Below are 72089 nucleotides of genomic sequence, written 5' to 3'. Positions count from 1 at the left end.
TAAACTGCGTTTTGTGGAACTGTGCAAGTGGTAAAAGTGTTTGTCAAATACGCCGGAGTACAGCTCGGTTATGTTATTGCAGCTGTAGGCAGTATTCGTTAGTCCTGAGGGCTTAAAGTCTGTGTATGTTGTTAAACATAGCGCATAAGTAGCACGTGTTAAGTGAATACGTAGCCACGTGATATTACAGTTTTATTGATTACACTTTTGTTACAATTTGTATTAATCTAAACCGTTGTTAAGACAACTCATGTGAAACCACGACACTTCTGGCACGAATTACTCTATTTTAGTAATTGCTGGTCGGCTAACGACTATTAATGTTTAATGTGATTTATGCAAATTGATGCGGTTATGTGGAAGAGGCACACACTGTATCAGTAAGAGTTAAATAACTTTTCGGGAAGTAAAGTTGTTGTATGAACTTTTAGCTTTCAGCGATGAAATTCCATACATGAGCCATAGGCAATAAGTCAAATTTGTTATTTCCTTGAGTTTTCTTGTCATTGATGTGCCTTTTTTATACAACAATTTTTTGTGAAAAATGTTTGTTCAGAACAATTGTAAAGTTTTCATATGTTTTCTGCCATCGTAAATAATTCCTCTTTACCGTTCTGGGACAAAGATGGATGAGCGCGTTGCGGGAGTAGTGAATAAGATCCTCGAGTGTATTTGTAAGTTTGTGTGTGGTTATCTTGCGCACCTGTCAGTTTTGCAGCCCTGGGACATTCATATTTGAGGCACAGTAGCCAGCAGTTGAGATTTTACAGAAGGAGATTTGATACTTGTGAATCTGAGAGAAATTATGTGGGATACTTTTCTATGGAGATGTAAACTTGTTTGTAAACATGTGTTCTTGATTCTGTTGCCGGAGAAGATTTTTTGGAGGAGTTTTTCGAGGTAACCAGTGCTTGTGAAAGAATGAAATGTTTGTTTGTCAGAACTATTAAATGAACAAATCTTTGTCCCTCAGATAACTAATAACAGTCATGATTAGCGTTAATTTTATCCCTTTGTTTTCATTATTTCACAAATGACACATTTGGTTTGGATCTCTGTAATTTTTATATTTAGAAAATTTCGTAATCATTAGGATCTTCTTATGTTGTACAACCTTTTTTGTCAATAAACAGTGTTTAATTTTTCTACAACGACTTTCCTTAATGTAAAACCCGCCTCCGCCATTCTTAGCAAGGTATTGAATATTTTGTCGTATATTCATTGCACCTCAAGGCTCACGAAGCCACAGATTATTTTCTGACGAGCAAAAAGCAAATTTTATAGTGACTATTTTTCCTTTAACTTGCATTCTGATGAGTAAACAGTCTGTAGTCAAAATTATCAGTTGTTGTGTTAAGCATGTACATTAATTTACAGTGAACCCTGTAGGTAATCTCAAACAGTTATTTCCTCTTCTGAGTACAGCAGTATTTCATTGTTGTGGACATTTCAAGTCAGTAAATGTACAAGGGTAAGTCAATTATTATCCGCAAAGTATTTGTAAAATTTTATTGTAATCAAATAGCAAACTTACAAGAACATCATTTTTTCGACATAATCTCTTTGCGTTTCAACGCACTTGGTCCATCGTTCTACAAGTTTCCTGATGCCCTCATAAAAGAAGGTTCTCAGTTGAGCTGCGAACCAGGGATGCACTGCTTCTTTCACTGCTTCGTCCGAGGCAAATCGACGGCTCCCAAATACCTGTTTGAATGGACCAGACAAGTGATAGTCAAAAGTTTGCAGTAAACAGTTATTCGCGTACCCATAAGCAGTAACGGCACGTCTATCTCCTAATGATGTAGTAACAATATGGTGTGTTTAAAAAAAATAGCAGCTAGCTTATTACCAACAGACCGAATTCGCCAGACTTTACTAGGCTTTGAATCCGTTCGAAACACCCACTGAGTCGCTTGACATTTCTTTCCATAACAACTAGAATCCAAGATTCATCAGCTGTAGCAGTATTCCAAACAAAGTTTGAGGTGCCGCCTTAGAATTTTTCCAGAGTTTTTTCTGCACCAATCAGAGCGCTGCTGTTTTTGATCGGGAGTCAGGTTATGGTAAATCAATCGACAACAAAGTTTTCTCACGTCTAACCTTAGATGTAAAATGTTTTGGACTGTATTCATGTTGTTGTTGTGGTGGTCTTCAGTCCTGAGACTCGTTTGATGCAGTTCTCCATGCTACTCTATCCTGTGCAAGCTTCTTTATCTCCCAGAACCCACTGCAACCCACATCCTTCTGAATCTGCTTAGTGTAGTTATCTCTTGGTCTCCCTCTACGATTTTTACCCTCCACGCTGCCCTCCAATACTAAATTGGTGATCCCTTGATGCCTCAGAACATGTCCTACCAACCAATCCCTTCTTCTGGTCAAGTTGTGCCACAAACTCCTCTTCTCCCCAATCCTATTCAATACCTGATCATTAGTTATGTGATCTACCCATCTAATCTTCAGCATTCTTCTGTAGCACCAAATTTTGAAAGCTTCTATTCTCTTCTTGTCCAAACTATTTATCGTCCATGTATCACTTCCACATATGGCTACACTCCATACAAATACTTTCAGAAATGACTTCCTGACACTTAAATCTATACTCGATGTTAACAAATTTCTCTTTTTCAGAAACGCTTTCCTTGTCATTGCCAGTCTACGTTTTTTATCCTCTCTACTTCGACCATCATCAGTTATTTTGCTCCCCAAATAGCAAAACTCATCTACTACTTTCAGTGTCTCATTTCCTAATCTAATTCCCTCAGCATCGCCCGACTTAATTCGACTACATTCCATTATCCTCGTTTTGCTTTTCTTGATGTTCATCTTATATCCTCCTTTCAAGACACTATCCATTCCGTTCAACTGCTCTTCCAAGTCCTTTGCCGTCTCTGACAGAATTACAATGTCATCGTCGAACCTCAAAGTTTTTATTTCTTCTCCATGGATTTTTAATACCTGCTCCAAACTTTTCTTTTGTTTCCTATACTGCTTGCTCAATATACAGATTGAATAACATCGGAGAGAGACTACAACCCTGTCTCACTCCCTTCCCAACCACTGCTTCCCCTTCATGTCCCTCGACTGTTATAACTGCCATCTGGTTTCTGCACAAATTGTAAATAGCCTTTCGCTCCCTATATTTTACTCCTGCCGCCTTCAGAATTTGAAAGAGAGTATTCCATTCAACATTGTTAAAAGCTTTCTCTAAGTCTACAAATGCTAGAAACGTAGGTTTGCCCTTCCTTAATCTAGCTTCTAAGATAAGTCGTAGGGTCAGTAATGCCTGAGGTATTCCAACATTTCTACGGAATCCAAACTGCTCTTCCCCCACGTCGGCTTCTACTAGTTTTTCCATTCGGCTGTAAAGAATTCGCGTTAGTATTTTGCAGCTGTGACTTATTTAACTGATAGTTCGGTAATTTTCACATCTGTCAACACCTGCTTTCTTTGGGATTGAAATTCTTATATTCTTCTTGAAGTCTGAGGGTATTTCGCCTGTCTCATACATCTTGCTCACCAGATGGTAGAGTTTTGTCAGGACTGGCTCTCCCAAGGCCGTCAGTAGTTCCAATGGAATGTTGTCTACTCCAGGGACCTTGTTTCGACTCAGGGCTTTCAGTGCTCTGTCAAACTCTACACGCAGTATCCTATCTCCCATATCATCTACATCCTCTTCCGTTTCCATAATATTGTCCTCAAGTACATCGCCCTTGTAGAGACCCTCTCTATGTACTCCTTCCACCTTTCTGCTTTCCCTTCTTTGCTTAGAACTGGGTTTCCATCTGAGCTCTTGATGTTCATACAAGTGGTTCTCTTATCTCCAACGGTCTCTTTAATTTTCCTGTAGGCAGTATCTATCTTACCACTAGTGAGATAAGCCTCTACATCCTTACATTTGTCCTCTAGCCATCGCTGCTTAACCATTTTGCACTTCCTGTCGATCTCATTTTTGAGAGGTTTGTATTCCTTTTTGCCAGCTTCATTTACTGCATTTTTATATTTTCTCCTTTCATCAATTAAATTCAATATTTCTTCTGTTACCCAAGGATTTCTACTAGCCCTCGTCTTTTTACCTACTTGATCCTCTGCTGCCTTCACTACTTCATTCCTCATTCTTCTTCTGCAGTATTTCTTTCCCCCATTCCTGTTAATTGCTCCCTTATGCTCTCCCTGAAACTCTGTACAACCTCTGGTTCTTTTAGTTTATCCATGTCCCATCTCCTTAAATTCCCACATTTTTGCAGTTTCTTCAGTTTTAATCTACAGGTCATAACCAATAGATTGTGGTCAGAGTCCACATCTGCCCCTGGAAATGTCTTACAATTTAAAACCTGGTTCCTAAATCTCTATCTTATCATTATATAACCTATCTGATACCTTTTAGTATCTCCAGGCTTCTTCCATGTATACAGCCTTCTTTTATGATTCTTGAACCAAGTGTTAGCTATGATTAAGTTGTGCTCTGTGCAAAATTCTACCAGGCGGCTTCCTCTTTCAATTCTTTGCCCCAGTCCATATTCACCTACTACGTTTCCTTCTCTCCCTTTTCCTTCTACCGAATTCCAGTCACCCATGACTATTAAATTTTCATCTCCCTTCACTACCTGAATAATTTCTTTTATTTGATCATAAATTTCTTCAATTTCTTCGTCATCTGCAGAGCTAGTTGGCATATAAACTTGTACTACTGTAGTAGATGTGGGCTTCGTATCTATCTTGGCCACAATAATGCGTTCACTATGGTGTTTGTAGTAGCTTACCCGCATTCCTATTTTCCTATTCATTATTAAACCTACTCCTGCGTTACCCCTATTTGATTTTGTGTTTATAACCCTGTAGTCACCTGACCAGAAGTCTTGTTCCTCCTGCCACCGAACTTCACTAATTCCCACTATATCTAACTTTAACCTATCCATTTCCGTTTTTAAATTTTCTAACCTACCTGCCCGATTAAGGGATCTGACATTCCGCGCTCCGATCCGTAGAACGCCAGTTTTCTTTCTCCTGGTAACGACATCCTCTTGAGTAGTCCCCGCCCGGAGATCCGAATGGGGGACTATTTTACCTCTGGAATATTTTACCCAAGAGGACGCCTTCATCATTTAATCATACAGTAAAGCTGCATGCCCTCGCGAAAAATTACGGCCGTATTTTCCCCTTGCTTTCAGCCGTTCGCAGTACCAGCACAGCAAGGCTGTTTTGGTTATTGTTACAAGGCCAGATCAGTCAATCATCCAGAATGTTGCCCCTGCAACTACTGAAAAGGCTGCTGCCCCTCTTCAGGAACCACACGTTTGTCTGGCCTCTCAACAGATACTCCTCCGTTGTGGGTGTACCTACGGTACGGCTCTCTGTATCGCTGAGGCACGCAAGCCTCCCCACCAACGGCAAGGTCCATGGTTCATGGGGGGGGGGGGGGGGGTATTTTTAAGATAAATCATTTGTCTTTCCTGCGAGCTCATCACCGAACTTCCCAGTCATGGAATGCCAGATACCACGAAAGTCTAATAAAGGATTTTATGTATCTTTTAGCGAAGTCATTCTTACTGCGGTAACTGCGCTCAGACTTCAAGAAGAATATAATAATTCCAATCCCAAAGAAAGCAGGTGTTGACAGATGTGAAGAACTATCAGTTTAATAAGTCACAGCTGCAAAATACTAACGCGAATTCTTTACAGCCGAATGGAAAAACTAGTAGAAGCCGACCTGGGGGAAGAGCAATTTGGATTCCGTAGAAATGTTGGAATACGTCAGGCATTACTGACCCTACGACTTATCTTAGAAGCTAGATTAAGGAAGGGCAAACCTACGTTTCTAGCATTTGTAGACTTAGAGAAAGCTTTTAACAATGTTGACTGGAATACTCTCTTTCAAATTCTGAAGGCGGCAGGAGTAAAATATAGGGAGCGAAAGGCTATTTACAATTTGTGCAGAAACCAGATGGCAGTTATAAGAGTCGAGGGACATGAAAGGGAAGCAGTGGTTGGGAAGGGAGTGAGACAGGGTTGTAGTCTCTCTCCGATGTTATTAAATCTGTATATTGAGCAAGCAATATAGGAAACAAAAGAAAAGTTTGGAGTAGGTATTAAAATCCATGGAGAAGAAATAAAAACTTTGAGGTTCGGCGATGACATTGTAATTCTGTCAGAGACAGCAAAGGACTTGGAAGAGCAGTTGAACGGAATGGATAGTGTCTTGAAAGGAGGATATAAGATGAACATCAAGAAAAGCAAAACGAGGATAATGGAATGTAGTCGAATTAAGTCGGGCGATGCTGAGGGAATTAAATTAGGAAATGAGACACTTAAAGTAGTAGATGAGTTTTGCTATTTGGGGAGCAAAATAACTGATGATGGTCGAAGTAGAGAGGATAAAAAACGTAGACTGGCTATGACAAGGAAAGCGTTTCTGAAAAAGAGAAATTTGTTAACATCGAGTATAGATTTAAGTGTCAGGAAGTCATTTCTGAAAGTATTTGTATGGAGTGTAGCAATATGGAAGTGATACATGGACGATAAATAGTTTGGACAAGAAGAGAATAGAAGCTTTCGAAATGTGGTGCTACAGACGAATGCTGAAGATTAGATGGGTAGATCACATAACTAACGAGGAAATATTGAATAGGATTGGGGAGAAGGCAAGTTTGTGGCACAACTTGATTAGAAGAAGTTATCGGTTGGTAGGACATGTTCTGAGGTATCAAGGGATCACCGATTTAGCATTGGTGGGCAGCGTGGAGGGTAAAAATCGTAGAGGGAGACCAAGAGATGAATATACTAAGCAGATCCAGAAGGATGTAGGTTGCAGCAAGTACTGGGAGATGAAGAAGCTTGCACAGGATAGAGTAGCATGAAGAGCTGCATCAAACCAGTCTCAGAACTGAAGACCACAACAAAAACAGGAAAATTAAAGAGACCTTTGGAGATAAGAGAACCACTTGTATGAACATCAAGTGCTCAGATGGAAACCCAGTACTAAGCAAAGTAGGGAAAGCAGAAAGGTGGAAGGCGTATATCGAGGGTCTCTACAAGGGCGATGTACTTGAGGACAATATTATGGAAATGGAAGAGGATGTAGATGAAATGGGAGATACGATACTGCGTGAAGAATTTGACAGAGCACTGAAAGACCTGAGTCGAAACAAGGCCCCCAGAGTAGTCAACATTCCATTGGAACTACTGACGGCTTTGGGGGAGCCAGTCCTGACAAAACTCTACCATCTTGTGAGCAAGATGTATGAAACAGGCGAAATACCCTCAGACTTCAAGAAGAATATAATAATTCCAATCCCAAAGAAAGCAGATGTTGACAGATGTGAAAATTACCGAACTATCAGTTTAATAAGCCACAGCTGCAAAATACTAACACCAAATCCTTACAGACGAATGGTAAAACTAGTAGAAGCCGACCTCGGGGAAGATCAGTTTGGATTCCGTAGAAATACTGGAACACGTGAGGCAATACTGACGTTACGACTTATCTTAGAAGCTAGATTAAGGAAAGGCAAACCTACATTTCTAGCATTTGTGGACTCAGAGAAAGCTTTTGACAATGTTGATTGAATTACTCTCTTCCAAATTCTAAGGGTGCCAGGGGTAAAATACAGGGAGCGAAAGGCTATTTACAATTTTGTGCAGAAACCAGATGGCAGTAATAAGAGTCGAGTGACATGAAAGGGAAGCAGTGGTTGGGAAGGGAGTGAGACAGGGTTGTAGCCTCTCCCCGATGTTATTCAATCTGTATATTGAGCAAGCAGTAAAGGAAACAAAAGAAAAATTCGGAGTAGGTATTAAAATCCATAGAGAAGAAATAAAAACTTTGAGGTTCGGCGATGACATTGTAATTCTGTCAGAGACAGCAAAGGAATTGAAAGAGCAGTTGAATGGAATGGACAGTGTCTTGAGAGGAGTATATAAGATGAACATCAACAAAAGCAAATCGAGTATAATGGAATGTAGTAGAATTAAGTCGGGTGATGCTGAGGGAATTAGATTAGGAAATGAGACACTGAAAGTAGTTGATGAGTTTTGCTATTTGGGGAGCAAAATAACTGATGATGGTCGACGTAGAGAGGATATAAAATGTAGACTGGCAATGGCTAGGAAAGTGTTTCTGAAGAAGAGAAATTTGTTAACATCGAGTATAGATTTAAGTGTCAGGAAGTTTTTTTTCTGGAAGTATTTGTATGGAGTGTAGCCACGAATGGAAGTGAAACGTGAACGATAAATAGTTTGGACAAGAAGAGAATAGAAGCTTTCGAAATGTGGTGCTACAGAAGAATGCTGAAGATTAGATGGGTAGGTCACATAACTAATGATCAGGTATTGAATAGGATTGGGGAGAAGAGGAGTTTTTGGCACAACTTGACCAGAAGAAGGGATCGGTTGGTAGGACATGTTCTGAGGCATCAAGGGATCACCAATTTAGTATTGGAGGGCAGCGTGGAGGGTAAAAATCGTAGAGGGAGACCAAGAGATGAATACACTAAGCAGATTCAGAATGATGTAGGTTGCAGTAGGTACTGGGAGATGAAGCTTGCACAGGATAGAGTAGCATGGAGAGCTGCATCAAACCAGTTTCAGGAGTGAAGACCACAACAACAACAAGATCTTAAAAATTATATCTTAAATATAATGGTACATCGAATCAATCTTCCTGTATTTTAAGGCTGCAAACTTGTCGGTGATGTCTCCATAGAATGGCGTGTTTTTATTAACTGCACCAGAAGTTATGTCTGAAATGAAATATTCGCTAAAGAAGAAAGTCTCTCTCTTGAAACAGCATTCCTCAATATGTCTTTATATGATTCAGGCAAGAAAATCTTTGTTCCACAGATTCTGTAGTATAAGAGATGGACAGAGTAAGGGAGAACAGTTTATAAATATCTGTAAAAATATCATTTTCCTCACTTTCTGTACTTCTCATCGGCGTACAAAATAGAGAGTTCGATTCTTAAGCGCCGTGTCTTGGAGAACACTGGCTCAAACAAAATTTGCAACTTTTCTGATGCACCAGAAAGAAAAAATGTGTAGTATTCTTCAGATTTTGTGATATCGGCAAGGCAAATAAACAATTTTTCACTGTCACGAAATCTTCATTTACATCAAAACGTGCTCCAAAATTTTGTAATACATGGGTCGATACAACGCGAAAATACACCCTGTTTCATCAGTAGCATTCATATTTACAACATATAGCACTATACGCACTCCTGATGGGAGTGTGCTCCATGCACACAATAATCACCGCGTTGCAGTGTGGAACTGGCAGCAGACTGGAATAAAATTTCCATTCGTCTCACTGCATGCCTCCTCCACAGGAAAAATTACGCGGATGACGTCATCTCACTGAATGCCTCCTCCACAGGAGAAATTACGCGGATGACGTCACGTTGCTACAGCAACCATACTGTTATGCTCGGCCTGTGGCTCCGTCAATGAGGTTGAGCTTCGAGAAAGGGGAAAGATACGTCACTTCCCTTGTCAGAATTGAGCACTTGCCGCTACAAAAAAGTTCCGAGCAATAAAAAACAGAGACATCCATTTGGTGTGAAGCCAGCATATGTTGTGGGACAAATAAACTGTTAAAGTATGGCAAGATAAGCCAAATTGCATGTCTGAGGAAACAGAAAAACTGGAACGACGAAATCAAGAGCATGAAGACTACGATGTATCGTGGTAATTTGAATACAATTTATAAGTTCCCAGTGTGCCAGTTGAATCTGTATTTGAATTGTCCTATTTCAGAGCCAAGCATCCAGCTAACGTCTGAACCTAAACTTTTACTTGTTTCGTGAGAGCTAGTGTGTCGATCAGAAGATAACAGAGCTATTACAAAGCACCTGTGTTGGTTAACACAAATAACAAGGACGTAACGCTACTGACGTAACTTTCTGACTTGTGTGCTAATTAGGCAGAAATAGTCTTTATATCTATCGTTGAAGTTAGCCTGAAGTCTCGCTTTACTTAAGGAGATTGCCGAAGTCCACCAACGTACAAAAATGATATGCATACTTTGAAACTGTACTAAAGGGACCAAATTTTGTCTCAGTTGCGAATATTTTTGACGTCAGCTGTATTAGGTAGGAGAATAATACCTGTTAGTGACACATGAAACTTGTTTCGGATCGGGTCCAGAATTCGGATTTCCTGCTTATCGTGAGCTTGTAACACCATAGCTTACACACTACAGACCTTTTGTTGATGGAATTAGCTTTCTATTTTGTTCAACATCCCATCGTTGAACTTCTGTAATTAGTGTACGATTAATTCGATACTGTAATGAAGTATAATCTCTGTAATGATATGTTTTGCCTTTCTTACATAATCTCTTTGGTTATCTTTGGGGATGAATAATTTAGTTTAAATAATTTTTATAGAAATGTCAGTATATGCAATTGTTCTGTTTTATTTAAAATGTTTGTTTGCTGTTATGTAAACTGCTGACCTTCACTTAGTGTTCTTTGTTATTTTTTAAAAGGTGTTGTGGTTCCGCTCGGGAACGAAACTGTAGCGCACGCAAATTGTGGTTGGCCTCGGTAGAAAAGATGGAACCAAGGGTCAGTCGGGGGACGAGCTACCAAACTGTCAACTGCTAATGTAAAAGTTATTTATTGTGCTGGTACCGAGAGAGGCTTTCCGTGCCGCTTTCCAACACCTCGGATGATGGATAAAGAGCTGCAACTATTCTGGAATTGATTTCTATCAACGCCACCAAGAAATGACACAGTCCAGCAATTCTACCTGCAAATCCACCTACTAATATGCAATCGCTACCACATAGCGTAATCACTGAAAAGGAACCAAGGAATAGTAGAAATGTATGGTGAAGGATCAGCTCATTGGATGTTTTAGTTTGCACAAGTATAAGATAACTTATGCTCGAACTCTTGTACCTACCATGATTTATCCTCAGTCACATATCCACTTAGGGTCTCTCCCACACTAAAGTAATTACCTAGTGTCCTTATTGAAAGAATATTAAAGCTCAGTGTATTAGCATAAGTGAGTAATATAGTAAATAATGTTTGCTGAAAATAATTTTTCTGTTAAAACTGCTTATTAAAATTTTGTTGCCAACTTCTAAAGTGAAAGTTCTCCAAACTGAGGTTTATAAAGTTTTGCTTAGTAAATGATCACAGTGCAGTCTGTTGAAAATCAACCAAAGGTGAGGTATTGTCTTATAACCACATCAAGTTGTGTCTCACAGTAGTAAAAACTGCAATTGTGGGAAGTTATATACTCATGCTTGCTAACCACTTGTTTCTCTCGTGTATTGAAAATGAATATTAATAGTGTAATAGGATCCACAGTTTATCCTTTATGCTCATGATAAATAACAATTAATAGAAAGACCACTATCTATGAAAACAGTAACTACTTTTATTCAAAACTCCGTGAGAAATTGTTTGTTAGTGAAATACATTTGACTTTCATTCTAAATAGAAAAGTATTTAGCTGGGAGAGACTTAACCTATGACCAGTTCATAATTTTGCAGTGAAATACATTTACAATTTGTTGTCAGATAGCAAAATGTTTAAAAAGTAATATTGAACCTATGTCCATTTTTTTATTCTAAAGTGCACTGTAATAGTAATATTATTGAAACCACTTTGACTAAGTCCTCGAGGTAATAGTGTGTATCGTTATCTGTTATATTTATGCAAATAGTTTGTTCTGCTCTAGCTGTAAACTCCAAACTTAACATTAACATATGCAGATGTCTGATGAGTTTATTGCACTCGCGTGTGGGAAAATATAGGTTGTGTTTATCCGTTAAAGTTACTCATACCTACTTTCTTAAACAAGAATGTTGATCATTCCCATGCCTAATTAGGCTGGCGACCCTTTTTTTAACAGCGTGGATAAGTAAATTATTGCTTGTTACTGTTTGAATATTTACGTAATTCTGACTCTCAATTCCGATAAGTCACCTCCGTTGGGTACAACACGGTCAACATAACAAAAGTCCTCTAAGAGGGTAACACTGCTCTGTTGCTTTACACCATAATTGCTTTAACAAGATAGTTTCATTATTCGATCTACCTCCAACTTTAAGGTTATGGTATATTAGTAGCAGACGGCAGTGTTACACGTGGCTTTTCCGTGACAGGACTATTTGTTCTGTTGGGGCATGGTACGTAATAAACCAAATTTGGTATATGATTACACAAGCTACGTAAATGCAAATGCAGTGTTATAAGCGGTCGCCTTAACCATGTCGACTTTCCACGCTCGCTAATAGGACCGATCCAAACCTCCATATGCCACGGAGTCTACTCCTCCACTGCTCTCAACTTACCTGTGATTCCCACAACAGGATTAATAAGACAAACATGCTCCACATTAGTACTATAGTCTTTATGTCCGTCTAGGGTGTAATACTTATTTTTAAAATATCTATTCCTTCAGATAAGGCTAATGAATAACTAACACTTACTAAGGAACAACTGTCAAATGCTACGGAACAACCGGCAATTGTTAAGGCCGATATTACACTATCAAATTTTTTTTGTCAAAAATCTCTGTCAAAGATATTTGATGGTGTAATAGGGAACTTTGTCAAATGTCGTCCAATATTTGATCAAATCTAGAGCCTCGTTGTAGATCTGATCAAAGAAGTCGATTGTCTTCTGTTCACTGCAATGAGACATGTTACCACATTGAGCGCTAGCTAGCATCGCTGCAGCGATCTGTCGTCTGTAGTGTTTTTATAAACATTGCAGGTAAATACAATTGGTGTGTACCGACAACTACAAAATTAATAGAGATGCATGGAGCTGATGAGGCGCTTTACAACGTGAGCCACCCTGAATACAAAAATAGATTAAAAAGATTGGAGACCTGACTTGACCTAACCTAACTTAACCCAACCCTCTCCTGTAACAAGGAATCAGAGTGTTACAGTGAGCCGGTCTTCTGCAGATGTAGCAGTTCTTAAGTGAATGTTTTGATTTGTGATATGAGGATACACTTCACTGAGCACATACAGAAACGTATGCTCATCCAATTGATGTACGATCTGACGAACTCCACTATAAGCTCACGTAACAAGTTTTGTTGAATGCTTTTATCGTGTCGCCATAAAACCCACGGCTTCACTCAGGTATGTTTCCTTTTTTTCCCTCCCTTCTCTTCCGCATGTGCACACATTGCAATTGTGGTACATGCAACTGCTGCGGTTAATAACAAGTTGTTGTTGTCAGCCATCTTGAAGTTTGACGAAAAATATGATGACAGTGTAATACCCCTTCTAGCGCTACGTCAAACATCTTTGTCAAATATATATGACTGAATATTTGATCACATCTTTGATCAAATCTTTGACAAAGAAATTTGATAGTGTATTACCGGCCTAAGGAACACCATATCAATGATAGCAAAAGTAAATGTAGAGAGCGGGACATATTAACTGGAGCGAAGCCTGTGCAGGAACGCTTCGTACGCATTCGGCAGTCCATGCAGCATCGGGGACGAAAGTTGTTGCATGTGGTACGGCAACATGTCTGCAAGACGTCATTTGAATGCTTACGACCGTGGACGAGCGGTTGAAAGGCTCGAAGCCAGTCACGCCACAGTAATCGCCATTTTAAAAAGGCCGCTCAAAGTGGAAATGCTATGCGAAAGCATGCCGGTGGTCATAATCAGACAACCACACCACAAGAGACTAGATATGTGTGGCGAAGGGAAGACATCTCACACCTAGGCATATCGTTGCAGATATTGCAGCCGATGCCGGTACATACACCACTTCGCGGCGATTAAATCGGACTATTTTGTATGTTCGGAAGTCTGTTAAATGCTTCTCAGTGCAAGCGCGCCACCACCGAGAAAGAGTTCGTTGAAGCAGGCACCACTTCGGTTGGGGTCGACAAAAGTGATCCAGAGTGATGTTCTCCGACGAACTCTGCTTCACTTTGGCAAGTGATTCTGGCCACCAATTAGTGTGGAGAGTGGGAGGATCACGTTACACCACAAAATAGCCATGAACGTCATCGGTATTGCCTAGGCGTTATGTACCGCGTTCCATGTCGTCCATCGTTGCCTGCGATTATATCTGTACGACAATGCAACTGCTCTTAGCAATTGACACGCAGTGTATGTTAAAAGGTTTCCAACTAAAAACAAGGAGGTATTGTCGATAGAGAGGTCTAGAGAAGCAGAACTGCTATACTGTAGAAAAACATTGCGTTCATGTCGGAGGAGCCACTCCGTCTAAAGTGATTTAGCAGATGGGAAAGTTCGTTTGAATATTCCCGCTGCCAGCCATCGGATCCAAGCTGCAAGCAGGCACGTAGTTCCCGGTTACACCGCCAGATGGCAGCACGGTACGAGCGTAGCCTACCGCTGCGACTACAGGCGCAGGCGATTGGTTACAGTTCTTACGAACGTTGGGACAATAAGCCAAAGACATCGCAAAATGGAACACACACACACTAAAAGGTTTCCCATTATTTACATCTGACCGCGTCTTATCGGTTTTCCTAACGTGTTTTAATACACAGAACGCCAACGTAAACCAAAATCAGTTTCATGGCAAAAAGATTGATTGATTAGTGCACAATAGACAATGATTAAAACTGAAATCAGGACTTTTCGGGTGAGTGACAGTTTAGGCATACGTAAACCTGGCTATTTACAGAAGGGAACCTCAAGCTTGCATGTCGGTTCGGCATAATAAATTGTGGCTATCACCGGTGTACAATTAAAAGGTCGTTTTCCACACCAGATTCATAAACGTCCTTTTAAGGTAAATAAATGGTCTGGAATCAGTAGAACACAAAGTCAACAAAATTAAATGAGCATATATTCAATTTCAGGTGAAAGCAAGACAAAAACTGTTTTTTACAACCAAAACGACTGACATTTCAGCTTGTAAAATATGTTTCTTTTAAACGGTTCATACACACCGGACTAAGATTGTAAGGCTATCTGTACGATACACTGTCAGAACAACAAATGAAAAATAACGAGTCATTAGATCTTTACGTTTAGTAATAAAGATGCGTTTCGGAGCACTGAGTGATTTACAGAACCCAAAATTATTTTAGTAAATGATACGACTTTACAAACTAAAATATACAAATTGCCAAGATCCAGAAACGCGACCTGACACAGGTGTGGTAAATCGTGCTTTCCTTGCTCAAACAGGCTGTTCATTTATTTTCGAGATACATACTGCTCAGAAGAGAATAATATTTGCAACTGGTACGATCACTGTTAACGGAGGATATTCGCAGAGAAATGACAGAATGGCACATACGCTGCGCCCGATTTCTCGTCACCGTTCGCTGTCCTCCGTCACGCGCTCTTCTGCGTGGTTTCTTTCTGTGCAGCAAAGCTGTGCGGGTGACTTGTGACGTCAACTTTCCCCTCCACGCCGCGTCTTCCCCACCACAGCACTGAGGCGAACACTTCGCAGCCACTCTATTGGTCAACTCGAAAATACGATGAAGCAAGACGCTGCTGCTGCTGCCGTCCCCCCCCCCCCCCCCCCCCCCCTCCCGCACGAGCGTTCGCCGCACTACGAACGCACACGGTTGTGCTCTGATTGCGTAGTAGCAGCGGCGCGAGGGGAAGCAGAGATACAGCACTGCCTCCACCGAGGCGGCGGAGAGGCGATCGCTGGGAAGGCGTGGTGGGGGAAGTGCTGCTCGCCCGCTATCACGCAGGCGCGCTGAGCGGGAAAGCAGTCGGCGTGTCGGTCCCCATGAGGTGAGTGCTTGGGACGCGGGAGTGGGCGGAGGCGCAGAGTTTGGCGGAGCGGACTGCAGCAGAACGTGTGCGGCGTGGCGTGTGTGTGTGTGTGTCGAAACGAACAGAAGCCTGACCCGACTGCTCCTTCTGCGCTGTGACCGACAAAGTTTACTGACAGAGAAGTACCTCCTGCTACCGAGGAGAGGCGTGCCGGCTTTTTCCTAAGTTTTTGGGAACTTGTGTGATAAACGCTGGAAGTGCCGAGTGGCAAGAAGAGGAAAGTTGCGAGGAGGCGGAGTGTGCGTCGCCAGACAGCATTACTGCCACAGAAGAAGAGAGGCGCGATAACGCAAAAGAAGTGCAAGTACTGTTGGCGAGCCCCCGTGCGGTGTAGTCGAGCGATGAGTGCCCGCGTGTACAATCCGTTGTTCCTGTCCGAGATGCGGAGGATGCTGAGGGGCGGTGGTGTAGCCGGCGGCGCCGGCAGCGCGGCGTCGGCGGCGGCCACGGCGGGCTGCGGCGGCGAGGCGGCGGCGGCGGCGTCCTCCGGAGGCGGCGGTGGCGGCTATTCGCCCCCGCCGCCCCCGGTGGCCGGCCTGGACCGCGTGCGCCGGCAGCTGTTCGGCCCCGTGGACCACGAGGAGACGCGGCGCTTCGTGCAGGACGAGCTGCAGGCGATGCGCCGTCGCGACGCCGAGCACTACGGCTTCGACTTCGAGCGCGAGGCGCCCTTGCCCGGCAGCCGGCTGGTGTGGGAGAAGGTGCAGCCGGAGGCGGCAGTGCCCGCGTCCTACGCGCTGCGCCGCCTCCCGTACCTGGCGACGCACGCCGACGCGGCGACAGCCGTAGCGGCGGCGTCGGCGTCGGTGGCGGAGGTTGCGGCGGACGGAGACGACGCCCCCAGGGGGACGGAGGAGAAGGCCGTGCAGACGGCGTCTCCGGCGCCCTTCGCCGCCAGCGCGACGTCGGCCGAAACGACGCCTATCGCCGCCGCACCGGCGCTCGCCAAGGCGTCGAACAACAACAACAACAACAGCGTCAGCACCCCAAAGCAGACTTGCATTTCTGGTGAGTATCGCTTCTGCATCTTTTCGACTTACATTCCTGTCATCTCGGTACTACTCACAGACCATGAATACCGCACGAGCACCCAATTCTGTGATACGTATAAAATTAATGAAGTGACAGCCTTACGCATAAGCAAATAAAATAGTCTCGAATTGTGTAACCACTTTTTCATTCCCTCTTCGACACTAAAAGATTGAATTCCACTGCTAGATTCATCTTCGGGATTTCCAGAATCCGTTCCGTTTCGTACATCTCATTACGCGTCAAATTTACTTAAAGGACGCGATTCGAAGGCACTGAATCCGAATGTCAAACAAAGCCTGTGCTAATAGATTAGTCTGCAGCATTGCTTAATGTTTACCTCGCGCAATATTTAAGTCATATATTCCTACGTAAAAATGCAACCGCGAGGTAAATTCGGAAAACGTATATTAGGTTGTTGTCGAGTCTCCGATGAATATTTCGTTGCATTTTAGAACCACATATCGCGTATGAACTACGTAACTTTTATTCTATACTTGAAGCACCATGCATCCAGTCCTACAGCCCCTGTATTGGTAATCCAGATATGTTTCCGCAGCCGTGTAATACTTTCTGTAGATACCTATTATCAAAGTCCATCATTTTTACCGGTATGTCCTCATGGATCAAAGCTGATGGTACGAGTCATATTTTCTTTCATAAGAAAGTTACGCGTGTTCTGCAAATACTACTTTTGTACGGTTCAGTATCTCGATTTATCATAAATCAACGGAAAATCACTATACAACCCATGTCATATTGTTGTTTAGATCAAGCCGTTTGAAACATTGGTGGAATTAAGACGGAAAGAGGAACTTGGATTTGTAGCAGGTGTGAAAGCTACGTGAGATTGTCTATTGGCGTGATTAGTGAAACATTTACTATAGCTCCATTGCGTACGACTTTATACGGGCTCATTAGGAATGTCCTGCAGCAACCGTAGACTAAGTCGAATACTTAGCAACCCTCGCTAATTTCGCTTGCAGACTTGACAGCATTTTGTCCGTTCAAAGTATTTCTGTTCGTAGCTTCATTGCAGCAAAGTACCTCACGCAATTAAAAAAAAAAATGTACATGTCAGAGAGTGTATCTCATACCCGCGTCTCCTGAGCCGCGCTTCGCGTTTTATACTTTACGGCGTTGTCGCTTAGCAATCCCGGCTCAGATGTCCTTCATGCGTCTGCAATAGCGAGCGGCACGCCTCTGCTTGTTGTGTGAAGTTATTTGGCGCGAAAAATGCGAGCCAAGGTCGGCTTCCACGCGCGTCGTGCGTGTGTGTGTGTGTGTGGGGGGGGGGGGGGGGGGGGGGGGGGGGCGATCTGAGAGACATACTCGCTACCTGCATCCTGCATTCGTAGCAAGTCTGGACTTGAGAGACGCTATTCGTCCCTCGCGCATTTGACATAGTTTAATGCGCCAGTTTAATGCGCCTCGCCGCTGCAGTTTTCTATCTAGATTGTTCAGTCGTCGTTATATGAAGTCGAATATTGCCGCTCGCGCCGAGTAGGTAGCTGGTTCGTGCTGATTGGCGCAATATATTCCTGATTAAGTATTAGCAGATAATAAAAGTGATTATCGAGAATTTAATACGGGCGGTTTCAGGTAAATAGTGCTTTTTGTGGGAAGAAACTACTTTGGACGATTGATTTTGTCTACCATATTTACGTCAGTTACCTTTAATTTCATTTTATCTAGCAAGATTATCTGACATTCGAAAGTTCGCTAGCAAAATATTGAATTCATAGGCGAATGACGTTGTTGTGGTTCCCTTACATTGGTTGTAATGGGTTGCTTTACTGTTGTCTCTCGATTTAAAGAGCGTTAACGCTTTTAACACCAATCCTTAGAATATCTCCGCTTGTCATGTTAAAAGGATTGACCAACGCAAGAAGTTAAACTGGTATTCTTCCATTTGAAGAACTGTTAACTGCTTGTGGTGAAGGCAATTTCTGTTTGCCGTTTTCTCTGTGGAATATTTTAGCTAGCAATATTTCTTGACATGCAGAAAGCTAGGCGCTTCATTTACTCATCTCTTGATAGTTTTTGTGTGTATTGTAATTCGCTTTCATTTGTTTGTTTCCTCTTGAGAACGGCTGTTGGCATTCTATTCGATTTCCAACAGTGTTTTAATTTTGCGTTTTCTTGTCGTCAGTGATTGCGATTTTAAACCCATTCCGCTATAAACTGCGATATTCCCCACCGTTTGTAGTGTAAGGCCAGATCACAACAATGGGAGAAATTAACGGACGAGTGTGAGCGCTGAACAATAGCTGCTTGAAGAATTGCGTTGCCGTATTGTTATACATCGCAAGTCGCTCACCCGGTATCGCTGGCCTGTTTGCTACGTAATTTCGCGCATGAGGTGATAAGCGCCTTACAAACTATCGGGCTTGGTTGGCTAGGTGTCCACCACGGAAGGCTGTTGCTTTGCTCGCCTGCGCCTGCGCCTGTGCTAGGCGAGCCGCCTCCGAGCTCGGCGGCGGAGATGGTGCCAAACCTCTGCCAGCGAGCAGCAGCACAGCCTCGCTGGAGCCCTGTTGCCACATCTCTGAGCCACAATTATCAAGGCGCGCTGTTACGAAACGGCCGCGCGCCACGGCGTCGCGAAACTGCCACCGCAGTTCCCCGATCTCCTCTGCAATCACTGTAACTGTATCTCCCCGTAACCTGCACTAACGAATTCTCGAGAGCCTCTCCGACAAGAGTGTATGTTATAAGCGCGCCGTTGACGGCTTGTTTTGCAGTTGCGCAAATTTTGTTATTACAATCTACGGTGATTTAATAATATAGTCATTGTCTTCCGGTATAAAGAAACTGTCATCTCTGCCTGTGATATCTGTCATTGCGGTGTGCTTCGCGGTTGTCGGGTATTTTGTACTACGCGTTAAAATGTCAAAATATCAAAAAAAAAAAAGTAAAACCGATCGAGAGACCTGTAATGTGTCATTTCCTTGTGCATTCTTTGGACCGGACTTCATTAAAATAAGATTAGACTTTAGGTGCCGTACGAATTCGCATTTAAAGGTACCAGAATCAATTTTTCAGTTTTCCCAGCTTCAGACCTAAAACCTTTTGGTTTGCTGTGTAAATAAACTGTTGTACGTTAATAAATTAAAGCCTCGTAAGTGAAAACCCTTTCATCCGATTAAAATTCTGTGATGTGTTTGTTTGGGCATTGTGTCGAACCTGTATCGAAATCACGTTTTTGCTTTTATTAACAATTAGTTCTAAAAGCAACTGCGTACGCCTGATGGTTCACCACAAATCAAATGCTTAAACTGAAGCAAATCCTTGTTAGGAAGATTGATCGAGATTTTGCTGGTTAATCTCTTAGCTGCGCTAGCAAACTGGATATGGAAATACCAGAAATACAAAAGTATAGAACAGACACTCCCTTTCAACAAAATGGTTCAAATGGCTCTGAGCACTATGGGACTTCTAAGGTCATCAGTCCCCTAGAACTTAGAACTACTTAAACCTAACTAACCTAAGGGCATCACACACATCCATGCCCGAGGCAGGATTCGAACCTGCGACCGTAGCGGTCGCACGGTTCCAGACTGTAGCGCCTAGAACCGCTCTGCCACCCCGGCCGGTTCCCTTTCAACAGAATTGTACGTCAGGAATTGGTCATGACTCTGTAACAGTACTTTTTTTTCGTGGTTAATGTTTTACTGCAGTTGTAGTTGACCAATCACAACCCATACTGATTGTACTTCGAAATACTGTTCGTATAAAGGACACAGTTAAGATTCAGTCTTCGTAAGAAGAAGGAAATGATACATCTACGAACTCAATTTAACATAAACATTATTTGCTGATGATAATAGCGTGCTTAACAAAAGTTTACTTAAGGACTGCTCTTGACAATAACTTGAAAAGTTAGGAATATATATATATATTTTAGTAATGCTGCCCATTGTCACAGTACTTTTTTCCTGTTTTAGTCCAGTGCGTTTCGCAGTTACAACTTCAGTTTGAGGAACTGCATCTGTTTCAGTTTATCATTTTCATCTGGCCACAAAATATTCTAAACACTTCAGATACACTAACATTATTATAGCCGTACTACATTCTCATATGCAACCTGAGTAGCACACCAAATGAAGTGAATACAGTGCGACTTACAGTTCCGACATGCATTGGGCTACAACAGAGACAACAAAATAATGTGATCGAACGCAAAGAGTCACTAACATTCCTAACCAGTAATGTGTTTGTGCGCGGATAACTGCAGCGCAAACCAGCATTCGGGCTAATGACTAATGTACGTGCTACTGACTGCAGCAAGTTTGTAACGATGACTGTCTTCATAGTTCTTCCTGCATTTAATACTGACTGTTTATTAGTATTTTGCGGAATCACTCTAAGGGTAGGACGCTCTGACGTAAACTGCTCGGCGAATGAAAGTTTAAGAGGTCCATCACATGTCTCCTTGTTTTGTTAATCGATAAAGTGATTGAGCACAGCTTAGTCGTTGTCTCAAAAGATTATCTCTACTGTTTCATAAGACTGATAACGGTCAAAGCTGGGACTGCAAGAAAATAAAAAATAAAGCATCTGCGCTCGTTGCTCTTTCCTTTTAACTAAGACAAGAGTGTGGACCATCGTTAAATATTGTCTTTGCGAGGACGAACGTCTCGTGTCCTCGGCAGGGAGCGGTTATCTTATCAAGAGAAAGAGAGTTAGTCTCCAAATAACTTGGTGGAGGACAAACTTTGCGGCGTGACTGTCTCAAGAAAGGCCGGTAGCACACATACAAAGCTAACGCTTCATAATAAAGATGGCCAGGCTTCTAGTCTCAAACTTAGGGTCGTCGGGAGATCAGTGTAGGCGGCCAAGCCCGATTTCGGTTGCGAAGGGGCGAAGTGGCTACTATTAAGGATGTAATTAGATGATTTCAGGGTTGTATTTGATCGCGGGGAATTGCCTATAGCCTTCCCATCCACACCAGGCTCTTCGTTCTGCGCACGAGATCGTAGACAGACGTACGGAAGCGCAGACAGACGTACGGAAGCGCACAAATTGTGACGTTAATTGACACTACGCTACACGTGCTACAGCAGTCGAAAAGCGTCGCATTGGGCGCTATTGTACTGTCTGCAAACAGGCCTGGATTGTTTATACGTTTATGTGACGCTTGTTTCTTGTATAACAAATCAAACACGTCAAGGCAACATTTTCTGCTTCCATGGCGTTCCAAGGCAATTTCAGGATTACGTTTTCCGTCTCTGGTTTTCTTCCAAAAGGATAAACAGAGTTTAATAGTCTTCAAATTCCAAGCCAACCGATGCTGTGTTACAGACCAAGTGTTCCGCTAGCCGATTGATAAGATCTGTGGTGGGAGTCCGTGCTTATCAGACTGGTGGCGGGATGCTACATGTAACGTTGTCTCTAATCACTGTACTGGTCGAACTAATCCTTCTCGTATTTCCTCACAATTTCTTTGATTTATTTTATTATACAGACCTAATCTTGCAGTTTTATTTCTCATTACGATATAATCGCAGATTTTTTAGTATTGTGCAAATATTTTGTGACCTTTTCATTAGCAGTATTGCTGTTCTAGCTCTCCAGGTTGTATCAGTTTCGTGCTGCCTGCGGGACAACCTTTTTTGGGGAAGTTTGCGAGGCTAAATTCAGAATGCCATTACTTTTACCCTGCTACGATTCTTCCTGCGGTTTTCTCACGTTAATTTGCGAACTTTTGCCTTCCCTTGGCTCCCTGTCTAGATAAAAATCGACGAAAAATGAAAGTTTGGCTTAGAATTATAGTGTTTCGCTTGAAATGATGAGGACGAGGTTTACTTGTTCAGTGATAACAACCATGAAAGAAAGCTGTGTCGAATCCATGAACGTCGTTATTCTTAGTTTCTCACAGAGTCAAGGCACGCCATGTAACCGTTAAAACGCTATCATGAAACATCCCTAGTGGGTGATGTACGTTGTGATTTCGGTTAGCGGTGTTTTTTAATCTCGTCTGTGAGCGGGACGTTCGCACTGGGAAGGGGAAAAAAATTCAAAAATGGTGCAGCCGCGCGTCGGTTAGATTTAAAGGGGCGGAGCAACCCCCATGTGCAGGGTGTGTGCGCCGTTACGTGGGCCCATTGTGTGCCACGGGGTGAGCTGCGCTCACACATGTGGTCGCGTGGCGTGGACGCGACCCTCCCTGCCGTGGGTCCTCACGAAAGCCCGCCACGAGCCGTAACGGTCGTTTCCCCATAGACTTCGGTGCGCCAGTTGGCAAGACCTCTATCACAGGATCCAAGTTTCTCTTCGTGTTCCGTAATTTTGTTTTGCCGCCTTCCATTCTTTTAATAATATACCAGTGTAGTCATAGAGCGGTCCTTCCGATGGGAAAGTAATTAGAACGGGAAGCCTCGGCGCACACATCACTCGTTAGTGACCGTGCCATAAGGTCCTCACACAAAGTTCAGCATCGTTTCTTGAATCACAGCTTAATTAAATAAACACTAACTACAAAATAATTTTCCAGGCAGGAGGGATAAAAGTACGCTACGACGGCCGAGTAAGTGATTGTTAGATGATATGAAAATGACCTAATTTTTTTGCAAGTTGACGGTTGGGGAGGTCGGTGTAAAGCCAGGAATTTTTCGTAAAATATTATCAGATCAGCAGCAGACATCTGGGTTTCGCCCTACTCATCTTCCTTCCTTCTCCCCCCCCCCCCCCCCTAACCATTCCAATAATATATATATATATATGAAATAGTGGCTATGTGACGAGTGAGGAACACATCAAATGCTCATCAAACTCCAGTGACTGACAATACGAGAGAGACGTTGTGCATCACGGTGTGTTCCACTGTTAAAATTCTTAGAAGAGTCAACGACTGTATTGCTTCTCTTCCAACGCATTCCTCGCGAAATGACCATGACGTTAAAATAAGAAAGATTCGAGGTAGCACAGAGGCTGTCCAAACAATCTTCCTTTCGCAGCTGGGTGACATCACAGTGCTACAAGACGTACCCTCTAGCACACATCATAAGGTGGCTTGTGGGATACAGGTTTAGACGTAAATGAAGCTAGTTCTCTCTCCGTGGCTTTTTCTTTCAGGGTCATCCGGTATGAATCACCGCTCCCGGCTTCCTAGGGACGAAGAAGAACCACAAACAGCTGCAATTGGTCGCCTACAGTCTCAGTGGCTATTGGAAAAGAAGCAATTACATTGCGCACAGAGACAAGTAGGCGAGCTGCCTCTTTATCAGCACCTGAGGAAATCTCTTTCACATCGATAACGTTAACTAATATCACCTTAATCTCCCTTATGATAATCGTATTTCGTAATATGTCATAGCTTTCTCGAGTGTGTACTTTGCTTCATCTGGTGTCTTTTCGTCGATTATACCGGATAAGATACTTGCTCTTTCACTGTTTTACACGTAACATACATACACACACATATATACGGCAGGCAGCATATAATCTAATGAAGCATTTGAGAGAGTACTGGCAAACGAATTCATGTAATTCACGGACTTTTGGGTGCCTCAGGTGAAATAAACACAATGATTACATTAAACATCTGACAGCCGAGTGCCCCATTGCACTGCCTCTCAAGTGCCTTATTGCATAGTTGTAAAGTATCTTTCCTGCAGGTTGATTGCCTTTTGTAGACCAATAACGGAACGTATGTTGAACACAGTATTCCACGAAAAAACCGTACCTGTAACAAGACTTCTGTTCAAGTTCGTTACCTTCTTCAACTCTGTGCAGTCAGGCGAACAGTTTCTCGTATTTCGCCACTGTGGTTGGGAACCTGTTCAGCGTAAAAGACATATATAATGTCTCAAGAGGAATGGTCAATATTCAGGAATATGACAGGAACGATAATTTGAAGCAAAACATCTGGTAAACATGCGCTTCGATATTGTGAAACAGATCTCTTCTACAGCAAGTTCCTTGCCGTCCATATTTTGAAATGTCACAGTACAAACCAGAAAAAGAAAAAAAAGTTCAGTAACCATGGACACTTTAAAGTGCATGCATGAAGAGCCATGAGCACCTATTCAGCTTCGCTACTGTGAAACAGTTCTACCGAAGAGATGCTCATTGCTCTTAAAACATGCATTTAGAGTGTATGTTTACAAAAGACAATTTTTTGTTTTGTTTTCAGCAGTCCTACTTCCTTCCACGATATGGAAAGCAAAGAGATTGCAGTCGAAGAGATTCCTTTCACAATATCCAAGTTGGAGAAATGCTCATAGGTCTTAAGGTACACAGTTTAGGGCCCATGTTTGCTAGACTTTTTTCCGAATGATCTTTTACATGTCATATCCGTGAATATTGGCCTTTCCTCCTGCGACGCCCTGTATAATGATAGGTTCGAAACTTTGTGTTCTCATAGACACGACTATTTATTCCTCTTAGTTATTGCTCAATTCTCGTCGTAGGTAATCCTGAAATACAGCCACTACATGAACGCATTAAGTATAGCCGCCTAGGTTACATCTGCATAATTTTGGTCCCATGTTTTTGCATATCACTGTGGACTGAATACATACTGGATTCACGCCCGACACTTGGTGGGCAGCTACTGGCGCAACGAAGCACACACACACACAGCAGCCATGACCACATATGCAGACCTGCTAATTGGTCGGACCGACCTGAGTCACAACATGGCGGCACAGTTTACAGAAGCGAGCGAGCGACAACTTTCAGCAGCGCAGATGGAATAGCCTTGTTACGGTACCGCAAGCACGTAGCGCGCGCGAATGAAGTTCGCACGAGTATGACGCCCCACTCGACATTAATGCTTATTTGGAAGCGGCGGGCTGTGAGGAGGGGAAAGGTGACAAAACAGCAGCGACCAGTCACGAGTAGCGTATTGCGCTTTTGAGTTGAGGTGCTATTTTGAGGCCGTTTCCAGTATTCGTTTGAGCCAATTAAGACTCGAGACGGACCAGTGCTCGCCTGTTATAGGAGATGAAACGTCTACTGTGCTCCATCAAAGTCCTGTAAGACTTCTGTTCACAGGAAACGATTATGAAATACATGATATGACTTCATACCCAGATTAAATTTTTTAAAAAAGACCGGTAATTTCAGGATACTTTTGTCAAAGTACGCTGCATGAATATATTCGGGAATTTATTGCTGGTGATCTTAAAAAAAAAATTAACTCATAATTTTAAGCTTTAAAAGGCATATTTATATACCTATATGCAATTTTAGTCATTAAAGTACGGTTTTCATAAATAAAAATTCTGTTTTTTATGTTTAGGGGTTAGGCGATAGCGAGAGTGTATTTCGGCCTGCTGTTAATTTCTGGTCGTTGTGTGGTGTGGTAGATGAAACGCTGGCTTCATGTTGAAATCTGTTCATTTTACCCAGTAGCAATGAAAATGAGCTAAAAAACTACACTGAATTTTTTTACTTTCAAAGAACTATATCCAACCTTATATTTAGTCTTACCCTACTTTTATTCCCACTTTCAACATTTCCTTTCTTCAGTGCAATTGAGAGTGAGAAGTGTTTTGTGTTGGGGCAAGAACTTGTTTGTTTCTGCTTCCCCTGAGTAGCAAGCAGTTCAATACCCTACGCAGGATGTACTGAAGACTGCTTTGGCTAGTGGACTGTTTCGTCAGTCTCTTCTACAGTGAACTGCTTTATTTTTCTTATTATTTCATATACTTTTTCATCTGCAAGCAGCCAGCACATCAGTCCATGTTTAATGGTTCCATAAGCGGATATCAAATATCTTACCATGTTTTCCTCTACAGTACAGTGCGGAACTACAAGTTAAGTGAAATTTTAGTTCCATAAAGTGGCGTGTAGCCTGATCTTCACTCAAACGATGTTCAGAAAAAGAAGTTTCAACCTTTTAAAGAGAAAGGTTATCGCATCAGAGATTTTGCGTGCGATTGTTCTTATCTAGTGGAGTGAGGTATCGATAACGTAAAACATGGTCGGTGATAAAAGTAGTATTTCCTTCCAGTGAACAAACATTTTTTGTACGCTAATGTTGATTAAGGGTCTGTATATAAAAAAAATTATAAATATACTGATAAACGTTTTCCCCCGTTTGGTAGTGGAGTTGCGGTTCGGTGTAGATTATGCTGTGTTTAAAGAGACGAGGAAGGATAGGATACTTCACGTATTCTTTTAGCAGACTTAACAGCGTCGTACGCTGTTTACGCGATACAGAAGAGTCGTTGGCTCACAGGGCGCGGCAGCAGCTGCCACCTATCGGCACAGTGGCAAACTACTAGGAAGTGCTCGGTAGCCGGTAGAGTCAACGTGGCACTGCGCTCTGCAATGAAGCACTGCTGACGACATAAGTGCGCGATCGGAAACCGAAGTTGTTGACATAAAATCCAGTCGCGGAAAGTCCTTGAAGAAGCACGTGACAGTTTCACGGCACAGTATCTGGAAGCAAGATGACCTACAGAGAGCAGTTTGGCATCTATCAACCTACAGTGATTAAGCTCTCGTATCATGTAATATCGCACCCAATACAGTGCACATTTGAGCAGTAATTTTCCAAAGCAGCAATGAACACTTCGCTTTCGCCTGATTGCCGTTGATAACAGCCGCATCCTGTGCAGACTTATCGATGCTTCCTCATTATCGCGGGCATTCCCTTTTAGGCAACGTTGTGTGTACTCGTACGCTCCTTCCGGTCTGCGCCATCTTCCGGGAAGCGACTGGCGACGTCAGCATGCGATAAACAATCAGAGAGGCGCAGGGACCGGAGGCTATTTAAAGCATCCCCGCGTACTGCGTACCGATTTCCCAAGATGCTTCCGCATCCAGCTGAATAGTATTACCCGTGGATTCTAGTGGTCCACAACTATAGGAAAATGGAAATTTACTAACAGAGTAATTAACTGTGACCACATCGTTCCTCCATAATTCACGTTCAGTGTAAACAAACTAAGCCCACTGCCTTAATTCGAGAAATGTGGGAGCAAATACGCAAGGTGGCGTTTGTGCTACATTCACGATGGACCAAGTCTCAGATATGAATACTGGAAAGTGGCGTTACCTTGTCCTTTATATTTGGCTTGTTTTCCGCCAAATAACAAGCAAAACGCTAAAACTCTTTCAAAACAGGCCTCGGAACGCTCAAGGGTACCGACGACCGCAGTTTATCTTCAGCTGATAGGAATCTCGATTTTAACGGTTCAATCGATTTTAATACAGACACATGATATGTGTTCTCATTTATGCTCATTATAGGTTGTCCTTGGTATTGTAAAACCTATAACCTACGTTCATATATCTAGCACACCTTTTGCAAAAAATTTCTTTGTACAAATATCAAAGACAGTAGGCAAAAGCACAAAATCCAGTGGCGTAACAAGAATGAGCACGATTATAACTTTCTTTGCATGCGCAACCTTCAGCACACTCAGGATTTTCGAACTCGACACTGTGCAATCGATCGATCACTGACGCACTCGCGATGACGTTGGCTGATGATTTACAAGCAGGCACGTGTTGCGCACCCTCCTACGTGTGTTCTGTTTTGATTAGGAAGTCGCTCGTGTAAATTGGGCTCAAGAGGCTCAAGACCGTAACGGGCCTCTATTTTCTTGCGTAAACTGCTGGCGTGGTCTTTTATCGGCGCAGCTCGTTCAGAAGGCAACGGGCAGCCTTGAACCTGACGTTACTGATAGCGTTTGGTCACGTAGCTCGCAAGCCGAGGAGGCTCCGTATCAGCGGCCGGCAAGTAACTGCAAACGTTTGTGTGTGCAGCTGTGAGAGCCTGCAGCTGACCCAGCGATAAACTGCAGCGGCTGCCTTTCCCTTCCCCACACCTGTTGCACAAATTTGTCCGCTGGGGTCAGTGGTGTGCGCTGGCTGATGCTTGTATTGTGTCGTGTGTTCACGTGTTGACGGCCAGACGTTCGCCATAGGGAAATGAATTTCTATTCTCGTGTGTTATGAAGGTATTTTTAGCCTTTTCATCACAATTGTGCTCGAGCGGTTAAGGTACTGGACTCCTGCTTTGGAGGTCTCTGCTCCAGTCCGGGATAAAGGTGGAGATTTTCCTCTGCTATCAGACGAGTACTGGGGATATTTCCCGGGAGTAAAAGGCGGCCAGTTGATGGGCCTGTCACGACCTCCCTCCTAGTGCCGTGGCGAAGGAGTCAGGCCAGTAGCCCAGTCATGCGATCGCCACAGACCTTTTTACTAGATACCATTGGGACGTAAGTGTCCAGCGATAGGTCCAGAGAACCAGTGCGGATTTATGCATGTTATTGCTATGTATCATATTTGACATTGTTTTGCGCAAAAACTTTCACATCGAAATGTGACAGTCATATGATACACTCGAACTCGCCTGTAATGATAAAGATCTAAGGGTTTGGAATAATCTACAAAAATGTCAAATATCTTCGATTATAAATACCATACAAGTACTTTTCTGAGAATGTATTGAGTGATTCAAAATTTCGGTTACGCGCTTCTAGGGGTTGTAGAAGTGAAGTTCTGATAAAGAACCCATGTCCGGAAGTGAACCGTTTGGATGTAAAATCGGTTTGAGGATCGGATCACTTTCAGATCTCCCTTTCACGGTACGCTCACAGCGGAGACAATGAACTCTTAACCAGTGTACTCTACAGGGAGGGGCCGAAGATAAGGGCAATGTTTCGAATTCTTCTTTCAGGTGCTCTTGAAAATCGAGAGTGCAGTACACCAGCCAGACCGCCTAGTTTCGAAGGTAGCAATTTCTCTCAGCCGTTGCACTCGGACGAAGGTGTTAAGTGATGCCATAATTGCAACAGGGACTGAAAACAGAGACCTTTTCGCAGCTTTTGTGTGTACCGTGAAGTGAGAGATTTGAAAGTGGTCCGATTTTCAAACATTTTTTAGTACATTTCCGGACATGGGGTTCTTACCAAAACTTAATCTACCAAGTCCCCTCTACAGCCCCAAAAGTCTGTAAAAGGAATTTTGGATCACCCTGCGTGTCGTAAATGAAAGTACAGGGTGAGCATTCATTTCATTACACAGGGTGAGCATTCATTTCATTACGACTTCGTACTGTAGGCCCCACGTTAAAATACCAGTGTGACAAATCGTCCACCCCTCGACGGCACGGAAACTATTTCCATGTTACATCTCAATTCCTTGAGATGGCTGGGTGTTTGTATTGTTCTCATCATTTCATCATCATTCATGAAAGTGGCGTGATTGGACTGAGCAAAGGTTGGGAATTTGTACGGGTGCTGATAACCGCACTGTTGAGCGTCCCACAAACCAAATATCGTTTTCATCTTCATTATCTCAATTCCTACAGGGTGAGGGGGAAAAAGGAAACAGGTCTTCCTAGTAGGTCTGAAACTTACGGGAACAGAACCCACCAGAAAACATCATTAAACTCTTTCTGACATGTTCAAAGTATCCTCTTGTTGACGCCTGTTCCAATTGTAATTCCTAGGTTCACCGCAGGTGCTTTTACCGAAGGTAATATTGACACGAGAGTCACGCCATTGCTTGTGTTCACACGTGACTCACTTCATTGCTTGCGAGCACCTGTGTGCTTACTAGTGCTCATCATAGGACAACAGGCAAAGGTGGAACCGGCCGTTGTGGCCGAGCGGTTCTAGGCGCTTCAGTCCGGAACCGCGCTGCTGCTATGGTCGCAGGATCGAATCCTGCCTCGGGTATGGATGTGTGTGATGTTCTTAGATTATATAGGTTTAAGTAGTTCTAAGTCTAGGGGACTGATGACCTCAGAAGGTAAGTCCCATAATTCGCTGCACTTAACTTTCTGAGGGCATTTGCAATCTCGTGTGCATAAGTTACAGGGCAACTTCTTGTCTGTTATGAGGAACGCTGCGAAATCATATACAATGCTGCAGAAATACATCAGCTCATTCATTATTGAGCGTTACTGCGGGTTGATGCAATGGAGGGCAATATGAACATTTCATGTGAGAGAGTGTTTCATGTGATAAGCTGGTACGTTTTCGTTCTAGCGTGCTTACCATGGCTAATGCCCTAAGAAGAGTAGTAGAAAATGAGTTCTGGCATGAATAGCGTTTCCAGGCGCATGTTCCTGTAACGTATGTTGTTATTTTGTGATGGCTGGCTCAAATGGCTCTGAGCACTATGGGACTTAACTTCTGAGGTCATCAGTCCCCTAGAACTTAGAACTAGTTAAACCTAACTAACCTAAGGACATCACACACACCCATGCCCGAGGCAGGATTCGAACCTGCGACCGTAGCGGTCGCGCGGTTCCAGACTGTAGCGCCTAGAACCGCCTGGCCACCCTGGCCGGCTCTGTGTGTGACCAATGTGGCTAAGCGATGAAGTGAAAAATGTGAACGCAGAATCCCTCGATTCGATCCTCATCCAACCCTAAACCATTTATTTTCCGTGTATTATCAGTTATTTAACCAGTGACAACGTTTGTTGTGAAAAATGCTGAGTTGCGCTGTGGTTCGAATTCCACGTTAAAGTGTAGGTGTGCTCGTAACTGGATGGGTGGGAAGAACACTACGGTATATTGAATCGCAGCAGAACCCCCCTTCGTGAAGCACTGTCATGTTCAAAGCAACCTTCGGTTTATGACAGTTTTACCTATTTTTATGTGTGAATAATGTGTCCTGAATGTTCTACCACGCCTGTTAGTTGTACAACCTGTATGATGCGGGCTGTACAGCCTGGTACCCAAAAATGGTCGATTGTTTCTGTTAGTATTGGCGTTGCTATGGTACAAATCGTCAGTAAAATTTTCTTTATTCCGTAGTCTCGTGGTGATAAAAGGTTTGCATGTGCCTCTCTAGTAGTATTCTCTTTGCTGCTGTTGCACATAGGTCAAAGTCTTTTTTTATATGCGAGGTTGTGGGATGACTGGCAATAGACTCATGGATTAAGTAGATCGAAAACCGGATTTATTATATGAACGCCAAAGCACAATCCTCGTGCTGAAAGTCGATCGACACTATTGGAGTACGTGGGAATGTTATTGTTTGGCGACTCTGTTGCTTGTTTACACCTGACTGCGCGATGCACGCTGCTGTTGACATATCGGTGTCGCCGTCCTTGATTCAGAGTACGAGGGAAAGTGAGAATGTGCTGTGGAGGAGTGCATAACACCCGCGCCGCGCCTCTGTGTATATCGATACGTGGCTAGCTGGAGTGGAAACTTTCCAAGAGTCGGTATCGCTGGCTGCGGAGACAGCGCTTACCTGCTGTGCAGTGTGCGTTGCAGTACTGTTATTGCTTCGTTTTACTGTCAGTTTTCATTGACTACGGGAAATGAGACTTTGCGTATCTCGCCTTCGCTAGAAGCCCTGCGTCTCAGGCAAGCTTTGTGTAAACCAGTGGTTGCCACCCTGGGAGTAATTACCCCTTGAGGGGTAAAATGAAATTATATGATGGGGTACAAACTGAAAGATTCGATTCTGTTTCAGTCACGAAACTAATTTATTTTCAAAATATTATAACTTTTATCACAGTCTGGTAAGGCTCTAATATTGATTATATAAGTTATCAATCACTACTTTTTTCAATTATAGTCCAGTCCACGAACGCCGGCAGTTCGCACATGTCGAAGCACGGACGCGGATTGTGTTGTTGACGATTCCAAACGACAGTCGCGGTGTGCGCATGCGCGTGGTTTCCGCTTGAAGAAAGCTTATATCCTGCAAATTATGCCTCTCGCTTGCTTATGCCGAATTTATTACAATCAGTGGTGACAACTCGCAACAAATGGAATCGAAATTCACTACACAACTCTCTACGATCACAATTAATGCTCACATTAGCTACGGCATTCATAGTAGAGCGCTTAGAACACGATGGACGCTTATTGGCTAACGAAGAATGACGTAGGTGTGCAGAACACGCCTAAACGCGACCGAAATTGTTCGTGACCTCACCTATTGTAGCATTAATGTGGTGGAGTACAGGTTCGTAACATCGTCCTCCCACTACCCATATATGTTGTGCTACGTCACATAGACCGCTGATGATAAAAGTGACACTATGTGTATCAAAAACTAAATATCTGAAGATTATGTCTTCTCCAAGCTGTAGACAGTATCTGCGGTAGTCCAGAAAGTGTTCCATTACTAGCTTCGAAACAGGTACATGAATTAATTGACAGTACGACACAACAATAACTACATAAGGGCTACTATACTGCTCTACGTATTATTATTATTATTATTATTATTTACTACTACTACTATTATTATTATCAGTAGCTGTGATCAGGCACAAACCATTAACAGCCTGGAGTCTTCCAATTTCTGTCAGTTCAGAAGTAAGGAGTGCAGCAATCATTTGATATGTGAACAGTAAATATAGTGCATACTTTTTAACTTCGGTGATATTAAATGGGGTTGCAGGGTGCAGGTCAAGCAAGCGCCTCAATGGAGAGCAGTAATGCTGGGGAAGTTTGTTTTGTAAGAAGTGTCTACCCTCACAGTGGATGGTTAGCTTTCTCATCTGAGAAGGAGTTGTGGGTAGCACTTGCGATGCACCATGGATTCCATTGTCATTCATTGTAAAATTGTAAATTACATTCTTCTTTAATTATTTAACAAATAAAAGTGTTCCAAGAAAAGTCTTTCATTAACAGTTTAGTTGGGTGCTAAATTCGCGATGATCTGGAGGAGAAGGATGGGGGGGGGGGGGGGGGGGGGAGATACTAGCCAATGTCCAGTTGCACTCAGAGGTAATTGTCTAACAAAGGTTGGGAACCACTCGTCTAAACTATTCAAAAATAACGAAAAACGAGACTCCACTAGTCCAGCGTTGCTGAACTCTAGTGTTGGAATTATGACATGAAACGCAGTGTTGCTTTATCATGCTTCGTGTCGTCTTTGTGGTTGCTGTTAAAAGTATTCCATCAGTAAACAGTTCCAGCGTATGCTGTAGCTTGTCCAATATGTCAAAATAAAAACTTCTGTGCGGAAGTGATTGCACGACAAACTCTTAACAACAGGCTTCTGGCCTAAAATGTTTTATTATTTTATGAATAATCCCGTCTAGGTCGCGAACTGTATTGCGTTCACTACGCCGTTTCTGCCATTGCATTCACTGGCCTCTGTGGTCTTGTGGCTAGGACGCGGAGGTCTCGGGTTCAAAAATGGTTCAAATGGCTCTGAGCACTATGGGACTTAACATCTAAGGTTATCAGTCCCCTAGAACTTAGAACTACTTAAGCCTAACCAACCTAAGGACAGCACACACATCCATGCCCGAGGCAGTTCCAGACTGGAGCGCCTAGAACCGCTCGGCGACACCGACCGGCGTCTCAGGTTCGATTCTTTCTGCGATGGAAAGGCTTTGAACAGGATCACTTGGCCTTGCGAGACCAAGTGATGAGCTGCGTGATTAAATTAGCAGTGAAATGTACAGGCAAACCGCTGAACGAGTGTTGACTCGAATGACTTTCGCCAGACTGTCCACGTTACACTGTAGGTCACCTTTCACCTGTGTATCAGATTATAACTTGGTACTCATAAAACAAAGTTAAGTGCCAGTTACAATAAAATCTATACCTGACCGTAGCTTCTGAGAGGGATACGCCTTTGTAAGCTGGATAAGTAATATGATGGGCTACACTACATGGGATTCGAAACTTGTTTCATCAGTAGGAGATACGCACTCCTTTACTTGACAGTTACATAGGTTCTCATTTCCATTCTATTTTAAAGAAATAAGCCATTTTGACGTGTTCACACGTATTCAGTTGGGTGGCGTCGTCCAAATAGTGGTGGATGTTTTAATGGATAAAGATGGAAAAAAAAATCAAAGATCCACTTCGAGTGTTATTAAATGTTGATCTTTAAACCATTTACATTTCTGGTTTTTATATATCGTGACTGTTACAGGTGTTCAGATCGTCTGATAAAACTTCGAGGAAGAAACTGAAATGTTCAGTTAAGCTTCATGTGGAGAAAATGACTAAATAGTATTTACCGATACTACATGACAAGGCTATGTGAAGAGACCGATACCCATCGAAATGTCACAGCCCAAAATTCGTTACAACGCACAGTCGTGTATGTCACAGCCTCCACAGACATTTAGGAGGAGAAGCAAAGAGCGAATGCCCTACTCAGGCACACTCTGTGGGACTCGCACCCGCGACCTTTTAGTACTCTCGGACATGGCGCCGTCGGATTATAGTAGAAACAGTTGTGAGAGCATTTCTTGTCGGCGTCCGGTGGGACGGACGGCCTTGCTCCGTAGCTGCCACGGCTGGCTTCCTCCCTCTCCCAAGCACCGGGCACTGCTGCATAATGAGTGGCTCGCTCTGCCCCCACCGGCGTTAGTCGGATGCATCGGCGGAGGCGGCGGCGGCGGGGGAGCGACGTGGCAACCCCGAGTCAGAATCAGCAAGTGTACACAAAGCGCCTGGCGCGTCCTTGGCGGCTAATCTCGCCCGTGGAGCCGGCGGTGCAGTGGGCCGCGCCGGGGTTGGATGGAGGGGGCTTTTCATCCAACCTGTCCTGCCCCGTGGAAAAATATCGGCGGCGGGTGCGGCGCAGCTGCGCGCCTTGCCACAATGCAACGACCCCAGAACCCCGCAGCTCCCACACTGCCACCGGCCGCTACCGTCTCCTGGGGCACACTAAAGCTGAAACCAGTCCCCAGCCCCAAGGTGGGTTTCAACCCCGCAGTGCCGGACTAGCCATCAACTAGTCAGTTTTGTTGCAGGTGCTATGTCGAGCGACAGTATATTTCTCTCTAATCGATATGTCGGCTCTTCGATAAATCACGTAATTCATGTTGGTGCTGACGATATATACACTACTAGCCATTAAAATTACTACACCACGAAGATGACGTGCTACAGACGCGAAATTTAACGGACAGGAAGAAGATGCTGTGATATGCAAATGATTAACTTTTCAGAGCATTCACACCTACAACGTCCTGATATGAGGAAAGTTTCCAACCGATTTCTCATACACAAACAGCAGTTGAACGGCGTTGCCTGGTGAAACGTTGTTGTGATGCCTCGCGTAAGGAGGAGAAATGCGTACCATCACGTTTCCGACTTTGATAAAGGTCGGATTGTAGCCTATCGCGATTGCAGTTTATCGTATCGCGACATTGCTGCTCGCGTTGGTCGAGATCCAATGACTGTTAGCAGAATAAGGAATTGGTGGGTTCAGGAGGGTAATGCGGAACGCCGTGCTGGATCCCAACGGCCTCGTATCACTAGCAGTCGAGATGACAGGCATCTTATCCGCATGGCTGTAACGGATCGTGGAGCCATGTCTCGATCCACGAGTGAACAGGTGGGGACGCTTGAAAGACAACCATCTGCACGAACAGTTCAAAGACGTTTGCAGCAACATGGACTATCAGCTCGGAGACCATGGCTGCGGTTGCCTTTGACGCTGCATCACAGACAGGAGCGCCTGCGATGGTGTACTCAACGACGAACCTGTACGGGCCCTTTTGGATACAGAAAATGTTCGACTACTGCCCTGTCCAGCACATTCTCCAGATCTCTTACCAATTGAAAAGGTCTGGTCAATGGTGGCCGAGCAACTGGCTCGGCAGAATACGCCAGTCACTACTCTTGATGAACTGTGGTATCGTGTTGAAGCTGCATGGGCAGCTGTACCTGTACACGCCATCCAAGCTATGTTTGACTCAATGCCCAGGCGTATCTTGGCCGTTATTACGGCCAGAGGTGGTTGTTCTGGGTACTGATTTCTCAGGATGTATGCACCCAAATTGCGTGAAAATGTAATCACATGCCAGTTCTAGCATAATATATTTGCCCAATGAATACCCGTTTATCATCTGCATTTCTTCTTGGTGTAGCAATTTTAATGGCCAGTAGTGTAGAATGTACCAGTAAAATGTTCTTTTTTTCCTTCTTTGGTAAATCAACCTTTTATACGAGAGTGGTTTCATGAGTCTGGTAAAAAGGCAAGAGAAAATGTTAGTTTCGTGAACGGCTCGCCGTACTTCTCGAGGTAGCCGCCTTTGAGGAAATCAACTGGGTACAGCGATCCTCCAGCTTTGTCATCCCATCGGAAAAACCGGTTCTGTCCAACTCTGCAAAATATTCTTTGATTGCAACAGTCACTTTCTCATTTGATGAAAATTTCTTCCCAGCAAGTCACAGTTTCGAGTCAGGGCACAGGAAAAAGTCACTTGGGCCTAATTCTGGTGAACAGGGTGGATAAGGAACAAAGTCCGGTGAACAGTGTCGATAGGAACCAATTGAAATCCCAGTTCGTGCACTTTTGTCATTGTCCCGCCATGAAGATCTTGTTATGGTTCTGAATTTTTCCAAGAAATCTATGAGGATTATTCCTTGGGAATCTCAAAAAGACACCTTACCTGCCGACAGCATAGGCTTTGCCCTCTTCGGTGTACTTTCACCTGCCTGTATCCATTGTTTCGAGTACCGTTTTGACTCTGGCATGTAATGATGGATCCAGGTTTCAACAACAGTCACAGATTGCCCTATAATGTCTTTCAGATTGCGGTAAAACATCGCCAGACATTTTGTTGAAATGTTGTGCCGATGCGCTTTAGGTTGACTATGAGCAATCACGGCACCCATCTCGCACACCCCTCCTTCATAACCAATTCTCCGAGAAGGATATTTTGCACTCGCTGAGTTGAGATGCCTACAGCCTCAGCAAGCTCACGGACTTTATTAGTCGAAGGTGGATTTTGTCAATGGTTTGCTTCATGGTAACCGCAGTTGCACGGCCGCAGCGCGCTTCGTCATCGGTGCTTGTTCGACCACATTTAAATCCATTAATTCAAAAGTAAATGGCCTTCATTCATGGTGCAGAGTCAGCGTAGACTTCGTCCAGTTCTGTTTTGATTCGTGCGCCATTTTCAATCGCAGTCAGCATAGTGACCAATTCAAACAGCTGTCAACAGTAAACTGGACGCTATACATTGTTGAAATTCTTTATATCATCTTGGGAATAATCAAGCTTACCAACCACAAAGACAAAACAAAAATGTTCCATTCTTTCATGGAAATTTACGAGAGTTATCAAACTACCCTCGTAACGTCACGCAGCATCCGAAGTTTTCTTCTCCCTCTCTTTCCTGCATTCCTTTTTCAGTGAGTCTTCGTTGCAGGCAGTCTCTTCGGAGTACGCCAATTTGTCACAGACGAGATATTTTCCTGTAAATTCGACTAGTTTTCTCTCCTCACCTATTCTTAGAAGAATTTCTTACTGTTGTCATTCTGTCAGGCCATTTCACTTTTAACATTTTTCTCCACAGCTGCGCTTAAGAACTACCTAAATAATGGTTCCACGTTCGTTTTGACTGTCCATGATTCGCTACTACACAGTACTGCACCCCAGATAAAGTATTTGGCGAATCTCTTTCTTAATTTAGTCGGAAATATTTTAGCTACCTTTCATTTTTTCATAAGCTCTTTTAGTCATTTCCTTCACACAGCTTCCATTTTCTGTCACCAAGGTTCCTAATTACCTGGAAGGTTGTACTAGTTCCAAATTCTTTCCTTCCAATGACGTTCAGACGGAACATACGTATTGATGTTTAGACGGAACATACGTGTTGGCTGCGATCACTTTGGCCGCGTAACTTATGGAATGAGACCCAGGCGAGCTGGAAAAGGAGGAAAATACTGCCCACCAGCTGTAAAATATTACATACGTTCACTGCAGAGGGTTGATAACTACGTCGTCGTCTCACATAAGCGAGCTCTGGCTTACCCTCACTTGGTCACTTGCGGTCGTACATGATTCATCATTGTTTATTAACATCAGATAGTATAAGAAACGTGGAAAATCAGTTTGTTTAAGGGAGGGCTTGCTGTCTATTGAAGTATTAGGTGCTTGCAAAGTAATGAAAACATATGTTCGTTTTGTATGTAAGTGAGGTAACAAGGAACAGATTAAGTCTTAACTGTAATCGTACAAGGCTTTCACTGAATTACAAAAGTAATTTTTGATACTGGCTGAGGGCAGGGAAGCGCTGATTTTAGAGAAAGCTGAATTGTTCTATGCAGTTTATTTTGAAATCCTCAACGGAGCGGTTCCTGTTCTGTTGAAAGTAACGTGCCGCTGGGCTTTATTCTAATTTTTTTTACAGTGAGAATGCCGTTGTAAGTCATTTGAAACATCAGCTCCTGTTCTTGTTTTTACTTCGTCCTTGTGTAGTTTACGTTTCTGTATAGCATTAGGTGCCTCCATTTTTTCAACGTGTAGGTGAAAGAATAACTGGCACGAGAAATATGTACCTGAAGATGAGTTCATGCCCGAAATTAATTACAGCAAAGTAAATCATTCATTCGTTATAATTGTGACTGATGGAAAGGTTCTTTTATTTTGGTGCTATGAATTAAAAATTGTAATGCCTTGCGTTTATTTCTGACTCTTGGAAAGAAGTCTTAGCTAGTGTTTTCTTTGGCTTTCCTGTTTACAACGGCAGAAACATGACATCAATGTCTGGTATTTAAAGCGAAGACAGTTGGAGAAGCGAGACTCGCAATAATCGAGACGTTATCACTGGGCAGCCAATAGGCTTGAAAACAACTCCGAATCTAGGTCGGGCTACGCGAAAGGGCATTTAACTGTTGACACACTTCGGAGAAAGATTAGCAGAAAAGAAAACCGCTGCCATCTTCAGACGTGGGTCGACCTCTTCCCCTCCCTCCTCCCCCCCTCCACCCCGCCTAACTAGGTCCCTTCCCCTACCCCTCCCCTCCCTCGCCACTACTGTCACGTTGTTATCCCACATGCTAAGCGACACCAATTTGGTTCCGCGCTGGCGGTCAAAGACCCTTCGCGACCCAGTTACCTCACTTAGAGCTGTTAGGCACGCTCTGAGACACTCTAGAACCTTTCCGTCTCCCGACACGCCTGCTGAACTTGGCACACGGTGTGTATATTAATGCGGGCCGAACTGTAGCTTTTCCGTCCGTCAGCGGTGCTGGGACTTTCTCCAGTACAAACATAATTTGCACCATCCGAATCCCCTCCGACTATTTCTCGAGACATTCCTGAATACTTTCTCTGTTCTCGTTGTAAGTTAATTTACGAATTCTTTACCAAGTCTTTGCTTTTCTGTGATTACTCACATTGATTAATTGCCTTCTGATAGCATAATAGTGCACTCGTTGTAGTGGGAGTTAATCAATATTAAAAGAATATCCCATAACAATTTCATTGCTGCGCGGGCAACAGTGTAATCCTTAACCTTTTTACTTTATCATAATCAAACGACCCACTTCACGCCGTTCTGCACGGTTACTGTCTGATAAGACTCAACACGACCACATGGTCTGATGTAAGTTTCTTATCACGTAATCGCTTAAGCACATTTCACCTGTTTTAGAAACTTCCTTCTCGGCTTAAAGTGGCAGTGTTTAAATGCACAAAAGCTGTTCGTTACAAATCCTTTGTGAACTTGGAAGCTGTTTCGTGGTCGATCGTGTGTAAGCCTATTATCATGTTTGAAACAGTCGCCGTGTCATTCGAACTGTCCCGCGAATGAATAATTAACCGCGACCTAAAGAATTTACAATCTCATGTTACAAATAATAGCGTACAGGGCTTGAAATAGGCTACACGTTAATAAAATAACATTCGTGGCTGAAGGCTGTTTTTATTGCTATTGAAATTCTTAGAAGTCGCTCTGCAAGTTGGTACCTTGTTAGAGCGTCGGTTTCTTATTTAGAAACGATCGGAAATATAACAAAGAGAAGGCATTACTTCGAATGAAAACCATCAATTTGTAAAGAAGAAACAAAAGATTAAAACTACTAAATTTCTTTCTGAGCTTTCCCATTACACAAATCTTGCCCTATATGCAAACACAGATTTCCTTCTCTAAATTTGCTGACGCACTCTCCTCTGATTATAATTTTCATACATCGCGTAAGTCAAATGTTGCGATGGTGTCTTTGAAAAGGACACTGATGATTTTCTTCCGCAATACGGTTGTGTGGTCCGACTAGTTGCAGACGGAATGTTAAATCATATTCGCCTTCGGAGTCCCAAGCGAGCAACTGCACCCAGACTGTGCAACGTTTCTACGAGTTGAGTCTTGATCCTCAGGTGAAGGAGTGTCATCGAAATTTTGAATGTAGGCCACTCTACCAGAGAAATTTTCATCGGACATTAACCCATTCGTCTAAGGTAATATTTTATTCTGGACGTGCCTAATGGTTTTTAGTAATCCTGTGCATTCAAATGAATGCGTATATTAGATCAGTCCATGAATGTAGGCTTTTACTGCGAGAACAGCAAAGAAGCAAAAATTATTGTGCGTCATGCCCCATGTGTGACGAGGTAGTAAGAGATGGAGTACATTTTCGGATAGGACAAGGATGCAGACGTATATTCGCCTGAGGTCTATTCAGAGGAATATGAGTTGAGTTTTCCTTGACACTTGTTCATCTATTTTTCATGAGCCTTCGCGGTCGAGCATAATACGTTCTGTAATGATGTTAAGAACTTTCCGCACCGGCGTCACCTCATCAACTCGAAGATGCCTCACACGTGGTTCGTTGCTCAAAAGGCCAATGCGAATAGAACCTCATTTGTTTTGATGTGCGTCGTTAGTATACTTTTTCTTCGCTTGCCATGAAGAGTGAGGACACAAACACACAAAGAGAGAAAGTGGGAGAGAGAGAGAGAGAGAGAGAAGCAAATAGCAGATGACGTCAGTGGAGAGAGGCGGTGACAAACGCATCGTGGCGTGAGTCACTGGAGGGGTGTTACGTTACGTAAGCAGCCTCTGTTGTTAATGGAACGGCGTGATTTTCATCTGCCCGCACGTCGACCGCAGTGCTGGTAATTTACGGGCGTGTCCCGTGCCGGTCACGCCAGAAAAACTGCGCCTGTTGAAAACACTGAGCTGCGCGGCTCCAGTTTCGGCTGGAAAAGGGGCCGTCAGATGTTATCGACAGTTGAAGAACACCAAGGCGGAAGGTACACAGGGAATGTAGAACGCTGTGGGAGTACGTAATTTGGTTGGTTCACCGATCACCACTTCTCAGCTGCTCCGATAGTTGAATGAGTTCACAGAAATTCTCCGTCTCTCTCTCAGTTTTTTGAGAGAGCTGATACTGTTATCCACGCCATCCCACGTTACGCTTACAGTGGTTTCATATCACCGTTCATATCCACTCATCTTACAGTAATCTTTTCATACCTACGTAATCATACTACACACATCATTGATACACTATTTCTACGTATTGTAATCCTTCCATTGCCAACGAAGCAATCCTAGGTGCCGTAGCCTGACCTCTCTTGTTCCTTCTAGTGACTCGTGTTTTCTTATTTTACTTTTCAACAACGCCATCCCGCAGTACTATTGGTACCCCCATTTCTACATGTTGTAATCTCCATGCGCTCCTATAATTCCCCCCCCCCCCCCCAATTCTGATCCTTCCGTTGCAAAAATGAAGAATTCCGGAATGCTGTAGCCTGAGCTATTTTGCGCCAGTGATTTTATATTTACCTATATCCTCTCTCGTTCGTTCTAGCGACTCGTTGTTTCTTACTGTACAGTTCTGCAATACGTTCTACCTCTTTTAATAATACATTTCAAATGCATTTTGAGAAACGTCATACTGAGCCCGTGGATACCTCTCTCTGTCGATCGAGCTTTCTCTAAGGCTAACGGTATTTTCTGTCTTTCTTTACCCACGCCATTGTTGATTTTATTTATACCATTGCCCCTTTTTACCCACAGTTACTTCTTTACTAAAGCTGTTAGTGACTAACCTGTACGGAAAGCCTGCTGCCTTCTTACGTAAAGCGCAGGGCATTATTTTATGTGTTTCTTCTCTGCAGGCAAGTTGCCATAAAATTCATATCAAGGAGTATATATTCCAAAAAAAAAAAAAAAAAAAAAAATGTATTATACGTAACATCGTCACCCGTGAAAAGGTAGCAGTGAAAGTATTGACTGACTTTGCCGAAGCTGTGGAGTAAGGATGAACGAGAATTGTGAAGTAATTGCATATTGGGACTATTTAACGTGGAAATGATCATTATGAGACTGTCGCAGTAAAAATATTGACAGCATTTTAGACGTGTAGTTCGTGAAATTCGTATGACGCGGCACATCGTAACATTCAGGAACAGCAGTGTTTCGAATGCAAGATCGTTCCCTACATTTGTTCTTCAGTGTGGATGTCACGCTTTAGTAATTGCTGTGGTACCGAGTGGTTATAATTAAGGCGCAGATACTCATGATGGTCCAGTGTGGGCTGTACTTATTGTATGCCGTGAAACTTTGTAGATATGCGATAATGCGGTGCCGATTCATGCTGGAAAAAAATTATTTCCAATTTTGGCCACCAGGTGCAAACGTGCCGCGGTACAACATTTGGTCGACGCCTCCAGTGCTCATATTGAACAAATAGTCTAAACGGGAATTAATAGTAAGATCAACATTGTGCCTTTCTCACACGTTTTGCTTTTTCTGCCCACGTTCCGTTCCTAATCCATTGGGCCTACATATGGAAATATTTCTTCACGTCTTTATTGCATTTACAACGCCAGATGTGCACCTGGTGGCCAAAATTGGAACTATTTTTTTTTTCAGCCTAAATCGGTTCCGCTTTAACACATTAGAATATGTACCAAGTTTCGCTGCCATACGATAATTACAACCCACACTGGACCCGGTGAGTAATTGCACTTTTAATTATAACAACCCAAAATATCTCCCTCTACATGACTCTGTAATCACCTGTATCATAAGTATCCATATGCAGCTATCAACGTCTTCGACTGCATTTTTTTATTCTAAACAGAAGAAACTGACTGTGTGCCCCCTCTGATGAACGACTTCGGTTGTGTTTTAGCTAGAGAAATGTCTAGCGATTAATCTTGCAGAAGGTATCGCGATAGAGAGACAGAGTGAAATCTTTACTGTAGCGATGTTCTTTTCTTGTTGCGGTTGACAGTTTCATCGCACGCGCAAGAGCCAGATAGATACAGTTCTTTCCAAGACAATTAAGCTTCTGCAGTCGTCGCCCGCTTGGCAACTAAGAGCGCGTCCCATTTACGTTGCACACACGACTGGCTGGCATGCTTTAACTTCACTGCTGCACAGTCACCGCCTTACAGTTTTTGTGACCGCTCTGGGCCCGCTCAGGATTTATCGGTGCTGGTCTGTGTGCGTGCGACGGTCCCTCTTTATGCAGCCTGACGCCGTAAATCATGTCGATCGTTCGTCCAGACCACGAAGCGTGCCTCGTAATGTCCCCTCTACTTCGCGGCTCCCTCGGGGAAAGACTCACGAACTCAATTTGAGATTTCGCCAAAGCTTGCGAACTGGGTGTGTGGTGGGACGGACGCGAACGTATCCGTCAGCAGCGTTGTAGGCTGATTAGAACTGCCGCAGTCACGCCCACTTTTCGTATGTATTTTTCTGTTACTGCATTGATGATCTCAGCTACTGTGGCAGATGTAACAGTAATACGTCATGCTCTCAATAAATTACCTATCTTTTCCTAATTTTTTTTTTAAAAACGTGGTACAGTTTGTACAGTTAACTGGAAGAGTTCATATGCTCCAAATTTGTAAATCGTAAATAGACTAGCAAACCAGTAGTATGACGCCATGCTGCTAACGATGCCATCGAACATCACCAGTTGATGTCAGGCAATCGCACACGTCCTTGCCGGCCTTTGATGTCTGCTTTTGGAACATGAGTCATTACGGTTGCTTCAGGTAGCTTCTCAGTTGTCCTCAACTGGCCGTGTGAATCCTGTTCCGCTTCTCCCACTAAGGAAATATGTTTACCAGTTCCGATAAACGAATCCTGTTCCTCCATGTGGCAGAATACACGTTTCTCGTCAGCTACGGAGGCGAATCTTCCTGATCGTGTGGGACGCGAATTCCCACCTCGTGTATCTGCAACGTGTTTCGAAGCGAACTTTGTTATATTCCAGATAATCATGTTCTCAGAGTACAATTAAGTCACATTTGAAAGCAAACCTGGGAACAGCATTTTCTTTTACATACTATATATGCATACCATGTAGTTTCGTGTTTTATTGGGTGTGTTGTCAGTTGATTGAAACAGAAACTGTGAAGTTACCAGTAATTACATATACACTGCAATTTCTATGCTCGTGTCACCATTTCCTTGTAGGTAGTTTGTCGGGTACGGTTTCCAGACAAGTTGCACCGTATTGTACGACCTGCTGGGCGTTGTATAACCCTCATTGCACTGAAAATATCTCTCATGTAGACAACTTCCTTCCATAATGGCATGCCCGGATAACAGCGTGAGACGTTCCGCATTGATATCACAGTGAGTGACGAATAGGATTCAGTCTTAAGTTGAAGCTTATCTTGTTCGTATTAAATACTTCACTAAAAAAGCAATCATTGCCATTGTCTACGGCCTGTGTAAGGTGGTGACGTTGCTGTGACCCCTTCGTATTTCTGAGGTGGGAAAGGTCTGAAACGGGAGCCAAATGGAAACATGGACGAGCAAAGGAACGACGAAACTGTTTCCTATGACGCTACAGTGGTGAAGGATCGAAATGCTTGCACCATGCTGGAAGGCACGCTATGTATGTTACTAGTCATAATTCAGCAGAGATTCGGTCTAGGGCCGTCATTGACTGTAACTTAGGGCAGTAGTATTGTTGTTAATATAACGCGTGTGAAGGCAATATTTTATTGCGCTGTGTAACGCTAATGCGTTTCGGAGCTGCAGTTATATTGTCAAGGACTACAGTGGGAATGTTTTGGGCGGTAAATCTGATTCATTGTACCAACTTGCTTTGGCTACGAAATGTACATCATCTGAGTCGATGAAGCGCAGGATGCTTGCCAGTTACGCACGAATTGTTGGCCGCCACGAGCAGATACAACAGTAAATAGATAAACATGTAATAATCAGATAATAAAGAAATAACAAATAAGCTAATTCAAATTCGTGCTGGCAGTACAAAACGTAGTCGCAACAGCTTCGAAACAATAGATGTCAATTGACAGGTGTCAGTGAGCAGTGTAGTATTCGGGGTCAGTTTTTCGTTCGCTATAATGCACTTCCTCATTTGCAGTTACACTTTAAGTAATGTACATCTTTGTGGCTGTACTGCATTAGCATTTGAACATTGTAAAACAACCATAAACATGCTACTTTACTTACACTGTTATTGCAAATGAGAAAGTGTTCCACTCACGCAGATAATTTCGTGGCTAACCGATGGTTAAATGAATCCTCCTAAAAATAGTTGTTGTAGCCCTTAGAATATAATTGCAGCTCCGGAAAAAAAAGTGAAATATTGTGCCAGATTACGGAGTTTTACTAACAAAATTTTCTGAACCGTTGTCGCTGTTGTTGTCGGATGTGGTACGCAACTTACGAACGGGTCAGACAGAGGATCAAGAGAAGTAGGGGCCCCATAAAGAGAACAGGGCGGCCGAGTTAGGAGTCTGTGCTTCGAGTGGATGCCATTCCCCCCACCAACCAGGTCGTACAAAATTTGGTTGTAAGAGAGTGGCGTCTCAAAGTTGAACGCACAGTTTCAAGGTGAGCCGGTGAGGCGCGTCGGCGCTGCAGGCCGCCGCAGCATTTTTTTCTCTCTTCCTCGTGTCGCCTCTCCCTCCTCCTCATCCTCATCCTTTTTGTGTCCGCCGGGCACAGAGCGGGCAGTCAGCCACTGTGCGCGCAGGCCGGCCGTCCGGCCGCTGCTGCTTCTCTTCTTTTCTGCTCCTTCGTCTCTCTCTCTCTCTCTCTCTCTCTCTCTCTCTCTCTCTCTCTCCCTCTCCCCCTCTCTCTCTGTCTCCTCCTCCTACGACGTCCACCGGACTCGCCCGCGGCGCAAGCCGTCCCGAAACGCAGATTAGAGCGAGTGGGCGGCGCGGCCAGCTACCAGCTCGCCCGCCGGCCATTGTGCGTCGGGGCCCGGCGCTGCGCTCGGGGGCCATTTAAATGTAACGAGCTGCGCGGCCCACCGCCCTAGATGGACGGCGATAATTATTGCAGCGGCTACTGCTGTACTCCGGACACATCCTCTCCCCCACCCCTCTCCTGCTCCTACACCTCCTTTTTTCCTTTCTCTTTCTTTCTCTCATCCAGGCGTCGTATCCTTTTTCTTTTAAAGAACGGCAGTTGTATATTAGAGCAACTGGAGCAGTAAATAAACCAGAAAGAAGATGACACAGGGAGAGGGAAAAAACAGATAGCAGCTCCTCCGAGAGGCAGTGGCCAGTGGCCGGCAGCAATGGGTCGTTATTTTCTAGGCGCGCGTGACCATCAGCTTCTTGTTTTTACTGCGTCCCCCTTTCCGCTGCCACGGATTTCGCCCCGCGTGCGTGTTGCTCTCGTTTCCTCCCCGTTTTCCTTTTGGCTTCGAATTAAATGCGAGCTCCAAATGAGAGACACTGTGAGTTTTTCTTGCCGTCACGTCGAACAGCCGTAATTTTAATGAACAATATGTGTTGTTGAGCACATCTGCAGAAGTGACAGTCATGTGTTTCGTTCCCACTGGTTTCCCGAAATTGCCCATTGGTATCAGCGGCCATATGATATCCACTGCTGGGTGAAAATGCTGCTACTGCGTGTCTTCTGACAGCATCGACCCATCTCCTCGAACGGTCTCCGACTGATTTGTTGCCGAAGTCCCGACAAGGAACGTACTTCGCCCATCTACCATACATTCACCTGGCCTTAAACTGTGCATTTGTTACGCATTATGGTAAATACCGGGAACATTGGGAGAGAAAAAGAGAAGTTAACGGTGTCTTCCCAAGCGAAATGTTCGATGCTGAATAGGTACCGATTTTTGCCACACTTCTCTTCAGCAAGTACGAGGTGGTTACCATTAAAGTACAAAACTCACAGAGGTCCAGTGTGAGTTGTAAGTATCGTATTGCAGCGAAATTTTGTAGATGTTGTAATGCGTTAATATGGAACCGATTTACGTAGGAAAAATTAAGTTTCATTTTTGGCCACGAGCTGCAAATGTGGCGCTGTGAATGCAAAAAAGACGTATAGAAATGTTTCCACATGTAACAAACTGGGAACGGGAAAAAGTCACATGTGATAAAGGCATAATGTTGATTTTATTATTAACAGTTACTAGCACAATTTGTTGAATATGAGTAACGGAGACGTCGACAGCGCCAAACTTGCACCTGGTGGCCAAAATTTGAACTTTATTTTATTTATTTTCCTAGGCTGTATCGGTTCCACATTAACGCACAAATATGTATACCACGCCTGCCGATAGTTAAAGCCGCGCTGGACCAGGACCTTAAAAGTTAAATTCCAACTAATTTAAACCAGGCGATAGCTCAGGGATACTGCTAGCGAAACGTCGTGAGGTGCAGAGCAAACGATATAACCTCTGCGTGTGTTCTCGTAGCAACTCTGCAGGCACTAACGTCATCATCTGTTCATGTAGCGTGTGAGAATGTTCCTGCATAACAATCCACCTCCTCCCCTCCCCCCCCCCCCTCAACCACCTCGCTCAGTTTGCAGTTTTGTTTAAAGTTTGTTGTAAGTTGCTAAGAGCTCTCAGTATGAACGACTGAAAGATTATAGTATGGATAATTTGCGCTCAGTTTTAAGCAAAGGATAGTTTTTCACGCATTGCAATGTTTATGTCCTAACTCCTGACTGTCGTACAGTGATACATAATTCTGCAGCTACATTGAATGGTGTATGTGGATACAGTCTCCAAAATGTATTGCGAATAGGTTGTAGTCAACAATTGATGAATCAGAACGGCATGCCCGCTGCATAAGTTTCTTTGAATGGACAGCGAAAATTTAGTAAACGACCTTTTTTTTCCTACCGTCATTTAGTGGGGAGTGTGAGCGAGAGAAAGTTTCATAAATGTTTGGAATTGCTAAGTGCTCTCATTCTTAACTGCTGGATTAATACAGTCTGGCCGGCTGGGGTGCCCGAGCGGTTCTGGGCGCTACAGTCTGGAACCGCGCGACCGCTAAGGTCGCAGGTTCGAATCCTGCCTCCGCCATGGATGTGTGTGATGTCCTAAGTTTGGTTAGGTTTAAGTCGTTCTGAGTTATAGAGGACTGATGACGTCAGGTGTTGAGTCCCATAGTGCTCAGAGCAATTTGAACCCATACAGTCTGGGTAAACTGCGCGCCCTGACTTGACCTGTCTCAGGACATATACACAATTTCTAACTTTATTAAGTGTTGTGTCAAACCTGGAATATAGTATTATATTTCTTAATGAGTAGATTATGACAGAAATGTAATACACTGGGACTTTGCCCCGCGATGTTCGTTGAGTAACAGATACGGGAGTGTAAGTAGTGTCTCTCTTCCCGCAGCCCCATTTGACCTTGTCGGCCAATGGTCGGGTGAGGAGTGCGGAGGCCGCGGGCTACAAAGCAAAGGGTAGAGGCGTCAGTGTGGTGCGCGTTGCACGTGCCGTGTGCGCGAGTGTCGCAGTGCAGCCGGGTGCTGTGGCGGGCGTGTCGCGCTGTGTCGTGGCGTTGATGCGGGCGCGGTCGTTGGCTCGGCCGGAGCGTTGACCCGCGTCCCCAAACAGCAGCGCGGAAGCCTCACTCCCCGCGGCTGCGCTGGCTGCTGGCTGCCAAATTTTTTCCCTCTGCCGGTGTCAGCACGCCGGCGGGTCTTCTTGTCGCAATAAGGCCCCAGCGTAGCGAGGAGCGACTGTCACCCCGGAAATATCCCCCGCATCTTCTACGGTGAAACACTACACGCCGGTTTTGCTGGCGTACGCTGTGTTGCAACCAACCAAAAAAAATGGTTCAAACGGCTCTGAGCACTAAGGGACTTACCTTCTTTGGTCATCAGTCCCGTAGAACTTAGAACTACTTAAACCTAACTAACCTAAGGACATCACACACATCCATGCTCCAGGCAGGATTCGAACCTGCGACCGTAGCAGTCGCGCGGTTCCAGACTGTAGCGCGTAGAACCGCTCCGCCACCCCGGCCGGCTGTTTTGCAACAGCGTGACAGATGTGCAGAAATGTTTACTTAGATATGTGTCGAATGAGTAAAGACTGCCCTACATAAGACAGTTGTGGATCGAATTTCAGCAGAATCGCCCCGCTAGATAGTGTGTCTAAAAAAAGAGGGGGGGGGGGGCACATATTCTTAAAGGACACAACTTCTCAAAACTACACGAACCAGTGACGTTCCAAAAGCCCGATTAACCTCCATTTGCAGTGCGGATGTCCAGAAAGAGATCAGTGACGTTCTCGAAGGTACCGACAGATGTATGGAGCCATGCCGATTCCAGTGCCGTCGCCAACTGCGATAGGTTCATCGGTTGAGGATCCACGGCGCGAACAGGTCCCGTAGGTTCTCGTTTAGGTTTAAATCCGGAGTGTTTGACGCCCTGGGGAGTACGGTAAACTTATACTGGTACTCATCGAACCACGCACGTACACTGCGAGCTAGGGACGCGTTGCGTTGTCCTGCTGGTAGATGCCAACATACCAGTGAAAAAACAAACTGCATGTATCGAAGTGAAAGGTCTCCAAGGATAGATGCATATTTGTGTTGATCCATTGTACCGTCCAAAATGATGAGATCACTCACGGAAACATTATACAAACCATTATGTCCCCTCCTCCAGCCTGGAACCATTCGACGATTGTTGCAGGGCCGTACAGGTCAAGGGCCTTCTGCTCGATGGAGAACGAAACGCCGGCCGCGGTGGTCTCGCGGTTCTAGGCGCGCAGTCCGGAACCGTGGGACTGCTACGGTCGCAGGTTCGAATCCTGCCTCGGGCATGGATGTGTGTGATGTCCTTAGGTTAGTTAGGTTTAAGTAGTTCTAAGTTCTAGGGGACTAATGACCACAGCAGTTGAGTCCCATAGTGCTCAGAGCCATTTGAACCATTTGAGAACGAAACGTGATTCTTCTGAAACGAATACTGAGTGGACGCCCGGTTGCGGTATTGGCCAGCAAATTCCGGCCCTCGTCGTCGATGAATAGCAGTCAGCCAGCATGGCAACGCGAAACTCGTCCCCCCGGTCTGTGGAGGCCATACACTTCATCGCTCGCTGAACGGTGGTGGAGGACACACTGTTGGTAGCCCCTTGATTATCTAGGCAGTCAGCTGCTCAAGCTCAACAGTTTCATATCTGTTTGTCCGTAAACATCTCCCATTTTGTCATGCATGGTATACTTTAATCGCCGTTAGACGTTTCGGAAATGGTTCCTCCTTAGGTTGGAAGGCAATGATTGTGTCCTTTTGGACTTCAGATAAATCGCACCATTTCCTCATTGGAACGACGACTCCATTGTACTACCTATAAGCATAATTTAGTTGGTACGAAATTGTGAGCGGGCGAGTTCTACAGGCACTTGTTCGGTGTTTTATTTTATTTATTTGTTAATATTCTGTAAGTCCGGAAACCAGCAACATTTGAGATTTGGCCCATTTTATTTGTGAAGACAAAAGTGTAGTATTCGGTGACGCAGTTCAGTGTGATTGGTCGCACATGTGGCCCCGAAGTACAATTGGCGGCTGTTAGTGAAATCTCAGTGTTTCACAAGACGCCGGAGGGCTTGACTTAACACGCACGTTCTAACAGAATCAGTAAGGTATACGCTGGAAGACCTGTGCAAATGGGCCCGCTATGCATTTTCGGACAGGGAGTCATTTTTCTTTAGTGCAAGCCGGCCGCGGTTTTTTGTTTATATTTTCCGTTTCACCAGTGCGGCACTCATCCCGACTTCTGCGAACTTAATCCGAACACTGTAGCACACGCGGGTGGGGATGTCCGCTTTCACGCCGAATGCGAACCAGGGTGAAAGCTGGCTCAAAGCCTTGGTGTGAACCAGATCTACTTAGCCAACAGCTCACGATAGCGTTTGCGCAAAATTTCCAACATATCACCGTGGTTGCATATAGGGTCTTGCGTACCAACCACTTTAGTCCGCGGAAGTGTAATAAGAAATACTGATGAAAGCCCTTTTTTTTTCCTTTTCGTCGTCTGTTTTTTATCAGTGATATGTCTTACATTCTACCTCTTTCTATGCTATGGAGCTTTGGTTTCAGGGCAAATAAAAATAAATGACGTGTGACTACAGCCCCCAGTCTGGGTTGGGTAGACCGTTCGCCATAATAATGGATCCTGCGAAACAATAATGTCGTGTGACGAGGCCCTCCCGTCGGGTAGACCGCTCGCTTGGTGCAAGTCTTTCGATTTGACGCCACTTCGGCGACTTGCGCGTCGATGGGTATGAAATGATGATGATTAGGACAACAAAACACCCAGTCCCTGAGCGGAGAAAATCTCCGACCCTGTTGTTTTTTTTTCCTCAACTACCGGGGGCTGACAGGTCCCCTAATTGGGCCTAAGAAAGAGAAGAGACTCGCACACTTTTGCTGTCTCACACAGTTCTGAAACATGCAGCTGAAGGGGAATAACAGTCGACTGTACTTAGCGGCTATCGACCATGTACCTTCCGGTAACATGGGGGAAAGATAAAACTTCTGAAAAAACATTCATGCAAGTTAAGACTTCATTATGATCTATAGCGAGTCTGATTGCAAATGAAAAATCTTACGTTTTACGTACAGCGCTCTTGCAGAATTATCCGGGCATGACTAACGACATTCCATCGCAGCCTCACTTCTTCCAGGGTCTGTCTACAACTTTCCAAACGCCACGAATTCTCTCCTCTTTACCATGTTGGATTGGTACACATAACTTTTCTAAAGCAGGGCAGTTCTCCAGTTTTCCTCAGGAGTAAGATCCATGCCTTGCCAGTGCTCTCTCGCTGAGGAAAACATTGTTGACATCACAGAATTCGAACAGGGGATTCCGCTTTGGCCTCAGATCGGCTTGGATAGTCACAGGTCCGGACAAGAGTGTCTTATTTGTACCACGGTAACAACTGTTCGTGGCAGGGACTATCAACAGAATACACTCTCCTCTACAGAGTAAAAGGTTTGTCCTGTACACTGAATGGATTACCAGAGATGCGCAACCAGCTATTTAGTGACGTTCCACGTATGTGAGTTCGTACACAGTAGACATTACATCTTTGCATAACGATAAAAAAAAAGTAACGGACGCAGCGCCTTGTCTACGGGTGGGGCAGGAACTGTTTGCGGAGAAAGTGGCCCAGACAACAATAGCTGAATATTTATACGGCGAGGAGGGCGCCTGCAAATCAGAACATTAGAATAGAAAAGAGGTGGGCAAGGATTGGACGTCACTCAGCTCGGCCATTTGCACACAAAGGGCAGCGGCGGGTGTGAACGGATTGGCCCCAAATTAAACGGTGCTCCAGTCGTGTTCCCCAGTGTTATTATCGGGCGCGAGCGGAGGACGTAATGAGCTAACGAGCCGGCGGAAACAAGAAACGCTTTCAAGCCTGACACTAGCGACATGCAGACGCCAGAGGCGTTCTGCCAGTCTCTGATGAATTCCACAGCCGCGTTGGACTTAAAATAGTTAGGATTTGTGTGTTTGGCACGTAAATAATTCGGCGACAGGCCTATGTAAGGAAGTGCCCAGCAAACGATTGTTTGTTAAGACCTGAACAGCCATCCAATTCACTATCATTTGAATGTACGTTGGTGGGGCAGAGAATGTCGAGCTTGCAGCTAGCTACAACTTAAAGCTCTGCGGTGGATCGCCTTTGGCCCAACCGATAACAGAATTACTCACGGAAAAAGTACGACCGGTTTCGTGTCTCGACCGGCAGTTTTAAAGTGTCGCGACAAGTCCTGTGTACGGTGCTACGAGTGGAATATTCGCATTGTGGCGTGTGGAAAATCCAACGACTGCTCGAGATTATGAAAAAAGTAAACAACTAACGATAAACTCTTTGCGTCGCTTTCCCACAAGAAATTTCATAATGTACATTATAGCTATTTGTTGCAGAGTGTCACTGTGCTTAACAGACACCAGATGCCTATGGGACGGAGTAGGAATGACACCGTTTGACTTCTGTATATAAGATGCTAATTCTGATGTTAGGATGCAAGGCATTTTGGTCTATAGTCATACTGCTGTGATTGTAATCACCTTTTTTCGCTTTTCTGCCTTTGCGACTTAAATTTGGGTCTTAAAACCGCCTTCCGTTAAAAAATCGTCGTGCTGTAGTCAAACATGTTTCGACAACTGCTTGTCATCGTCAGTGGGTCTCGGTTTGTTCTTGAAACTGCGTCAGGTTTTTAAAGAGGGGATTGTACTGGTTGATGTGCTTGTATGGTTTTTCTTTTGACGGATGTATTTTTCGTCGTGCTGGATGAAAGTCTTTGGTATGTTTCTTCACGAATTATTATTACATACTATGTTTTTCACACACTTTTTCACTTCACTTTTAACTGGTACAGCTAATTTTCGTGTACAAAAACGAGCTGTAAATGTGGCGACATACATTTCATGAGTCCTGTAGCGTCAAGTGATATTGGATTCTTCTTTCCTCAACGAATATGGAGCATAAATAATTCTAAATGCAGTCGTAGCAGCAGGGGACACATCAGTATAACACCATTTCTCAGTCCTTGCCACTCCTCCGGGATAGTAAAAGTGAGAAGCTCCCCGTGAAATAGATGGGTAGTTCAGTCTTTGGAACGTTTTGAGGATGGCCCCAGAAATAAAAATGGTGCAGGCTCGTTTGAGTCACCAGTCTGATTAATGATGAGGTAGACTCGGAATTTAGCTGCAGACTGGCAGGCTGCCTCGTGTTGCCAGGAAATGACTAAGGCTGCTGTCACAATGCGCATGCGCAGAATGAGATGGAAAAAGGAGAACGTATGTACATTGCGTTGAACCAGGTGCTGACAAATGTCAACGATACACCTCGGCGGCGACACGCCCCGCCGCCGTGAATCAGTTGCCTGGAAATGTAGCCAGGCCGGAAGAGATAGCGCGTGCTGAAGACAGCACAGCCGTGGCTTTGTCCCCAGGCCCACCGATGCGTCACCGACCGGACGGTGATTTCCGCATGAGTGGCTACCGGTTACCACTGCGCCTGAGTCAGCGTGTATCACCATGTGACCTCGCCTGTTGGCTGCGGCCACTTCTGACGAAAGTCCCGTATTAGCTTCGAGACGTGTCAGAGAAGAGGCTGGCTTTAAGAAGATGATGTTTCGAGTCACATGAAGGAAGCCTTAAATCAGCTGGCTGACTCATTGGTGCACATGAATCCGTCGGTTTCATGTTCCAGTGGCAACATGTGGAACTGATTTGAATAATTCTTCATAATTGAAATTGATTACTGAAATCTTACACAAACTGGTTTCGGGGTCTCAGCCCAATCTCCTTTAAGTTAAAAGGCAGCACATCTGCCGTGCATGGCTCATCAGAGATAGTATGGAAATTGGACATGTACACTTCGTACTGATTTTCGGTACACTTGAAGATTGGGCCGAGACTCCGAAACCGGGTCGTGTAATACGTCAGGTAATACACATTCTGCACAGTTGTAGCGGAAATTTCAATAATGAATAATTTACATAACAGTTGTGGATGCCCCATTAACAGAAATTAATGATTTCGATAAATTTAGTTCCTAGCTTAGTGTCACCAGCTATAAAGGTCGGGGGTTCGATCACCAATATAACAGTAGGATTTTTTTGGCTATCGCTCCTTTCATCTCTGACATTGATTTATTAATACGAAAAAGGCCGGCCGGAGTGGCCGTGCGGTTCTGGGCGCTACACTCTGGAACCGGGCGACCGCTACGGTCGCAGGTTCGAATCCTGTCTCGGGCATGGATGTGTGTGATGTCCTTAGGTAAGTTAGGTTTAATTAGTTCTAAGTTCTAGGCGACTGATGACCTCAGCAGTTAAGTCGCATAGTGCTCAGAGCCATTTGAATCAATACGAAAAATTCAGAGTTTCACTATTGTTCGGAATCCACGTTAAAGTATAGGTCCCACATAACTAGCTGCGTCGGAAAAAGGAAGGGTATACCACCACCAAAAGGACCTTGCCTTGTAAAGCTTTGTGGAGTTCAAACCAAGCTTCTGGTTGAAGACGGCTTTGCCAATTTTTTTTAGCGGTATATATTACAAGACTCTCTAAGTATGGATAAGTTCACAGTTCCCAACACGTTGCTTTAGTTGAAATGGAAGGTAATTTCTCAAAGTAATTCTTAATTCGTTTAATATTTAAGTAGCGTGTAATTAAGCACTGTTAAATTGTTACCTACATACACTGAAGAGTCGTTCTTTTGAAATTACAGCCGATATAGTCGCATAATGACGGAGCTTTCGAGCGGCACGTTTTGCTCCCTCCAAAATACATGCAAATATGAGTATTTTGTTGACTGCTAACCGAAGCTTACCCTGAAACCTTCCAGCTAAACGGAGCATGCTCCCCGCCCCCTACATTCGCGAGGTCACTACACTTCATATCGCTCGACATAGTAACCCGTAGCAATATGATTGACGTTGCTGTGATAGCGGCGTCTCAGTGATGTACTCAACAAGTAGCAGTTTTTTCCTCTGTTCTCGTAGATGGTTCATAAGGAATAACTTGTGTCAAATAAGCATTACGAGCACCGCCACCCTCCGCTTCCTTGGTCAATTTTCTCATTCTGTCCGCAGCTTGCGGATTTGTTACCGTAGGTTTCATAAGCTACTTGACTCCCATCTTTGTTTTATACTCGTTATTCCCAGAATTCGGAATGTCTTGTACCACCTCGGATACGTATAGTCCAAGGCGTTTCCTCACAAGGACCCTGGATAGGTCTCTCTGACACAGAGGATTCCAGAATAAGGACATCACACACATCCATGCCCGAAACAGGATTCGAACCTGCGAGCGTAGCAGCAGCGCGGTTCCGGACTTAGCGCGTAGAACCGCTGGGTCACAGAGCCCGACCAGAAAATCGAAAATGTGCTCTTAACCACTGCACTACCCAGTCGCTTACCGCTACAATGCGCGAGCAGGCTGATAAAATCTCTCGAAACTTCTCAGTAACCCATAAGCGAAAATAGGTGTCCGTTTATTTTGAGTCTGCTAAGTTTCGTCTGTCAGAGAGCGGCCTACGGAGGGTCAACAAATGCCATATGGATATCATTGTGTCTCTGTGTTCTTCATTACATTACTAATTTCTTAACCATGTAGATATATTTTCTCACTGGGGGTGCAGTGATGCCGCTGAACGCAGTGAAAGGAAATAGAAAATCATCGAATTATCAGGCACAATATGCATGAAACGTCGTAGCAGAGTATTAGCGAGTGTCCCAAATCCCGATGTTTCGGTACGGATATATACCTTGGCAGGGTGGAGACGTACTCGGACAACAAACAGGTTGAGTCCAGAACTGCTCCCCGCGTTGGGGTCAAATGATGGCTCTGAGAACTGTGGGACTTAACTGCTGAGGCTATCAGTCCCCTAGAACTTAGAACTACTTAAACCTAACTAAGCTAAGGACATCACACACATCCATGACCGAGGCAGGATTCGAACCTGCGACCGTAGCGGTCGCGCGGCTCCAGTCTGTATCGCCTAGAACTACTCGGGCACTCCGGCCGGTCCGGCGTTGGGTTTTGCGCATCTAGCACAAGTGTTATCGGGTGACAACGGTGCGACCTCGCGCGTGCAGATATCTCCATCCGGCCACAGTCGTACAGATGTGTGCTTTGCCCGTTGCGGCCATCTGGCGGTCGGAATATGGGTCACGCGCGACCCCACGCCTTGCTCTGCCACCGACCGGAAAGCTAATCTGGTCGCGACATCCCACCACGGTCGAGCGCTGTACTTTTCCACGTCGGTTAGCTTTGTCTGCGCTGTCCGCAGTATTGATCTGTAGAAGAAGCAGGTTCTGACTTTCTGATTCGGTCGTTCCCGAACCAGGGTCCCCTACCTCAGCTTGACACATGTACGCATCTCCATCCATCCACGAAAGTTTGCAACATCGTCACGGAATTATCCTGTTGATGAAATCACCGAATCGCCCTGTAGATGACACGAATATCGCGCTAGACTAATATGAGACCACTCAATCCGATGAACACGTAAAATTCTCACATAAAAAATTGTCCTGTTTGCGAAGGGACACAAACCGACACTTTCCATTGACTCTGCGCATCACATGATATATGTGATGAGCAGTATTTGTTAGGACTGACACCAGCTACATACCCCAAAAACTAAATTTGCAAATATTTGCCGAAACACCAGAGAAAATGTGCCTATTAACTCATAGGAGAGACATCCCATGTACTGGGTGAGGGGCATAAACATAAAACATGATTTATTTAGAGAAGGAGTCAGGAGTTTTTCAGCAGCTGATAGTATGTAGTGGGGCACGTAATTCTGTAGTCCTACCTCTTTTATCAACTGAGACATTGAAGGAAGAGAGAGAGAGAGAGAGAGAGAGAGAGAGAGAGAGAGAGAGAGAGAGAGAGTTTCTTCAACTATGTATAAACTTTGTAACTGCATTCGAAGCTGCTAAGTAGGCGACTACTGTGATAAAAGCTTATTACTGTTATTATGTTATGTGACTCGTCCTGTGAACACAGATAAACATTAAGGAAGATGCTTCGACATATTGGAAGCATGGGAGTTGTTATTTCGTACCCAACGTCATCTTTGGTACTGAGAGTATGCACAAACACTTTTCATTTTTGGTTATCACTTGTGAAGCTTTTACGTGTTGAGCTCTTGAACTCACATTGTTTCTGAATAAATGCGTAATTGAAGTCCCCTTCTCCAGAATATGAGTCCAATGCCATAGCCACAGTGCCATCTCTCTTGGACAGGGGACGTAAGTTTCTCTGTGCCTTTGCTTAAAATAAGTGTAGCAGATGTAGAGGAGTTTCTCACAAAGCCATAGGAAATTCCTTCCTTCCTTCATTCTTACAGTGACCAGTAGATATTGATGACTTCAACAACAAACAAACAAAAAAAAAAAAAAATACATGTAGCTAGTTTATAACCATCAGGATACTTATTCACAAACTTACAGCATGTTACAAAATTGCCATAATGATGCAGAAGAGATACTATTCTTTTTATATTTCTTTAATTATGGATGAAAATGGGGGTTTTCAGTTTGTTTGTTGGCTGCAGTGCTGTATTCCAGTTTTGACACGGATAGGATACGTACTTCTAAAATGTCAGTGCTAAATACATTATTATGAAAGTAATGATGCCGAAAACCATTTTGTCAATTAAACGGAGCTAGAATTGTAGTGAACAAAAGTTTTGCAATTGTTTATATTTGCACTCCCTGCTGCAAACTTTGTTACTTCACTCATTTCATCACTTTCTCCAACTACAGCTTATATTGCATATTGTTTCTGTGTTGTCTAAGTACTTACTTAGAACATTTTTCCTCTTCCTGAACATGCATATGATAATTAATGTCCCAGTAAGGACTTTTATCTCTTTTACTGTGGTTTTGGTATTTTCTGGCAAAAATGTGGAAGCAGACAGGTAAGCAGTAATGCCTGCAATAAGACACAATGTGCTAGCATCTTAAAGGTGTTAGTCTGCTTATCATTCAGCTAGATTGGTCCACATTTTTGTTACTGAAATGCTAAAACTGATGCAGAGTGGAATTTTTGCTACCTTGTCTGTGAGTGAGAACAAAGTGATAATCTGAAATGATTTATCATGTAATCTCTGTAACTTAAGTGTTTCCACTGTTTTCGTGTCATCTTACACGTTCTCCTGTACTTTGCAATTGTTCATGGCAGTTCTCTAGTTCATCTGACTTCAACACACTTTTACATGTAGCATTTCTCTTGTTTCAGATTTCATGAAGAGCAGAAAGAGGACAAGTGGCCCCACTGGCACCAAACCAAACAAGATAGCACAGGAGGGGCCATCTGTAAAACAAGCAAAGAAGACACACAGTTAAGAACATCACTATTCCAGTAACAATACTTTCTACGATCTCGTAAAGTTTATTACAATTAAAATGTACAATTATTTGCTGGTAACTTAGTTTATCATTTGAGCTACATGTGAGTATATTTGTGCAGTTGTTACTGCAGATGTATAGCATTGTAAATTATTTTTATTTTGTTTTAAATTTTTATTATTAGATGTTTTTGAATAAAGCAAGGGATGGTGCTGGATTAGAGTGCAAAACCACTCTTTGGCTGGTCTTATCATATTGAGAAGGAAGATGTGGTAAACTGACAATGCATGTAACACCTTTCATTTAAGAAAGTAATAATGTGTGCTCTTGCACTGTCACTCTTCCTCTGCCCCTATTTTATCTTTGTAGATAGAACAGATGCAGTGTAAATACAAGTGGTTACAGCTCAAATGTTTCTGAAGCCTTCTGTAACAATGAACAGTTGAATACTTCCTTAACATTTCAGCTCTTCCACTTTCTTTAGACAGAATCCCACTTATATACTGGTGTCTTAGGTTTGCACTGCTGTGATGCTTCTGAAACAGTTGTTTCAGAAACTTCATTGATATTGACAAAACTTATGCATCAGTTGCAAATGACCATTTTCACATTATTATGATGTCAATGGTTCAGTTTCTTGTTGCTCAAGATAACTCTACTATGGTGCTTTTGGAATACTAATTCCAGAAACTTCATAGTAATGTTATTTTAGTTTTAGATTCTGAGGAAATTGGTGTATTAACATTTGAAATATTACAACTTCTTTGTCATTTCTTCATCTGGAAGACACTTTTAATTTTCTGTAACAGAACAGCTATCATTCATGAAACTGATTTCTGTTCTCTGACAGAAAATGTGGGTAGGGTGCAAAAAAAAAAAAAAAAAAATAACAAATAGGGCATTAGCCTTACAATTTTTATTAAAGTGGACTTCTGTCACACAGCATGAAACTGAATCGTTTATATCATGGATAACTTTGAAAATACACATTGCAATGACTATCCATACACCAATATTAATCCACTTAGATATTATCTAGATTGTTTTGCACTAAGTTCATTCTCACACTTCTTTTTTTAAACCCAAGCAAGATTTCTGCGATGGGTTCAATACTGCAGTCATGTTTCACATCAATAGATGATTATAGCTGGGCAAGTTAAAGGCAAGTCTTGATCTCTTATAATCCTAGTTGCCATTGTTGAATATGCAGTAAATCTACCAAAGATAAAGCCCTGTTTGATTGACATCCCACCTATTACACCATGTCATATCTAGCACCACTCCCAGTTCTTTGATCTCCACATATTTTTACCCATAAGTATGTTTTTATGAATTTACAAACAGGTTTCTTTTGTGTGTTTATGCACTTTTGAAAATAGAAAAAGCTTATTAAGAGACCAAGTAATGGGCCATTATAGGAGAAATGTGTACTAGGACCATTCATCTAGAGTGAAGAAAGTTGATATCTCAGGGGTAATTACCTTTTTAATATGAACAAAATTCAATTATTCATATTTTTTTGATGTCTTTATTTGTGCTTACGGTATGTTGTGATATGTTATTCTGTAATGTGTAGGTTTTTCCAGAAGTGCACTCTGTGAGGTTTAGCTATAGATGATGTAATATCCTACACACAGTAGTAAAAAAGAACTAAAACAAAAAATTATGTGCAGTGTTTTGTGGGATTAGAAACTGTGCCTTTGTTTCAGACAAAAATTTCAGTCAATAACTTCAACCAAACAGGCACACTGTTGCTCATTTTTTGTGAATGTATTCTCATAATTTGTTTTATTTATAAAGATGCATTCTATGAAGTAATTTATTAGACACTCATCAAAATTATTTTGGTGCATTTTAACGAATTTCCTTCTCAAGTCAGGTTATAATAAAGAATTTTTAAAGTTAATATATGAATGTTGTATGATTTGTGTGCTCTGTGTGTCTGAAAAGTATTAGCTAAATTAGGTTTGCATGGTTTCATTGTAGGTAACTGTAACAGATTTAAGAATATTTTGTGTACAAAATTATCTATATTACTTCTGAGCTAGAAAACTACCTGTTCTGAATTTGAGTAGCAATTGTAAAATATGTGTATTTGGCCCTCTTGTGACCATGAACAACTCTTTTGCATGATTGTGTATCACAAAGACAAGCATTGACACAGAAGAAGCTGATTTCTAATGTTGTTAATATTTTTGATACTATTACAGATTTCATAATGAATATTGTTAATATTATGTAAGAATGTGTTGGTTATGACTGTCAAGGTTCCTCTTTAAAATTATTTTTTATTGCCAATATTCAGTTTTAGTATACAGACTCATCATACAGTACTCGAATATTATTCATTAGATCTCTGAATTTATTCTCAACTTGCATAGTGGTGACAGGCGACCAACACATTCCGTATGATGTAAGTTACTACTCACAGTTATCATTAAACACTTTGTGGTTATTGAATTTGCAGTTGCTCTGTACAGACTTTGGACTGTTTTGTAATTGGAGGTTGGTTGTATGACAGCTTATAATTCAAACAGGTTTTTGACAATACGCAATTTATGTAGATATCTCTGTGGGTAGAATAAGGGTCTGGACACAAGTGACATGTTGTGTATGATTTTATTACAGGAATGCTTTGTCTCTTCACATTATTTAAAAAAGTAATGTAATGTATGTTTTGTGTATAGTGTCCAAAGAAATTTTGAGTACAAAATGATTTCAGTTACACAGATGTTAAAAAATTTTCTTCAGACATTGTGGTAGTAGTATCAGAAGGTTTACTGTAGCAGTGGTATGACTGTGGCACTTCTGTTAATCAGGCCCACCATGCTGTAACAGTAGGCAGCTCTTATTCATCAATATTTGTTCATCATTACAGCTTGTATACATGTTTTTCATAGTAGGTAATTCATATTTGCAATATAATTGGTAGCATCATTCATGTGAGTCAAAGATTCTATGTTCTGCATAGCCATATGATCTCTAAAAGAGAACTGCTTCAGTGTCCTTCAGTTTTGTTTTACCCTTATGAAAATACTAGGTGTTGTTTTTTTTGTTTTTGTTAACAGGTAGTGGTGTACCAGTAAACATGATCCATTATACATTTCCATATATCTATTTTAACACCTGTGATTTAAAAATATGATCTCAAACTCTTACTTGTATGTCACCCTATAATGAAAGTGTCATGTGGCACATATTAAAATTGTAAAAAGTAATGATAATTGTAAATGATTGTTGTAGAGTTGTGCAGACTAAGAAAAATATATATTGAGAGTCGAGCAAATAAATGGCTTCCCTTGTTGGCATTAAAATATTACATTGTATTATTACTGTACCTCTGGTTTATTCCCTGTTGATCATAAATCATCTTGCATAGAAGTTCCAAAAGTACTGCTGGATATCTATTTGTCCCTCAAAATATTGTTTTAATTGGAGACAGCATATTCTTACTTCTACAGAAGAAAACGGTTGGTAGTCATCTGTAAACTCCCAGGTGTTTACTACTTACACTGTGTATGAAGAGGGACTGATCTGTTGTTCATAATGAGGAAAACACAAATCACAAATGGTATGTAAACTGTAAAATTATCAAACAATTCAATCAGAATATAAGATATTTACATTATATGGGGGCAATGCAGACTTCAGTAAAGCAATATTTTAATACTGTCAGAATTCCAGAGGAGAAAAATCAGCTGGCACAGGGTCTGAAATGGCTGAAGAGTTTTAAGAGATGGCGTGAAACTGCAGAATTTTACAAGCAGGTCTTATGCTGTGTCCTGGTACAAGTAATGAAATAACATAACCTTATATCCAAAATGTGCACACCTATAAGCCACCAGCATGTGCTAGAAATATGTGCCTTAAGTGCACTTACTGCGTTTACATCAAATCAGATGGACAGTAAAAACAAGACAACATCAGTGGGACGAGGGGTTTGTCAAATGCTTGGAATTATATGAAGAATGAGTTAACCAGGTACATTTTGTGCATTGTTGCCATTTTTCCTCTCCTGGCTGTTCACAGAAAAACACAAGTAACAACAAAACAGGATTGTCTGACACTGCTGTTTAAGTTACTTAAGTAGTCTCTTTTGTATGACAAAATTATTCAGCCTCAAGGTATATTGTGAGTTTTCATTGTTGGCACCATATTCATTGCAGAAAGTGAAAGGTACTACAGTGTGACTATGAATGCCATATGATGAAGAGTTTCAAATCATAGTGAATATTAATTACTGTTTTGTTGTCACAAGTAGGTTTCAGGACACATCTTCATAAGGTGAATGTTTATGAACATACATTTAAAATAGCTGCTCTAACAGAGCTTCAGTTACATGTGACAGTGTTTAATGAAAGTTATTGGAAATTAAGGCAGTCACCTATATTCACAAAAGGACATCACCTCGAGTAACTGGCATGTATATTTGCTCTATTAAACCTCTTTTAGGATAGAGCTATTTTTCAGTACTGTAGAGCAATATCCTACCAGTATTACTACTTATCTGTTTCAGTACAGAAGGCATATTTCTTCAATTTTTAGCCTTGTTAAGCCATTGGTTATTCAAGACAGTGGAACGACAGCAATCACTTGAATATGATATGTCAAGCTGCTGAAATCGGTGACTAATACTGACTTACACACTTGAAGAATTTGTTCTAGAAATTTACTGGGAAAATTTTTTGACTTCCTAAGTTTCAATACTTCTAACTGGCTCACAACATGAAACTAAAGATGGTTATCTGCAGTAGTAATACACCATAGAAATAGTCATTGCTAATATCCCGATGAATTGGAAAGTCTGCATAACGACTGTTGTCTTTGCCACAGATACTGGTGATGTTTAGTACTAAGTTGAGATGGATGATGCCGAGGGGAAGATGTAGGCTGTGGCTTTGTGGAAGTATCAGGCTTGTGCATTGGATGACATAATGGAAATCAACACTCACTAACTAAGAATAACTTGACAGAGTTTTAAATGCAGTTTCTTCTCTATACTAGGTCATCCTGTGCTTCCTCACAGTAGCACAGTCCATGAGAGATGATTGCTGCCAGCTATCAACTGTGAAGCGCATACAGCAACAGAGGAAAAAAAACAGTTGTCTGAAGAGCAGTGAGGACACTGGTGTTACCATAGAGACACATACAAAATCACGTTACGTGAATAGTTGAGATAGACGCACCAAGCAGGTGTGCCAAGTCTGTTGCAACTGTTGGGGATCTCCTCTAGGCAAATTTACTGTAGGGTTTGTACATGTACAATGATGTCCTAGGAGAAACAGCTTTTGGTGACATTTCCCTAAAATTTAAATGGAGTAGAATACCAGTATGCACATAAAAATTAACAGTCAGAGAGTTGCTAATGAACAAATACCAAAGTCACCATTTGTGTTAGTACTTTAATAATTATGAAGGGTACTTTGACTTGAGATTATGTGACCTTTTATATTGGTTTGAGATATTGTTAAGTTGTAGGTCTGATTGGGCAGAAATACTTCTGACATCCTCACAGTTATTCCAGTTAATACCACATTGTTTTCCAATATTCAGTGGTGTAATAAATATATTGAAACTTAATACACTTTCATTCTTGTTTTATCAACGTCAAAATACCTTTATGTATACTTTATGGATTCGCTACCCATGCATAGGATTGAACTGTACGTTAATATTGTTCTTGTTGTTTATCTTTCCTATTTAACATATAATCAGATAATAATTGGTATATTAGAATCCATATCATTTTCAGTTAACATTGCATAATTATTTTCTTCAAACTTATAACAAAATAGTTCTGACTCATGAAAACTGCAACAGAGCTCATTAAAAAAAGGAAAGAAGATTAGTGGTTAATGTCCCCTCAACAGTGTGGTCATTAGAGAGAGCACAAGCTCATACCATGAGAGAATGGGGAAGGAAATTGCCGTGACTTTTGAAAGGAACCATCCCAGCATTTGCATTAAGCATTTAGGGAAATTATTGAATACCTTAATGTGGATGGCTTGACAAGGATCTGAAGTGTTGTCTTCGCAAATGGGAGTCAATTGTGCTAACCAGACTTGATCATGTTCTCCTTTATGAGCACTTCTCTCTTTTTTTACAAAGCTCAGATTAAACAACCATTGTTATACACTAAAGGAATGTAGGTATTAACATAAAATTCTTTGATGACTGTACAAAAGATCTGATTTATAATTTAGATATTGTTGTTTATAGAAGTTTAGTACTATATCCTGGCAAAAGAAAAATCGGAATATGCTTTATTAATCTGGATGTGAAGGTCACAAACCACTTTTGATTTGAAGGAATCGTAAACTTGTAAAGTGCAGAGAACAAACATATACGAATCCACAAGGGACAGATTCAGTGGGCAGGAAGTTGGACTCATAAGTACTCATGCAAACCATTAAAGATGTTTGAAGTATAAAAGAAATAAAGAGAAAAAAATCTTAAATAGAACAAGAAGTGAAGACAAAAGGTTAAAGAGAAGGCAAAAGGTTCAAGCAAATTATAAAAGTCATGGTAGACTGTCCTGCATTATTTCTCTGTGTCTAAGTGAGAAGATTCAATGATAATTTGGCGAGGAGAACAGTTGAAAACAATAGTAGTAAGAAAAGTGCAAAACAAATGAGCTGGGTTGGGAGGACACAACATTTCATCATTTACAATGGTAATGAGATTTATAAAAGAATTATGAAATTTATTTACATGTATGCATAATTCAATAGAAAAGTTGTGGTAAACTGATAATTAACCAAAGTAATGACACTAGCAGTTACACCAGATGATGTGTAATAACTATTGGAGATGAAAATAAAAGAAAGGTGTCAGGAGATGACATTTGTGTGTATATGGTAAAACCAGAAGGCAAAATAATGGAACAGGAACATACAAAGTTGTCTACAAAATGTCTGTTCCCCCCAAACTGGAACAAAGTTGTATCATTTTATTTCATAACAGAGAATGTGCAAGACATTCACAAAAATTATCACCAACTGCACAGAAGAAAACTTTTATTTTAATATGGTAAAAGAATTAGTTTGATTTAGAAGTATACATTGCATAATGCATCATTCACCAGTTATTAATTAAATAATATAGCTAAGTTCAGGGTATGATTTATTGCTATGTGTGAGGTTCTGAAATGACGAAAAAACTTTTTAGTCATTTTTAAAAAAATCAGTACAAATACCACTTGAGAAACAAGGCATTAATTCAAGCTATGTTAGTACACTGTAGCATATATACATCAACCTACCAACTGAAGAAATCATGGAAGAATGAGTAAGAAATTGGTACTGGAGCAAACTAATTACAATAATTCTTGAATAAAGGTAATAAAAGTGAACATGTAAATTCTACAGCTCCCACTACACTTAATTAGGCTAATGTGAAATGCAGTGCCAAAACATGAACCTACCAAGGAGATTCCACATTAATAAAACGATCCTTAGCCATTCTAGATGAAAATCTCAGACCCTTAAACTGGAATACTGAAGAAATATATGTGTTAATGCAAAATCTTGTAACCAAACTTTGTTTTTATGATAATATTCCACTATCTGCCTGTAGTTCAGATAAACGTCAACTGCTAATACAAGAAGAGCAAACTGCAGGATTGAGAATTTAATCAGTTACAAGAAAGCTAAAATAATATATTATCAACATCTGAAAGAATTTATACGAATTAATAAAGAAGTCTCCGAGTCTTTTGTGTGTGGAAACTGAAGAAGTCTTCCCAGACAATAAAATAATTTAACTGAGTAAAAAGAAAAGCCTGCAGTGGTTCTAGTAAACTGTACATGGTTTATGAAACAAAACTTCCCTTATTGGTATGGAAGATAACTCAATGTGTTACCAGTTCTGATTTATATTAGATACGTATTTTAATGTGAAAACCATTATAAAACTGGAAGCTACTCCACAAAAGTTTAGAGATGTACACTGGAGACATCGAAACAACAGAGGGATGAGGCAACTGACTGGAATGAAAGACATACTTACTACCATAATGAAAATGAATGGACAGTGTTCAAAGGACTGACATCCAGAAGATAAGAAAATGTGCAGTAGACGACCTATTGGAAGGAGGGTCCAGTCTATCAAGTAAATGAGCAACAAAGATGAATAATTGAAAGCTGTGATGTATGGACCCATGTAAACGATGTCCTAACCAGCAGTGTATGTTAAATTGCCATTCCCACTGCTACTGCTGATACTCAATAAAACATGTACTTATTCATTATGTTGCAATTCAGTGTGCCGTGATTATGACTTTCAAAGGCATGAAACGTAATTACTACGTACAAAAATAAGAAAATTATCTCTATTCAAATAAAACCTAAATTACAAAACTAAAAGAAGATATTTAATCGTTAGTTCCTTCTCTATGTGTGATCATGCATATCTTACTCATTTGTATTCGAAATACTGTCATCAGTTTTTACACACACACACCCACACACAGGGCGCTCACTAAAGCCAAGATGCCCAAATCACACATCTCTGGTGATGAGAGGTTGGCCCACATTGTGGTGTTACCAGGAGATAAGGGGAATGTGATCATCATCCCACAGAAGGCAGATTATGACAGTAAGGTGCAACGATTTCTAGACGACCTGGCAGACAGACCAGTAGAAAGAGATCCCACAGACAAGTTGAAAAAGAAGACCAGGGCTCTTCTGAAGGAAACCGGCCATTCAGGAAAGACCATTAAGCAGTTAAGGGCTAAAGCACCAGTATCACTCAGAACCCACCTACCTCACTGCTCAACAGCTTAAGAAGATGCTCTCGCCACATGTGGGTGTGTGCCCAAAACATTCGCAATTCAGAGGATTTCCTACAATGCCTCAGGCAACTACAGATCTCAGACTCTGACATGGTCTCCCTGTTCATCCGTGTCCCACTGAATGATTCACTTGAGCTGAATGGAGAAAAGTTTGACGATGCTCTCCTGGACTTATTCAGACACATACTGTCTTCGACATACTTCCTATATGGGGGTCAATTCTAAGAGAGAAAAGAAGGGGTGGCAATGGGCAGCCCATTCTCACCAGTGGTGGCCAATCTCTTTATGGAAAGATTGAAGAGGACGCATTTACACTGGCCCCAGGTCAACCCAAGTGCCTTTTTTTACATACATGGATGACACATATCATGTGGCCTCATTGGAGGGAAAAGTCCGACGTTTTCTTGGACCACCTAAACTCACGCCAACCTAACATTAAGTTCACCATGGAACTGGAGAAGGATGGACTACTCCCTTTCCTAGATGTACTAGTTAAGAGGAAAGGAGATGGTACCTTCAGTCACAGTGTGTACTGCAAAACCCTTCACACCGACTTGTGCCTACAAGGCAGCAGTTGCCACTACCCAGCACAGAAAAACGGTGTACTCAGAGCACTGATCCACGGGCACAGACTCTGCCAGATTTGGTAAAGTTGGCGATGGAGATAAAACATCTACAATCTCTGTTCTACAAAAATGGATACTCTTCTCAAGATGCTCAAAAGGTACTGTGCCCTGTTTCCACACCAACAGTTCCTGAAGAGATACAAGAAGAAACTCAGTAGGTTGCACATTTACCATATGTTGGGACGATATCTACCAAAATCTGTACAATTCTCCTCAAACATAACATAAAAAGCATGTTTCATCCACCCATCAAGGTTAAGGCTCTGATAGGGAGTGTGAAGGATAACCTGCATCTACAGAAACCAGGCATTTACCATGTATCATGTGAATGTGGTATGGCATACATTGGCCAGACGACCAGGACCTTTGACATCAGTTGCAAAGAGCACTAAAGGGGCACCGGACTGAGACAGGCAACCAAGTCAGCGATTGCCGAGCATAGTTTAGAACTCAATCATTCTATGAAGTATAATGATGCCAAGATTTTAACACGGACATCAAGATACTGTGACAGCGTCATCAAAGAATCTATTGAGATTAAGGTCACAGAGAATCTCATTAACCGGGAAAGCAGTTTCCAGTTGAGCTTGGCGTGGAACCGAGCACTCGATCTTCTGAAGACTAAATGTGGGCAACATCCAGACCCCAAGGGACACAAGTATAAAGATGGAATTAGAGATAACAGCCCAGTACATGTAACAAAGGATGTACGTGAAATGGTGCGTAAGACAACAGGCACAATATCTGAGGACGTTCTTCCGAGTCTCGAGCGACAATCTGAACACAATCGGCCTGAAAATACGGTAACAATGCAGCCGTTCCGGGGGGGGGGGGGGGGGGGGGCAAGAACTTTGGACAGAACGCCTAACACTGCACACTACGGTAACTGAACGTCCTAATTCACCGAAGGACTAAAATTACGGCAATCAGAAGATAAAATGTCTAGCACAGCTTGGAAAACGTTCCGAATTTAATTCAGCTGTATTGACAAATGGATGATAAAGTATGCGCGCAGCGTTCAGAACAGCTGCGGATAGAAGAAAACGTTACAGCCGTTGCTATTAGTCAGCACACACCACGGATAGAGCGCCAGACGTGGCGCAGGCTGTACAGGGAAGACCTAGCACAATGTAGGCATAAATACCGGACTCGTTCCACACTGTAATCAGTATCGGACAGCACCTGAAGACGACTGCGAGTCACGCAGTTGAAATATCGTGCAGGAAAGACGCAAATAACTGGCAGAAACATCATTAATCAATATGACAAGTACTTGTTATTTTATTTCACAATTTATGCAATATGTTACACTAACCAGAACTATAATGAGAAATATTAATTATGTATATTAATTATGTATATCATTTTTAACTAGCCCCAAAAAGTGTATTTGTACATATTCAGTAAATTACTATTCCATCACCCGCATATTAATGTTACATGCTGTAGACAATTTTGTACTGTCATTGTTTTGCAGACCATTGTTTATTAAGTATCCAAAAAAACTTGTTCCCCTTCTGGCAGCAATGTACCATAGGTTGCTGGAGAAGCGAAGCAGTCCTATTGATTAGAAAAAGGTGCAGATCATTCTTGCTTTCAAAAAGGATGTTCAAACAGACACAAAGAATTATATGTCTATGTCACTGATGTCAATTTGTTGTATAATTTGGACGACCTTCCTGGAGACCACAAATCTCTTCCATAGGAATTACCATATTCACGCAAACAATGATTGTGTGAAACCCAAATGACTGTTCGTCCACAGTACTTGGCAGATTCTGACACCCAGGTTGATGCTATGTAAGTTTCTTTCGGAGGCACATAGACAGCCGTTTGCGAGTGAAACAGGAAAGGAAATGACTGCTAGTGGGACAGGGTACCCTCCACCACACACCCTATGGTGACTTGTGCAGTATCTTTGAAGATGCAGATGAAGATGTTTGCCATAGTTCTACACTGCTGCTTAAAGAACAAAATAAGAATTTGTGGATCATCAGACTAGCTTTGTAACAGGACTGAAAAACTTCATAGCAAAGAGAATATATGATTTCATTCTTAAATGAGATAAATCTTCAGATGTAAAGGAAATCACAGATGTATGACATGACGGACCATTATTATTCACTATATACCTAAATGACACAGTGGAAGATCGTTACTGTTTGATTACAAATTGCTGAACAATCAGTGGAAGCAGCCATATCCAATATATCTCTGGAAATATGGACAGGGGTGATTTAATGTGGAACAACTACATAAAGTGACTGTAGAAAAGGCAGAGATTCATTAGAATACTCTTCAGGAGGTGCAGCCCATCCATGAGGGGGTAGCTTAGAAAGCGCTCGTTCAACCGATGCTCGAATGCATCAATACGGACCTTTACCAGATGGGACTGACAGAAAAGGTAGAGGAAATTCTAAGAGGAGGAGGGTATTTCGTCGAAGGTTCATCTAGTAAGCATGAAAACACACCAAGATGCTCCTCCAACTCCATTGGCAAACATCACAAGAGAGCACTTGTGTAGCTGTGTGGCCCACTAGTAAAATTCCAACAGTGTATGCTACTGGAATGATCAGCCAATACATTGCAACCTCTTATGTACCTGTAGTGGAGAAGACCATGATCGTAAAATTAGAGACAATCGAGCTGACGTGGAAGAGTATCAACAATCATTCTTACTATGCACCATTTGGGACTGGAACTGGGAAGTGGAGACAGTAACAGTGGTGTACATGGTACTCTCCACCACTCTCTATAATGTGGCTTGCAGAATACAGATGTAACTGTAGGCGTAGGTGTCGATCACAACATTCACATATGTTTTCAATATCCACTTCGCTACACTTCACATTGATAAGACAAAACAAATCAATCAGTCCTCAAGTTGCCATTGAAACTGGGCATTCATAACCCATGGGATGTCTGAACATCTTTTACGGAATCTCCGATGGATGCTGAGTCTTGTTTCATTAACAGCCATGATCAGGTTCCCAGAGGGCAGCACTCTCATCACATCACATTAAAAGGCTATTAGATTCGCTCCGCCACTCACTTTAATGCGGCTATGCATGAAGATGTAAATGATCACTGCCCCAGTTTGTGCCAGTCAACTGCACTGAATTATTGCATTAAATTGGATCGATGCATAGA

At 42.7% G+C, this 72089-nt stretch overlaps 1 protein-coding gene across 1 annotated transcript; it reads left to right on the top strand.

Annotated features, from left to right (window-relative positions):
- The first annotated feature begins 15582 nt into the window (after positions 1 to 15582).
- LOC126281528 (cyclin-dependent kinase inhibitor 1C-like) lies at positions 15583 to 62838 on the top strand. The gene is made up of 2 exons (XM_049980573.1): positions 15583 to 16765; positions 59413 to 62838. The coding sequence occupies exons 1-2, from the start codon at positions 16099 to 16101 to the stop codon at positions 59517 to 59519; spliced, it is 774 nt and encodes a 257-aa protein (XP_049836530.1). The 5' UTR covers positions 15583 to 16098; the 3' UTR covers positions 59520 to 62838.
- The last annotated feature ends 9251 nt before the right edge of the window (positions 62839 to 72089 follow it).

The sequence above is a fragment of the Schistocerca gregaria genome, chromosome 7 (genome assembly GCF_023897955.1).
Source record: "Schistocerca gregaria isolate iqSchGreg1 chromosome 7, iqSchGreg1.2, whole genome shotgun sequence".
NCBI lineage: Eukaryota > Metazoa > Arthropoda > Insecta > Orthoptera > Acrididae > Schistocerca > Schistocerca gregaria.
Note: the sequence above shows the minus strand (reverse complement) of the source record. Positions and strands in the feature narration are given on the sequence as shown.

Excerpts from the sequence above, each read along its gene's own strand:
- LOC126281528 (XM_049980573.1), top strand. The coding sequence starts at position 16,099 with ATGAGTGCCCGCGTGTACAATCCGTTGTTCCTGTCCGAGATGCGGAGG. Across the intron at positions 16,766-59,412 it reads AAAGCAGACTTGCATTTCTG|ATTTCATGAAGAGCAGAAAG; the intron begins GTGAGTATCGCT and ends CTCTTGTTTCAG.